This window comes from Gymnoscopelus braueri (genome assembly GCF_963280865.1).
Source record: "Gymnoscopelus braueri genome assembly, chromosome: 3".
Lineage (NCBI taxonomy): Eukaryota > Metazoa > Chordata > Actinopteri > Myctophiformes > Myctophidae > Gymnoscopelus > Gymnoscopelus braueri.
The window spans coordinates 43861807-43933895 of NC_137612.1; the positions used below are offsets into that span (position 1 = coordinate 43861807).

General features: G+C 42.7%; 2 protein-coding genes and 1 pseudogene across 4 annotated transcripts; 1 reads left to right on the forward strand and 2 right to left on the reverse strand.

Annotated features, from left to right (window-relative positions):
* Positions 1–16550: 16550 nt before the first annotated feature.
* On the forward strand, positions 16551–22705 carry LOC308081960 (aromatase-like; the record flags this gene model as incomplete). Its single annotated transcript, XM_080423575.1, has 9 exons — positions 16551–16725; positions 19064–19214; positions 19416–19567; positions 20153–20345; positions 20920–21031; positions 21339–21507; positions 21605–21738; positions 21839–21943; positions 22499–22705. 9 exons carry the CDS (start codon positions 16551–16553, stop codon positions 22703–22705), a joined length of 1398 nt encoding a protein of 465 aa, XP_080279701.1.
* An 8709-nt stretch (positions 22706–31414) lies between these two features.
* LOC308079113 (thioredoxin reductase 1, cytoplasmic-like) lies at positions 31415–57608 on the reverse strand. Of its 2 annotated transcripts, XR_013932576.1 has the most exons (17): positions 57279–57608; positions 54463–54523; positions 52508–52617; positions 51395–51505; positions 50637–50709; positions 49489–49608; positions 49174–49316; positions 48743–48858; positions 47468–47693; positions 46567–46659; positions 46298–46374; positions 43233–43389; positions 34697–34804; positions 34113–34208; positions 33513–33647; positions 32832–32975; positions 31415–32707 (listed from the first exon to the last, which is right to left on the reverse strand). XR_013932576.1 is itself a non-coding variant. In XM_080420472.1 (16 exons), the coding sequence occupies exons 1-16, from the start codon at positions 57393–57395 to the stop codon at positions 32913–32915; spliced, it is 1806 nt and encodes a 601-aa protein (XP_080276598.1). In that variant the 5' UTR covers positions 57396–57608; the 3' UTR covers positions 31415–32912. The 2 variants fall into 2 exon arrangements, 1 of the variants encoding a protein (XP_080276598.1); XM_080420472.1 differs by having other exon boundaries at positions 31415–32975.
* A 9990-nt stretch (positions 57609–67598) lies between these two features.
* LOC308081961 (very-long-chain 3-oxoacyl-CoA reductase-A-like) lies at positions 67599–71080 on the reverse strand (annotated as a pseudogene). The gene is made up of 5 exons: positions 70902–71080; positions 70591–70777; positions 70065–70155; positions 69750–69797; positions 67599–68642 (listed from the first exon to the last, which is right to left on the reverse strand). The product of its transcript is annotated as a very-long-chain 3-oxoacyl-CoA reductase-A-like (transcript).
* Between the last annotated feature and the right edge of the window lie 1009 nt (positions 71081–72089).

The following is a 72089-nucleotide window of genomic DNA, read 5'->3' on the forward strand; positions in this document are numbered from 1 at the left end:
GGCTACCGTTTCAGACTGAAACTTCAAAATAGAATAACCGAAAAAGCCATTTCACCAGAACTTTGACAAAAATCCGGAATTCAAAATGTACTTGAGTAAAAGTACAAAAGTATTGGTATCAAAATGTACTTAAAGTACAAAAAGTACCAAAAGTAGTACTAAGTAAAGTAGTACTAATTACTAAAATGTTTGAAAATAGCAGATCTACAAGCTCATATCGCGACGCGTTGTGAGCTTGTAGATCGGCTATTTTCAAATAGCCGAGGTATAAAATAGGGTTAAAGTGTTTAATGTATGTTTTATACTATAATAATTTATATATGCAAAGTAACTAGTAACTAAAGTTTTCAAATCATTGTAGGAGTGTGGAGTAAAAGTACAATATTTGCCTCTGAGATGTAGTGGAGTAGAAGTATAGACAATTGGAAATACTCCAGTAAAGTAAAAGTACCTCAAAATTGTACTTAAGTACAGTACTTGAGTAAATGTACTTAGTTACTTTACACCACTGTAAATAACGTCCCCATAATCTTGTTAGCTGTATTCACAGCTGCTATGTTAAATTATGACCGAGATCTAATAAACTAGCTAACTAACTAACCACTGTTATAATCCATGATATAAATGTCTGCTGTGTTTGTGTCCTCCAGTGAAATGCAGGTGCTAAAGCAGGTGGAGCAGGCTGTGAAGCAAGCCACCGATCAGCTGGAGCAAACACAGTCCATCTACAACAACACCAAGGCACAGGTATAGGCCTGGACAATATATCCATATTATATTGATATCGTGATATGAGGCTAGAATATATCGTCTGGGATTTTGCACATATATTAGCCTACATCATAATATGACAAAAGTGTTGCCTTTCCCTGGTTTTAATCACTTAACCCATTAAGACCTTAGGCCAATCCTAACAGTTTTCTGAAAAAAGCTACAGTATATCAGTGCTTCTCAAATGTTTTCATGTCAAAGACCCCCAAAATTACAGTACAGTGTATATATATATATTTAGCCGTGGACCCCCATCTCAGAATATTTAGTTCCAGGGACCCCCAGAAGCAAAGATTTGAGTTAAAAAGGTTTGCTTTAAAAAAAATATATATATATTCAAAGATTTGCTAAAATGTTCACTATTTAAAAAAAATAGCAGATCTACAAGCTCATAGCGCGGCACGAAGTGACGTGCTATGAGCTTGTATATCTGCTATTTTTGAAAAGCCAAAGTATGAAATAATGGTTTAAGTGGTTAAAATGATTGTAATGCAACATTAACTACTTTTGCTGGGGACCCCCTGGTCCCCGGAACCCACTTTGAGAACCATTGTGCTACAGTATATACATAATAGCTCAAATCTAAAATGACACGCTTACCCGGTTTTAATGGGTGAAGCCTTACTTTAGACTGTCTAAATTATGTATATAAGCTGTTTTTGTTATTTTTTGTCAAAACCAATATTATCGTTACGATATCGAGATATTTGTTCAAATATATGCTGGCATGTGTTGGACATTTTCGCCACAGACATACACAATGAGCATTAACAGAAACACATACACCTAGTCATAAATGTATAATAGTTGACTCATTAAATGATAGTTATTTTTGCACTAAATAAATCATAGTCGGACTCTTGAAGTCTATTCACTATACTGGCTGTATACTGTACATGCATCAATGCAGCATTTTTTATGTATATTTTCAAAATCTAAAATTTGCTACGGACATGAACAAGTCTGGCCACGGACACTTTTGTCGGTGTACGGACATGTTGATGACCCCTGCATATGACCCAGCCTTAGGCACAGGCATTGTATGCAGTGCAGAGTGACTCGCACTGCAAGTCCTCGGTCATATCAAAAACAAGATCAAAGTACAGTACAGCCAAACCCTCATGGCTGGAAAAACAGCTTTGAATGTGAGAGGATTGTGAATGTTCACACTTCACACTTTATTTTCACAGTTTAAATGTTACAAAATAAGGGATTAGTTCATGAGCCATGAGCGAGCTAAATCGTGTGTGTGTGTGTGTGTGTGTGTGTGTGTGTGTGTGTGTGTGTGTGTGTGTGTGTGTGTGTGTGTGTGTGTGTGTGGGGGCGACTAGCGTTAAGCCTCCAGCGAATCCATAATTAATTAATGGATCAATAGAGTATTTTTTTGTTTGTGTACAATGGCCTAAAACGACTCGTGAGCATTGATTGTGAGCAGTGGTGCTTCTCCACAATACGAAAATGAAGCAGCCCTGCAAGAGAAATGTCCAATTAACAGTTTAACTTCATCTCATTTCCATCTACAGCATCAATATTTAATGTCTGTCATTAGAACTAATATTTACAATGGGAATCTGAAGTGACGTTTTTAGCACAGCAGCATATCACGACAAACCCAAAACGAGAAGGCCATGGAAGTAAAAGTAAAACCTTATCAAACCACAGAGGAATCACCGATCACCCTGTGACTGTGGTTGTATTTAGGGTTGAGGAAAGTTACCTCGTTGAACACGAGAAACCAACAGTCTTGCTGATTTCCATGGACAACATTAGACGATTATTTAATCATAAACCAAGCTTTAAACAAAATAGGTCTCAGCTCAACACATAGTAACAGTTTGTACAGTACACACCTTCTGACAATATACAGTGTTGCACAACCGCCATGTCCAATATCATTGGACATACCGAGCCATGTTGCCCATAGGGCAGGAGCCTATACTGTTTCTGTAGTGTGAGGCGGCTTGATGTACAAGTACACCTCCTCGACATTACGCTAGTACTGTATGTCGTCCCCGGACTTACCCCCAATCCAACCCCTGATGCTGAGTGCCAAGCAGGAAAGCACTGGGTCCCATTTTTATAGTCTTTGGTATAATCCGGCCGGGGAATCGAACCCTTGACCTCCCAGTCTCAGGGCAGATACTCTAACCACAAGGTCACTGAGCTGGTCCAACAGCCTACATTACCTGGCTGTTAATATTGAGATTCTTAACGTCAACAACAGGCAGGAATTAATGTTTAAAACAGTTTAAAACCTTCTGCCAGAAGGTAAGAGCTGGAACTCTGGGTGGATAGAATGTGACTTGGGTCACAGTATTTTCTGTGCCTTTCTGATAATAGCTTAGCTTATAAGCTAATAAGTTATTAAAGCTTATACATTGTGTGTGTGTGTGTGTGTGTGTGTGTGTGTGTGTGTGTGTGTGTGTGTGTGTGTGTGTGTGTGTGTGTGTGTGTGTGTGTGTGTGTGTGTGTGTGTGTGTGTGTGTGACTGTGTGTGACTGTGTGTGTGTGTGTGTCTAAACTCCTTTAAGAGTCTTCACATGTATGGGATTGGTGATTTCTTGTCTCTCAGTTCAGCATTTTGGAATGTCCAGTGTGTTTGCATTCCTTGTTTGGTAAGGGTGCGGAGAGCCTCTGTGTATCCCAAGTACCTCCGGCCAAGTAGGATTTTGCGTTCCAGAACTCTTTCCAGTTTTCTCTCTGTCTGTCATACTGTCTGGGAATTGAACTATATCAACTAATTTGGCTGGGGACCCCCTGGTGCCCCCCCAAGGACCCCTGGGAGTCCCCAGACCCCACTTTGAGAACCACTGTTGTAGGAAACAGCATTGTGTGTGTGTGTGTGTGTGTGTGTGTGTGTGTGTGTGTGTGTGTGTGTGTGTGTGTGTGTGTGTGTGTGTGTGTGTGTGTGTGTGTGTGTGTGTGTGTGTGTGTGTGTGTGTGTGTGTGTGTGCGCGCGTGTGTCTGCGTGAGCAGCGTGTCTGTCACTGTCTAGCCTCGGGAACCCATGCCTGTTTTTTTGTTGTTGCCAGATTTTGCTAGAGAAATAAGCAACCAGATCTATGAAAACAAGCCCAACAAAAGCGACTATAGGGCAGGCCACATCAGCACTTTAACCCTATATACAAATACATTGTATATTTTAAAATAGCCGATCTACAAGCTCACAACGCATCGCAGCTATTTTCAACGAGAAATCTTGAGAAAATCCACACAGATCTTGTATGGGGGTCTATGGCACACCATATCTTCAGAAGGGGGAGGTCTGCCATGAAAATATTTGAGAACAACTGGCTCAAACAAGGAAACAAGACCAAATAAGCAACTACACTTTCAAGCAACAGAAAAACAATTTCCTCGTTGCTTATAATAAGCGGACATGGCAACACTGACTGCTTCAGACGAGAGGGAGAGGGAGATATATCACGGGAGACGTCGATTAAAATGAATTGGAATAAAAACAAATACATGTATGTATTGGGTCTGACTCTGGACAGCATCCTAGTGAACTATCCTACAGTGTGTAATCCCTGGTCGGGGATCAATCTATTGGGTGAAAAACACAACGATATATGACAGCCGATTTCAAGAAATAAACTCCTGCAATTTGTAATGCTTAACGTGCAGATGACTCCCCGACCACTTTAAAAGTCCTACAGTGAGTACCTGCCCTTAGTGTCTCTCCGAAGCGGGGGGGGGTGGGGGGACTGTGAGGGGCCGACTGCTCGCAAAATGCACACACAGAAAAATGAAGCAGCACCTCACTGCTAGTAAAATAACCTTCTAAATCCTGTATGGATTGGAGCAAAATAGCGTTCTAAACGTTTGTTTAAATCGAGGTATGGTTGTGTTTATTTCACTTCGTTTAAACCAGCAGCGAATGCATGAAGTCAGATCTAATGAAGAGAGGGCAGAGAAGTGTTCAGACCACAACACAAAGGGCACACTGAGGAGAATGAGCTGTGTCGAAAAACCCCTACTCATAACCACGCCCAGCAACGTCTCAGAACGAATCAGCGATTGCTACAGTCTCACACACAGAAAATAACTTTTAGACGCTCAAAGAAAGTCACTCACACAGACTCAGACAGTGACTGTTAGTTAGTGTGCTGCTGCGAGTCTAGCGAATGCTCCGTAGCCGATCGCCTAATTTCACTAGTAGGACGTACATTAAAAAGAGAAGATAGCGATGTCGATGCTTCGTTATTTCAAGCCCATAAGCAAAAGCAAACCCAGTGCTGCTTCTGCGTCTGCCTCTGTTGAGGAATGTGCCCCTAGCACCACATCTGATAACAGTAGCAGTAGCACTGTTGCTAACACAGAGGCTAACGCTACAGTACCCACCACAAGCACTGCCTCAACCCCGGCCAGTGCGGCCACACACTCGGCTGCCGCTTCAGCCCCACTTTGCACGGACACAGTCACGGATTTGAATGGCGATGCACCATCCCAACCCATATTATCCAAATACCCCAAACGGGCATTTGGTGCCACATTACGTGGATTTAATCCAGCCTGGTACCGCACACGACCGTGGCTGGAGTACTCCGTTATTAAAGACGCATGTTTCTGTTTCCCCTGTCAGAACTACAGCAGTGCCAGTGGCAATGACAGAGATGTTGTTTTTACTGTGCGTGGTTACACCAACTTGAAAGCAGTATTGGAAAGTGATAGGGGACTGCAGAAACATGCATCTAGCCAAAGTCATGTGCAGGCTGCAGCCACTTGGTCTGAACACAAAGCCAGAGATGCGACGGGGACGACAATTGACAGTATGCTGGCAGGAAAGACAGCACTCGAAAAGAACAGGTACTATGTTAAAAGCGTCGGTGGTGTCATTACATTTCTGTGTGTTAATGAGTTGGGGCTCCGTGGAACTACAGAAATGTTAAAATGTAACCACAGTGATGCTGATGAGGACATTGCCTCCGGTCTTATTTTTTTAATTGTTTGACTATACCTTGGACAAGGATGAGAAGCTGGCTGCTATTTCTTAGAGCATACCTAAAAATGCCAGTTACACATCTAAGGGTATTCAGAACGACATAATTGAAACACTAGCCAGCATGGTTCTTGGAGAGGTATTCAAAAGCTGACTCTCCTGGATTTTGTGTCAAAAGTGATGGGACAAGGGACAGGTGTAATGTGGAGAATTTGTCCATAATGATAAGGTTTGTAAAAGATTCTGTACCAGAGGAGCATCTGATTGGATTACTCAACTTACATCAACTTGATGCTGAGTACACCTGCACTGAAATATTAAAATATCTTTCTGATGCTGGCTACAGTGCTGACAATAATTAGCTAGTGTTACGATGGTGCTTCAGTGATGAGTGGAGTACGAGGTGGTGTGCAAGCACTGCTTCAAAAGAAGGTACCGTAATTTTCGCACTATAAGGCGCACCTGAATATAAGCCGCAGCAGCTAAATTGAATGATTTGTACATATATAAGCCGCACTGGACTATAAGCCGCTGTTTTAATGTTTAATTACCATATGTAAGGGTTCGTGCACAGAGGGGACTGCCGGGAAAGAGATGGCTGTTTGGGGAAGCTCCCATTTATTAACATTTCAACAAACAAGTAGAGATGCCGCGATCCGATTAACAACAGCTAAAAAATGGAGATCGCAGCGCAGCGGAAATGCCGATCAAACGCTCCGATCAAAGCACTCCATTCCAGTACTCCACTCCAGCAGTTCTATGCAGCACTTCTAACCAGCACGCTGTGAAACTTTGCTGACTATGATTCTGGAGAGGTTATGTTCTCTGTTTGAGTAATATCACTTGATCAATCCTTTTTTAACATTTAGTTTTAACATAAAATCAGTAATAAAAAGTAAGAGCAGAGCGTGGACCGCGGTCGTGGCCGCGCGCCACATGTTGTACGGGCTGACACATTGTCTGTGCGAGCAACACAGAAGTGCGCAGCGCGCCCTGATCAAGACTTCATTCAAATTCTCCGTCACCGTCATCCACACAAGTATGTTTATAAATACCTCTCAGACCCAAAACTAGAATATTTTGTTATCGTTGGATAAGGCTAAACAATGTGACTACTTTTTCCACCACTGCTATAGATAGATAGAGAGAGAGACATGATAGATAGACAGACAGACAGACAGACAGACTGACATGATAATGGTGAGATATAGATAGATAGAGACAGACAGACATGATACTGGTGAGATAGAGACTGACAGACAGACAGACATGATACTGGTGAGATAGAGACAGATAGATAGACAGTCAGACAGACAGACAGACAGACATGATATGGTGAGATAGACACAGACATGATATGGTGAGACAGACATGATGAGACAGACACATACTGTAGACACATACTGTACATGAGCGGCCAAGAAAATGTTACCGACGGGTTGAAACAAGCGTTTAAATCACTTTTTTAGTCAGCCTGTGGCCAGTCAACCCCCGTCCGCATGCGCTGTAGGCCTACTGCTCCAGTGAGATTGCATTGGGAAAACATGGCACAGGCTGACTAAATAAGCGATTTAAACGCTTGTTTCAACCCGTCGGTAACATTTTCTTGGCCGCTAAAATTTTAAACATCTGGACTACCTTTACTTTTTGGATACGATGTGCGGGAAAAGGTAAGAATCATGCATAGTGGCCAATTTTCGCCCGTGTTGTCACCTGCCGGCATGCAACGCTGTGGAACCTCATCTTGGAGCTACAGCCCTCCGCTGTATAGGTTCCAAATGGGGCTAATATGAGTTAAACTTATTAGACTTGGTTCAATCTGGGAACCCATCGCCAAATAAAAAGGAAAAACAGCGCCCTCTGCTGTTTTTTACTTATTCACTTGGCTCTGGGCGGAGCTGAACGGACGACCCGTGCTCAGGGAAACCAGGGTTTTGGTCTGCCTTCAGCCTTTCACTTCCGGTGGTGCGACTATGTTTTCATTCCCACTAACAATATTTCTCCACGGAACACTTAACACCATTTCTCCCAAAGAACATGGATCGTTTTGGTTATAAGCCCACTTGTTTCTATGATGAAAGAGCAATTTAAAATGTTACTAACTTTCCGTGGTTTTGTCGGCTTCGAGGACGCTATTGTTAAATGAGTTTCGGTTTGTTTTCAGTGGGGAACGAATGGCACACACGTAAATCCCGCCCACTACATTTGATTGGGTAAAGCGCGGCCTGCTTCCTGATCGGATGGCACGCCCACTTGTAGCCAATGTGCACGGGTTGTCAACACGGGTACCGACAGATTCAAACGCAGAGCAGAATCTGTTCTTGATATATATATATATATATATATATATATATATATATATATATATATATATATATATATATATATATATATATATATATATTTGTGTGTGTGTATATATATATGTATATATATATATATGTATATATATATGTTTTACTGAGGATAAGGGTAGAAATAGGTTTAGGATTAGGTATAGTTTTACTGAGGTTAAGATTAGGAATAAGGTTAGGGTTAGGCATAGTTTACTGAAATGTTTAGGAATGCCAGGCGAATACCGCCGGATTTTCCCCGGGGCGACTGTGTTTTGGGGCGAGCGGGCATTTTGGTATTCGTCACGCAGCAGTTCACTCATGCCCACTTTATTCATTTCATTTTTGGCAAGCGACATCTCTGCATGATATAGACTATAGTAGATCATATAATTTAGTTATCTATAAGAACAGATTGCATCTGTGATAAAGTGGAAAGAAGCGCAGCTCTAACGTAACGAGGTGTAATGATCAGTTGGGTGCATGTATGCAGTGCAAACACGCATGTGACGTTAATTATAATATGGCCGGTAAATGTATTCTTTGGCAGGTAAAATATAATCCTGCCGGCCATGGTGGCCGGCCCAAAAAATGCCTAGCGGAAACCCTGGTCTGCACATCAAAAGAAGTTAAAACTTAGATTCACACATACAAAAGTCAAAGTGGCCTAAGTCAGACAAAATCTCACACAAATAAGAGTGGACCTCAAATTTTATTTCCAAAATATAAATAACCAGAATGAAATTGATGGAATGACAAAATAAAGAATAGAGGAATACATGAATGATGTATAGGAATATACGACATGAATCAAGCTTTATAAATAATAAACACCAGTGGTGGAAAGTAAGAGTGAGAGTAAGTATATTTACTCAAGTACTGTAGGCCTACTTAAGTCAAATTTTGAGGTAGTTTTACTTTACTGGAGTATTTTCAGTAGCCTATACTCTTACTTCTACTCCACTACGTCTCAGAGATAATATATAAATATTGTACTTTTACTCCACTACAATTATTTAAAAACTTTAGTATCTAGTTATTTTGTAGATTTTGATTATTATTACAAAACAATGAAAACATACATTAACCACTTCAGCCCTATACATTTCTGCCATTTGAAAAAGGTTTCAAAAGGTTTCTATACATTGTATACATTAGAAAACGGGACATTCTGCATAATGAGTACTTTCTACTTTTGGTATTTAAGTACATTTTGATACCATTACTTTTGTACTTTCATTCAAGTAAATTTTGAATTCCGGACTATTTCTACCAGTGTTGGGCAAGTTACTTTAAAAAAGTAACTAGTTATAGTTATAGTTACTGCTCCAAAAAACTAGCTACTTTACTAGTTACTAAATGATGAAAGTAACTAGTAACTAGTTACTTTACTTTACTTTTTTTTTTAAAGTAGAAAAAAATATATAAAATTAAATCAAAATATATTATTTCCAAATGTTTTTGATAGGCTATACATAACAATGTTTATTTGTTTCTTCTTTAGAAATATTTTCTTTCACATCAGGATGTAATGATCATTAGACTAGTAAATTAGACTAGTAAAACTAGTAATCAGAGCAATAACCCACCTATCTTCCAGACTCCCTCCCCAGTCAGTTATCAGTTTGAATGAATTTGATGTCATTTGCATAGATGTGAGTGGACTTAATTTAACTGACTAAACCTTTTTTTAATTTAATTTTAAAAGAAAAAACCTCTCTCACACTTATGCCCTGTAGTGTACACACACACACACACACGCACATGCAGACGCACACGCACACGCACACACACACACACACACACACACACACACACACACACACACACACACACACACACACACACACACACACACACACAGTTTTAGTGTTGCTCTGTGGCACAGTGAGAGAAAAGACCATTGTAGCAATTGTCATTATGAAATGTAGTGGAACAATTAAACGTCTTTCTGCACTGTATTGGCCCTGCTGCTTTCACTGCTATTTTGCTGACTAGTTCTCTGAAGGCAACAAACTCAACCGATAGGAAGCATGTCCTCCTCAACAACATACCTGCCAATCAATCTGTTTAGTTGAGTCTGGGTGACATGCTGTGGCGATTTTTTTTTTCCTTCTTTGGCGACTACGGTAGTTTTATAACCCCATGTACTTTAGTTGGGTGCTTCAGGAGATTAGCATTGTTGTTACTCGATGTGGACAATGTTTTCTGTCACTGCAATGTTTTTAGTGTCCTTTATCCCCACAAATTCTAAATAATGGTTATATTTCCAATCCAAGCTGCAAACTAATGGTGCGGGCTGTGCTGTCGCCAAAGCTATTTTTTCAACACAACAACACTGATGTCGCTTGGATGTAATAATGGTAGGCAGGCACAAAATGTATAACGTTGGATACGTTGTATTTTATTGAGTACAGCACAGATTGCTATCTAATGCACTTCACTTGTGCACTCAGTAGACTCAATATGAAACGAGGAAGGAACAGTCTTTAACAGCAGGACAAGTCCAGTTTCTCTCTCTTCTTTTTTTTAAACAATGAATAGTCTATCATGACATGAACACATTGAACACTGAACAGTCCAAATAAGTCCAGCAATGAAAGTGAAATAAGCCAACATAGCTACATTGCAGCTGTAGTGTAAATCTGTTAAGTTATCTTGTCAACTTTGACCAAACAAAACCACTGTTCCAAACAAATAAAATAATATGAAAATAATAAAGTGCTCAGCGTTCAGCAGCATCAAATAAAAACAAAACAAAACAACAACATTGGCGAGACGTCAGAGGCGATCCACATTTTCTGGATCTAATGCAGAGCGTTTTTTATTTACGATTATCCTGGCGGTGGAGAAAACCCTCTCTGCTCTAACCGAAGTACCCGGGATGCACAAATAGCGCCGTGCCAGCTGGGCAAGGTGGGGGTACTTGGAACATGACACCCCCCACCACTCCAGTGGGTTGCTGTCGGTCGGTAGCGGGGTCTCTCTCTCGTAAGACACCATCTCTTGTTGTAGTATGTCTACGGTGGCACCTATAGTAGGACCACATTGAAAGTGTTTGTTACACTTTATGATTTAATGTGTATATCCTGGGTTTAAGTTATATTGTGCTTACTTTTATTTATTTTACCAAAATAAATTACCAAAATAAAAACAAACCTGATGGATCTGTGGCTTGACTGTAAACATTCCCAAACAGATCTCCCATGGCACTAAGAGCTGTTTTCTTGGCTGTCTTGCCCTGGTGTGATGTCCCTGCTGTAGCCATGGCCGCTCCTTCCTCGTCTTGCCCCGGGCCCTCAGCAATCACAATCACATCTCGCTCCTCTTCAACCCGCAGCAACTGCAGTTCACTTTAAATTTTCTCACGTACTTTATGTTTTTGTCCGTCATCCAAATGAACCAGCCGATGGAAGGTAGCTAGCGAGGTAGCTAGCGGCGTTAAGTAGCATGAAGGCAGCTTTGTCCTCGCTGTATCTCTTCTTGAGGTCAGTTGAGATCTTTGTTTTCATTTCATTGACTGCTGCTGGGTCGTCGGTGGAAGTCTGGAGTTGTGACAAAAGCACAAACTTAAGGGGAAGAACGGCTGATGCTGTTGGGAATCGGTCGGTTGATAAAGCCTCAGTGGCCACTTTGAAAGGCTTAAGCACTTCTCTGACCCTCTCCATAATCGTCCACTCAACTCCAGATGAGTTTCTTTTCCATGATTACCGCTGCTACGGGAGCTTGTTGATCAGCTGCCCGACACACCATATCGTAGGTGCTATTCCACCGAGTAGCGCAGTCGTTGATTAGCTTAGCATGTGTGCCATCAAGTGCCGTCTGCTTGGCCTCCAGGAGGTACATGTCTGCTGGAGACTTGTTGAAATGCAGTGCTGTGGCCTTTAGTCTGCTGACCGGAGTTTGAACGGCTCGAACTGCTAGACCTTTCCTCACAGCCAGGTTAATTGTGTGAGCCATACACGGGACGCTGGTGGCATGGAGGTGCTGCTCCACCGCATTAATATAATTAGTTGCGCTGTCCGTGGTGATGGCGAGAACGGACTCACAACTAACGTTGTACTCATCGAGTATCCCTTCTATGTAGCCCGCGACATTCTCAGCTGTGTGGCTTGTCTGGGCTTCCGCCGTTTTGAGAATGACATCTTTCAGCTCCCATTTCTCATTTATAAAATGTGCAGTGAGTGTCACATAGCTTTCTGTGGTTAGTGACGTCCACCCATCTGTGGTCAGGGCAATCTTTTCTCCATTAACCATTTGTCTGACTTTGTTTTTAGTGACATCATATAGCTTCACAACTCTGTCAGTGATTGTAGTGTTGCAGGGAATTATGTACCTTGGCTCAAGCTCCCGTATGAACTCTTGGAACCCAGCCCCCTACGAAAGGTTAATCGGCCTCATATCTTTGCAGATAAATTGGGTCAATTTCTTTGTAATCGCCTTCTGGCGAGCAGCAGGTAAACCTCGCGACGAGGAGGAGGGGGGCAGAAACGAGGTGATCCTAGCCTGTTTTAACTGTGGTACATCTTGGCAAACGTAGCAGGGTGCAACATTGCGACATGATTCCTCAGGTTGCTTGTAGTGGTGTGATACTTCATTTCGATCTTGCATATTCTACAGATTGCTATGTCTTTTCTTGTTATTTTTCCGTTTTTTGGATGGAAATCCAAAAACTTTCCACACATCACTCCTTAAATGATCAGGAGTGGTGATCTCTGGTGCATCCACGACGTCGCTGCCTTCTGCCATGTTTACAACTACTGCACTGTCGCGCGGTGCCGGCTCTCAAACAGTATAGAGGATATGCGTGTGACATCATCATCAAACCCGGAAGTTATGCAGGAATGCCTACTGAGTGTCAAAAAAATACTTTCTGGCCTTGACAGCCCATGCATCCAAACAGAAAAGTCATATCTGATTGTATTAAACAACATTAAACAATGTTAAACTCACTTTGCATGTTAAATGATAAAAGCTACATTCGAATATCAATGTTAACGTTCGAATATTTTTTTTTTTTTAAACATTCGAATTATTTTCGAATACTGAAATTCGTTCTGACAGCCCTGTGTGTGTGTGTGTGTGTGAGTGTGTGTGTGTGTGTGTGTGTGTGTGTGTGTGTGTGTGTGTGTGTGTGTGTGTAGGCATGACCCGCCCAACTCTGTCTCTGATTGGCTTATCCTGAAATGTTACCCCGCGTTAACCAATCAATCATCACTCCTCTTTGGCCACTTTCACTTTTCCAAGTTAGAGTGAGAGGGACCACTGCATCCAGCCTGCTGCCTGCCTGTATGTTAGATGACAGGCAAGCTGCTCCGCAGGATGAAACAGTTCAGTTGGATCACATAATGTCACGCAGTAACGCACCCATCTAAATCACAGTCACTATAACGGTGTTACTGAATGGGAAAAGGTAACTAGTTACGTTATTAGTTACCGCAAAAAGTAGTTGCGTTACATAACAACGTAACGCTGATTTCTACATTGCAGTATTGTTACTTTTACTCAAGTAAAAAATGTGAGTACTTTTTCCACAACTGATAAACACATGCATATTTCTCTGGATGTAGTCTTCTTGCTTGGTGAAAGGTCTCGTTGACAGCTCAGCAGAGAATGAACTCCCTGGACGTATACCTTCAATTGAAGTAAAATAACGTTAATATACTCGCATAAACACATATCAAACATTAGTCAGAGGCAGTTTTATCAAAATTGGCTGAGACTAATAGATGTCCAAAAAATATATCCACTACTAATTAGTTCTCATTTGAACCTCTACAAAGACCCAGCTGAACCAGCGAACACTTTCAAAGGGACTGGCCGCAAATAAGGCTTCTTAGGCGGGGTACAGTAGTCTGACGGGCCGGTCATCTGCGGCCGGTTTAACAGCGGCTAGCCGGCTACCTAAACGTCAGAAAGTTCGGTAATCAGCCACAGATTTGAAGTTAATTAACAACATTCAAGCTTAAAATAAATCTTAAAACAACATTCTGTGGCAAAACGAAAACATTATTCGGACATTTCTTACCACAGTCCGTGTCCGCCATATTGGTCCTGTTTTTCAAGCGCTGGCGGTCCGGTGCGGTGTTGCATTGTGGGCAATCTACTGTGAAAAGTCCTCACGAGTCAGCTCTGATGGATCCTCGGTAAAGTGGGCGGATCAAGTTCACATACGGGTATTTGATCTGTACTTGGTCAGATTTCTTTGTTGATGCTGCTATTTGTTTATGTGGATGCACTAGAACGCATCAGTGTCACTTTAGATTTCTTTGGCTATTCAAAAATAGCAGATCTACAAGCTCATAGCGCGACACCGAGTGCCGCGCTATGAGCTTGTAGATCTGCTATTTTTGATAAATCTCGAAAAAGACATTTTCTTTTTAAAATCCAAAAACTGTTATGATTTAGATTTTTTTTAAGAATCGCCTCAGGTCTTAATGGGTTAATCCAGTATGAATCAATCGCTAAAGAGTCCCACTTTGGCCACGCCCCCATCTCAGAAATCGGCTGCACTGAGAGGGCTTTCAGACTGAATAATGGAGTGAAACTAAATGAAAATTCAGGCTGAGTGTCAGGCTAGGTTTTGGGGGTTTTGACCCCCAAAAATGTTGGGTTTTTTTTGGCACAGAGTGCCGTGCTATGAGCTTGTATATCTGCTATTTTTCAATAACCAAAGGATAAAATATGGTTAAAGTGGTTAAAATGATTGTGATTGTGTGATATTAACACATTTTGCTGGGGACCCCCTGGTACCCCCTCAAGGTCCCCTGAGGGTCCCCGGACTCCACTTTGAGAACCAATGACATACATAACATACAAATATAGAGACAAACCTGGTTCTATGGCTTGGTACTAGTACAGGCACGCCGTACAAACCCTGTTACTCTAGTGCAGTGGTTCTCAAACTTTCTTTGAGCCAAGGACCCCCAAATTGATATGTATCTGAAAAGGTTTTGTGCCAGGGACCCCCAGAAGAGAAGATTTATGTAAAAAGGAAGCAAAATGATTAAATATGTTTTCTAAATTTTCAAAAATAGCAGATGCATGCACAAGCTCGCAGTGCAGCACGAAGTGACGCGCTGTGAGCCAACGTATAGATTAAGTGGTTCGAATGATTGTGATGCTGTATTAACACATTTTGCTGGGGACCCCCTGGAATCCCCCCCCCCAGGACGCTGGGGGTTCCCACTTTGAGAACCACTGCATAGAGAGAGAGAGAGAGAGAGAGAGAGAGAGACTCGCATACAGTTGTGGTTAGTGAAAGAGGGAGAAAGACGCCAAGACTGATTTCAGTCATTTGGATTCCATACAAGTCGGCAGTCAATCTTCAAGCTCTGCGACGTGTTGTGAGCTTGTAGATCGTCTATTTTCGGCTATTAGTTACGTTAAAGATGAAAGAGTATTTGAAGTGGTCAAGCTAGCACTAGAATACAGGAATGGTCTCAGAAATGTCGTAAAAGCAACAGGTTAAAGCCTCGATCTGTGATTTGTCTTTTCTTTCCTGTCTGTAGAACAGCAACAACATAGGTTTAGAAGGTTAGAAGGATAATGGCTAAACACGGCTGTGTGTGTGTGTGTGTGTGTGTGTGTGTGTGTGTGTGTGTGTGTGTGTGTGTGTGTGTGTGTGTGTGTGTGTGTGTGTGTGTGTGTGTGTGTGTGTGTGTGTGTGTGTGCGCGCGCGTGTACTCTAGATCAGGACTAGATCTTGGTAACAAAAAAAATATACATAAAACATGTAATGCTTTTCAACACTGAAATGAGTCTCTGGTGAATGTACTGTATCTCTGCATGGTCTGTACTGATTTTGCTAAATTAATTGTCATGAATGAATGTTATCACACTCGTGTTGTTTCAGCATTGGCTGGATGTCACGAAAAGCATCAAAAAGCAAGTCAAAAGTAAGTGTACCATCTCCTGCCACACGCACGCACGCACGCACAAGAGAGAGACACGCACGCACGCACACACACACACAAATCAGAGGACTCGATAAGCCATTTTATGGAGGGCCCAAAAAGGCATTTCAAGAGATTCATATTGTAATGAATAGATCTTTATTTTCTGTATGTCACAGAATGAGTCAGGCAGACAGTGAATGTGTACCTCAGAGCATTCCAGTCCATATTCAGTCATCTTTTTCTAAAGAAACAAACAAACCAAAGCTGTGTTTCACATGCCTTAAATGATACATTGTTTCTCTCCGTTCTAAGCTACCTTGAACTATGAAAGAGCTCTCGTTAAAAAAGGAGTATGACTCCCTGTCTCCAGATAAAATGTTATTTTGCTACGTACCAAACCTTATGTTTGGCAAAAAGAGAGACAGACAGACAGACAGACAGACCTATCGAGAGACAGGCAGAGAGAGAGAGAGAGAGAGAGAGAGAGAGAGAGGGAGGGGCACGCACCTCCCCTCCTCCATGTGTTATTAAACCAGTGTTAATCGTGAGGCATCATTTCGTTCCACTGCTCTAAGGTTTGTCTCTCCTGGATCCAGGCCTCTCATCATGGATGAAGGGTATGCCATTATGCTGCTTGTCCTGTGCTTCCCGTCCCTGAACATCATATACATCTTCTGGTATGGGGCATCCGTCTTTTCACTGTTACTGATGGCTCTGATGAGTCTGTGTCACCTGATGCTGATCGTGTCTAATAACCATGCGCCCAAGCATGATTTACCAGGTAAACAACCCATTTGAAAACAGCAGATCTACAAGCTTACAATGCGATGTGCTGTATTGTGACCTTGTAGATCTGCTATTTTCAAAAGATTTTTATGCATTTCATACATTTGAAAACTGGTGTACTGTTTATTTTGTTTTTGTTGACAGACACAGACAGACGCACGCACGCACGCACGCACGCACACACACACACACACACACACACACACACACACACACACACACACACACACACACACACACACACACACACACACACACACACACACACACACACACACACACAGACAGAGAGAGAGAGTTTCTACATTTGAAAACTTGCCTGTATTGCAGGGGTTGACGCTAAGGTCTCAGAGGCACTTGCCCGTCGGGCAAGTACAGGTCATTTTCTACTTGCCCACAGGTCTTGCCCACTTGCTCGAAAAGTAAATTGTCCTTTATAAAATGATAGGTAAAAGGTAAATTTTGAATTACCGTTCAATTAAACGGTAATATTTTTTTACTTTCTACTTGTGAATTATGGGGCTGCACTACCTGTCTGTCATACCTCAATATTTATGCCAAATATCTAAAAATAAATAACACTTGTTATTTTATATTTTTATTATATTTACAAAGTACTCTTATTTTGAAGTCCATACAAATAAACATAAATAATGTTTTGATGGATAAATGCAAATGATTAAATCATATATTGTCACTGTCGGGCAGAAACCTTGTATTTCCATATTTAAATTTTTTATGTTTTTTCATAAATGCCCTACTTCATCATTCAAGAGTGTCGCACTATAAGAGTAAAAATGGCAGATCTACAAGCTCCCAACGTGTCAAGATACGATGCGTTGTGAGCTTGTAGATCCGCTATTTTCACAATTTAAAATGTTGTTCCTTTTTTTAAGGATATACTAAGGTTTCTACCCAACAGCAACGTTATATAGCCTATATATGGTTCTGTATCAGTCAGTTTGAGCAGATTTCATTCCAATTGGCTGCCTATGAATTTCACAGGCCTGGGTAGACAACCTGGCCTGGCGAGGATCTGCGCACAGCACAGCAGGTGCACATAATTAAGTTAACGAGGGAGCTTGGGACTGGTTTTGGCACCAAAAACTGCTCAAACAAGTCAAACTGTCATGATTCTAGCTGCTGAAAACTTCCCATTTGGATTATTGTTTAAAAGGAATGGAACATGGATGTTGTTTTGCAAAAGGATAATATTTATTTCTTGTCCGTCAGAGCGGTGAGGTCACAGCTTCTCTCTTATTTGAATGATAGCATAAACTTTGAAGTTGTTTCTAGTAATTAATTTCTATTGCTTTCTGGATATTAAGACTCATAATTTTGGGATTTTACTGTATTTCGTCACATTTATTAATCTATATGCGGCTGTTGATAAAACGTTTTGTTTAGCCTACTGTTTGATCTGCACAGATGCGCTGGCGCTGCCATTGACAATCAATGAGACGGCTGCTAAGCAGTTCACTTGTGTTATACCTCTACTGGTTATTAAAATGGCAGTTCCAATGTCGTGTATTTGAGGCCTAAACTGCAGGCTTGTAGATGTAATAAGAAGTGGAGGAGAAGAGACAGACGTCAGGGTTTCCCAGGTTCCATGGTCATTTATTCAGATTCAGCAACAAACGGCATCACAGAGAACCAGGGAGCCGGAGCTCCCCAGCAGCCTCACGTCGTGTGAGACAGCAGTACTAACTAATTTTACAGTCACTTCTTTATACTCTGTAGGTAGCTAACATTAGACTACAAACTGCTCATCCCCACCTGTTGACCAAGCTCTTTGATCAGTGCTGTTAGATTGACAGCTGTTGCTGCGTTATAATTAGCACATTCACACATTCACCATGCAGGCATTCACCAGTCACACACACTCAAGATTACTCTTCTGACTTTAGATTAGTATAGTATCATTTCTTAATATGTTTTGACTTGCATACTGTCATATACCACACCAACGTTCTAAAAGACAAGTGTAGGGGAAATTAATGATGATAAAAAAAAACATCGGGCCACATCGGTGAAATAATGACCGATGTCCGGGTCCAAAAATGACCCATGTATCGGTTGGGTTCTACTCATAAGAGCCACTGCACTGTGTGTGTGTGTGTGTGTGTGTGTGTGTGTGTGTGTGTGTGTGTGTGTTGATGTGTTTAGACAGATATCTCGTGTTGTGTTTATAGCGAACTCCACCTGCCCACAAGTTGTATTTACCTGCTCCGGGCAGTTTTTAAATGTGCTATCAATAATAGTTTGATTGATTGACTCTTGATAAGAGCATCTGATAAAGGTCTAAACTGTACGTTCTAAATGGATCCTTATAGGGCCTGGATTGTATTTAGGGATTGGCCCGATCCTGTCCCACGCCAGATTCCTGTTTACTGGAATTGGAGGAGCGACAAACTACTACAGCCGCAAATATGGCAGCGTTTGTCGCGTGTTTATCAACTGGGAAGAAACCATCATTTTCACCAAGTAAGTCCTGTTAAGACGCTCTAGAGGACAGAGTACTAAAGTAAATCGTCCTCGTACCTCCGAATATTTCAACTGTTTACTTCCGTAAATGAACACCTACTTCATTAGTGTCACACAAAAGTAGTGAAAATAGCAGATCTTGCTTGTAGATTGGCCATTTTCACTCTTTTAAAATGTTTTAAAATAATAATAATCTTGCAGGGCTGCTGCTGTTTCTCACATCCTGAGGAGTAAGAAGTACATGGACCGGTTTGGCAGTGAACCCGCTTTGCGTCTTCTTTCTATGGTCGGAACAGGAGTTATTCAAGCTAACGGATTGGATTGGGACCGCACGAGGCCTTTTTTTAGCACAGGTGGGAAACTATCTATCCTACTGTGTAAGAATAGAGAGACAGAGTTAACCACTTAAAGGTGCTCTTTTCAACGTATGTTCATATCATTGTTCCTCACTAATGCTCATTATAATATGTCACTCTGTGTCTCAGAGGAGGGATGTTGACAGTTCAGAAACCTGCCTACCAGTAACATCGTCGGCAGGTCATCCCTATGTTCCCAGGGTTCTATGTTCTCTGCTTATACCCCAAAACGTTTCTAGGGTTAGGGTTAGGGGCTGTAAGACTTCAGGCCCTATTTTGCACGTCTTAAGTACCAGGTCTTATGACTGAACTTATGACCTGGAGGTGTGGCCAATGCTGTTTGGCCACTCAAAATAGGGAAACAGCAGTGGCCACGCCTTCAGGTCATAAGTTAAGTCATAAGACCTGGTACTTAAGACACGTAAAATAGGCCCCCCAGTGTCTTGAAGCAAAGGTAATGTGCTCTTGGGGATATGAAGTAAATGGTCCATCATAAGTACCATTTATTGAGGATGTCCAGGGATGGCATTTTTGAATATTTGTTGTGCATGTGTGATGTATGTGTGTGTACAGCCCTCTCAGGACCACGTCTCCAGTGCGCAAGGAAGTTGAGTGTGATCTGCACCAACACACGGCTTGACCGTTTGGCCGAGTGGACTGATTCCTATGGTCGCGTCGAAGTGGTCACACTGCTCCGCTGCATTGTGGTGGACGTGACCAACCAGGTGTTCCTCAAGGTGCCTTTCGACAGTATAGAACCACCCATAAACGGTCAGTATAGAACTATCTATCTATCTATCTATCTATCTATCTATCTATCTATCTATCTATCTATCTATCTATCTATCTATCTACAGAGAAGGATCTTGTGCTGAAGATTCAGAACTACTTCAACGCATATCAGAGTCTTCTTCTCAAACCTGCAATCTTCTTCAAGGTTGTTATTTTTAACCTTGCTCTGTTCAGCACTTTATAACTTTGTTTGGAAAGGTGCTATATAAATAAAATTCATTATCATTATCATTATCAAGGTGGGATGGTTCTACAAGAAGCAGCAGACAGCAATGTAAGAACACACCACAACACACCACAACACACCACACCACACCACACCACACCACACCACACCACACCACACCACACCACACCACACCACACCACACACACACAGTTAGTTTACCTGTGATCCTGGATTACTGAGGCACTACACTGTCTCTCTGCATTCTACTGTATGTATGTACAGTATTTAACTTGTCACTCTGGATAAAGAGTGTCTGCTAAAGGCCCAAATTGTATATTTGACATTAAAGCCAGCATGTTCTGCTTGTGTGTGTGTGTGGAACCAACAGCCAACAGCTCCAGGACGCCGTTGAGAGCCTGGTCGAGAAGAAACGGCAGTTGATGAATTCTGAAACTGAAACTGAATTCGATGACTTCACATCCAAACTGATCATAGAGCAGGTAGCGTGTACTTGTACATTATGTCCAGGGGGTAGGGATGGGTATCGTTAGGATTTTTACGAGTCCGGTTCCGGTTCTGCTTATCGGATCCGGTTCCTATCGGTTCCATATTTCGGTTCCAAAATGGTAAAAAAGAAAGAGATACGCTCCTGACCTATGGGCCTCATGGCTCTGGAATCGTTGGTTCCCAAGGCTACTTACAGAGACAGTACTTACATTTTGGTTTATAACTAGAACTAATGTAGTTAAACTTTAATAATAACCTTTGCAATGAAGCTGATCGTGATTGTGTTGTGTGTGTGTACAGGAGAGAGGTAAGCTGACCGCGGACAACGTCAGACAGTGTGTGTTAGAGATGATAATCGCTGGCGCAGACACGGTGTCCACATCTCTTTACTACATGCTCATGTTGCTAAACCAGCACCCTACGGTCGAACAGCAAGTCCTGGCGGAGATTGATGAGGTTGAGCAGAAAGGTGACTGACATGATTGTTGACCTCCTATTGTTCACACACAATCACTCACAAAACAGAACATCCAACGATCTCATGTTGGACTTCTTGTGGTCAGCAGGTGACCAGGCGGCAGCAGAAGAACTCACGGTTCTGAAGAATTTCATCAAGGAGGGCTTGAGATTCCAGCCAGTGGTTAACATCAACATGCGGAGGGCGCTGCAAGATGATGATAAAGTCATCGAGGGCACCAAGGTGTGATGTTTCTGTTTTTATGCAATTGCCTTCTGTAGCACTTTGAGATTTCTTGTAAATGTAAAGTGCGTTATAAATAAAATCCATTATTATTATTAAGGTGGCCAGCGGAACCAACGTCATTCTGAACACCGGCCTGATGCATAAAACCGAAATCTGCTTTTCCAAACCTCACGAATTCTCTTTGGACAACTTTGGCAAAGAGGTACGTCTCTCTGTTCAATGTTGTCATGCTAGACCAGTGGTTCTCAAACTTTTCAGGCCACGACCCCCAAAATAATCATATTTGAACTGGGGACCCGCCAAAATACTCAAAAATACTCATATTTGAAGTGGGGACCTCCCAAAATAATATTTGAACTGGGGACCCCCCCCCCACCCTGACAAGCACTTGGAATTGTAGTTGAGGCATTACATTTGGTTTGACTCGGTTCCACAGATAAATATTGTGAAAATAGCAGATGTGCAAGCTTGTAGAACATTTCTTTTGCCTCTTTCTTATGTAATATTTCTCTCTATATATCTATCTCTCTATCTCTCTGTCTCTCTCTCTCTCTATCTCTCTCTCTCTCTCTCTCTCTCTCTCTCTCTCTCTCTCTCTCTCTCTCTCTCTCTCTCTCTCTCTCTCTCTCTCTCTCTCTCTCTCTCTCTCTCTCTCTCTCTCTCTCTCTCTCTCTCTCTCTCTCTCTCTCTCTCTCTCTCTCTCTCTCTCTCTTATTAGATCCCAAGAGAATGCTTCCTGCCGTTTGGTGCCGGGCAGCGCCACTGTCCCGGCATGTGGATGGCCGGCCATATGATGGAAGCGATTTTGGTGTCGTTGTTGTCCCGCTACACGATGGCGCCCCCTGATGGCTTCACGCTGAACAACATCGGTCTAACGCACAACCTGGCCCAGCAGCCCCCACAGGGCATGACCATGACCTTTTACCCCAGGTCAAAGGTCAACACTCAACGCACCGAGGAGTAAAACTAATTAACCCTTGCATTGTGTTAGAAACCTACATCCACTTGTGGTGTTAGCGGGTCAAATTTGACCCATGATTTAACTCAGCCCAAAATACTCAAAGAATAATTATTTTCATTTATTATTTTTTCTCCCACCTCATAGCTGACTTGTAATGCATTCATATCCATGTAAACACTTTTTAAAATATTATGTTGGGTTAGGGTTAGGGTTTCATCTTTCAATATATGTCGCTTTCAATTGTAAAAAGGTAAAAATTCACTCATTATATTTCCTATAATGAAGACAATGGATAATGATCTTATATAATTATATATAATTAAGAATAATAATTAGAACACACTTCCAAAAAAAAAGAAAAAAGAAATACTTGTTTTAGTTTTAACTTTAAAAAATGTTTTTTAAAAATTATTAAAAATAGTGACACTAGTGGTGTTAGCGGGTCAAAATTGACCCGTATACCATAGAAGGTTAAAAGTCATTTATTTTTCATGAACCCAAACTTTATTTTACTCCTGATAGCAAATGCTAATTGAGGACAAGTCTCTCACTCTCAAACATGTAAATATTGACAATTTGGGGGGAATTGAGCCACACTTCTCTACCGGGTCAATTTTGACCCGCTAACACCACAAGTGTCATTTTTTTTAAAGACCATCAGAATGAACTAAAATGGTGGCAATTAATTTTGTGGCGTTTAAATAGCTGTTTCTGAGGATATCATGAAGCCTTGTTCCAATAAAGAAGTGTAAAGGGTACTTTTTACCTATTAAATCTTGAAAACGGGTAAAAAATGACCCTAACACAATGGAAGGGTTAAGACCTGAGGTCGTTGCTATAAAATCTATTGGTGCAAAGTATCTAAGTACACGTACTAAAATTGTCAAATACTGTACTTAAGTACATTTTTGAGGTATCGACTTTAGTATTTTCAATACTTTTACTTCTACCCCACTACACCTCAGACGCAAATGTTGTACTTTTTACTCCACCACATTTATTTGAGTTAGCTTTAGTTAGTAGTTACTTTGTAGATTTTGATTTTGAATACAAAACATTAACCACTTCAGCCGAATATATACTTCAACTATTTGAAAATAGCAGAGAAAATAGCAGAACTTAGCAAAGCTAAGTTCACAATGTGTCACAATGCGACGCATTGTGAGCTTGTAGATCTGCAATTTTATACAGGACTTGTAACATTTTATTTATACACTGTAGTAATCATACTTTTACTTAAGTATACTCATAAAAGTATATATTTTTATACTACTAGTACTTCTTCCACTATATACTTATGCAGGTGTGTTTTCCTGCAGAAAGACACATCCCTCTGGCTGTATTTTGGTTTTGTTCCACTGTTTATGTTGACATTCCACTGTTTATATTAACATTCATCCCTTGCAGGGACTGAAAAGTCTGTGGGGGGAGAGTGGGCGGCTCGGCCGGAGCTCTTAATTGATCCCTCTGAACTTCAAAGGGGTTGTGCATTGAGTTGATTGATAGGGCCATAAAAGTGTCAACCTCTTTAGTGTTCTCTCTAATCAATGAATGCATCAGAGACAGCAATCACTTTGATACCTGTCAGAGAGGGGAAGGGGGAGTGTGTGTGTACAAACAGATCTGCGAAGTTACCTAGTATCCCTTTAATTAAGTACATTTACTCAATGGAGTACTTTTACTTGTGTCCATTTTACTATACTTCATACGAGGGAGCTGCAGTGTGCCTTCGTAGATCTAGAGAAATTATATGATAGGATGCTGATGGGGAATTTTCCAGTTATTACCATTTGCAATCCATGCCCGCACACACATAGATTCAAGACATTGTGTCTCCATTAGAACATTACAACCAGTCAACAAAGTAATGCATGTGCCAGGTACGAGTTACAAATACAGCCATGATGTGCAGATAATGACAGTTTGAGCCAGTAAGTGCCTGGGACTGGTCCGGGTAGCTTGTAACCTATGACCTTTAAGACCGTAGCTCTGTGAGGCCCTAGTTACTCCCTTTTTCCTATCTCACACTTTGGTTTCACAGACAGAGAACCTTTGTATGATTGTTTATTACTTTTGTATTGCATGTGTTATTTAGTAACAATGAATTCTGACTACAGACTGTGCCTTCTTCACTGCTATGTTCAAGGCCACCTGATGATTTTTCCCTTTATGTTATCCTGCAATATAGCATGTATCAATAAAACTCCGGAAAGACAGTTCTTGCTTATTGTTTATTTCTCAGCACAGGAGAAGTATGTTAAAGCCAAAACAAATCTCAACTCCCAACTGCCTTCACTGTGAATGTGTGTGTGGCAAGACACTTATTCACATGTTGTCTTCAGTAGTCATTTGAACCATTATGCACCTTGCATGAGGGAAGAGGAAAAGGTTGCAAGTGAGATCAAAAGTTAATTACAAGACTGACAGTTAAGACCCTTTGGTTTGTCAGCTAAAATTCAAACACGTGGAGAAACTTTTTAGTGGAGAATGTTTTACCTTTCTTAATGTATGTTTTAGAGCAGTGGTCTTCAACAGGGGGACCCCTAGGGGGTCCTCAGAGTTGCTACAGGGGGGCCACCAAATCTTTGTGTGATAGGAACTTCTTCTATTAACTATTTGAACCCTAGCATCCCTACATTTGCCAAAAATAGCAGACAGAGAATCTACACAGATCTACATGCTCACAATGAGCTTATAGATCTGCTATTTTTGGCATAGAGTTTTGGTGTAGAGTGGAAAAATAGCAGACCAAGTTCAGAGCCAAAGGTCAAGTTTACTAATTGTGCAAATGTCTGAAAATACACATTAACATGAATTCAACATATTAATAGAAATAATTGTGATCTGTAGTGAGATTTATCTCATACCTGAATGTGCGGTATCAATTTCATTAAGTACTTTTACTTAAAGTAGTTATGTAATGTCAATATGACCAACAGCAGAGTTTTTTTTTCTGAGCATGTGCATGTCTGTAAGTGGCATGTCTATAAGTGGTGCATGTGTTGCACTGTCTCCTGTTTGTGTTTAATTTGTGTAACTGGTTGCATCTTTGTGTTGCACTCAGCTGCAGCTGTTGATGCCGTGCTCATACATACGGACATAAAACACTCGGTCACTTGTTGGAGCGGCTGGCACCGCTCAAAAAAGAAATATATATTTTAAAGGAGACACTGAATAAAGAAATTGGTATTTTATAGATATAGATATTTTAGGCCTTTAACTAAAACTACTAGAGTCTCGGGGGGCGTACGCCAGCCGCGGCGCGGGGCTTTGCGTTTGTTGGTCCCTCCGTGTCCCTGTGTCTGTGTCCGTGTCGCTGCAGCACAGAGTGGGCAGTAGAGATGGGAATTATGGCTCTTTTAAGGGAGGCGGATCGTGGGGTTTCGTTCCTTTCAAAGAGGCATTGTGAATACTGGCTCATTTATGGCTGAGGTATTATAGATATGGAAAAATATATATAAATATGTATGTATTGATATGTCATAATAGTATGTATGTTTGTATTGTAGATATCATTTATATGTGACTAAGTATGTGTTATTGTGTACTATAATACAGCATATGACATGATATAATAATATATTATTATATGTAATAATATATAATAATATAATATATAATATCATTAATACAATATTTATTATAGTATAACATATAATATACTTAATAATACATATTATTGTAATGTGTAATATTATGATATCTAACAGTTTATTGCAATAATAATTGTAGTGTGTAATTCATTTTTATATAATAACATATATGGAATATATATTAATAGCCATATACACACACACACACACACATAGTAGGCGTCGTGGCTAATGGTGGTGAGCCAATAGATTAGCGTTATTGTTATTATTATTAGGCCTACGTCGTCTCCCCTCCCCCACCCCCCAACCCCCCCCCCCCACACCGCACACGTTCGGTCGCGTCGCCGTCTTTGTCTGTTGTTTGTGCATAAACATGGATGGTGGCTTATTTGTCGCGCACAATCTGGCAACACTGAATGCAGTCCAGGCTGTTGGTTGTGTAGCAGTAGCAGCGTACAGGCAGGCTGCTTGTGTTCCAGGCTGTTGGTTGGCTAGTAGTGTTAATAAATTATGTATTATATATATTGATTATCTGATAATTGGCCCTCAATATGCCATAATAGTAAGGAAGGCCCTGCACTACTAGGCTAACTAGTAGAGGTACAGTGACACAGCAAAACAGTATGAAGAGGAGACATTGGTCAGTCTGAACTTTCACCCACTTCTGAGCAAGCTAATGTAATATCATACCTGGAGTTGTGAAACTCATTGCAAAATACACGGACCACCACAGTAATAAGAACCTAAACACACGAGTTAAGATGCATGAATGGTGAGACAGCACCTTAGGATATCCCAGCCTAAAGTCAACAGGTTACTTATAGACAAGAACTGGCAAATGTAAGACAGGGGTTCCCGGTTTGACCAGTCAATGTGACATGGACTTGGAAAGGTCAAAGCTCTCAGATGGGTAAATTGTTCTACGAATAACGTTAATGAATGTACTTGGATTACACTGTGACGACATTCATCTCATGTATAAAGACACCCTGAATCCTGTAAAATCCTAGGCAGACCTGCAGCGGTCTGCTTCAGCTTGTGTTATTGGCTTATGTATGGCTGACTATTTAAATAAACTAATATGTGATTATAACTCGTCGTTGTCTGTCAATAACTTTGATGAATAAGTTAACAGTAGGAGTCACGTGACAACAACACACACACACACACACACACACACACACACATGTCGCACAGACGCACACACATTAAAAGCCTCAACTTTTTCTTCGCGGCGCTCGTGACTCAAAATTAGGTGTTTTTGTTTGTGTGTTACGCACTGGATTGGAACTATTTTTGCAATGTTATTCTTCACAGTTGACCTCAAAGAAAGCTAGGCCATAATATTGTTTTGTTGTTCTTGCTGGCTGGGTGACGATCATAGTTGAATGTGTGTGTGGAGATTTAACCTGCGCTGCTTGTTTGTATGCTTTATCCAACATGACAGGCATGTAAACAAACAACCAATGTCATTTACAACTAAACGTTGCTCTCAAGAATGTTTTTGAAAAGATTTGAAGTGAGAAATAGACGATGCAATAAGCGAAAAGTGATTCTATTTGATCGATTGAAATAGCAAAAAGCTCGCCCCAAAACACAGTCGCCCCGGGGCAAATCCGGCGGTATTACAGGCAAATCGGCAGTATATAGAATGGGGGGGCGAGTGTGTTTTGGGGCGAGTTTTTTTTTAATGTGTCATTTGTTTTCCGAGGCGCACTTGTCCGCCCAGGCCAATACTTATGGAATACTTTCATTGCCGTAAGCAAGGAAATACTTCGTTTTGTTGTTACTTTTGGGTTTTATGTATTTATTAAGTAGCCGTGTAATAAGCGGGATAATGGTGGTTATTCGCCCGGAAGGGCTTTAAATCTCAATAATACCTCCCCATGCATTATCCCTTGCATACTTTTGCGAGCGAAGACCGCTTCGTGTTGTTTCGGCTGTGGCCGTCGGCGTTCGGTTGTGCTGACGGTAAACGGTGCGAAGGTGTTTCCCCGTCCGGTGTGGTCGTAATGTGGCGAGTACAATTAATTATGTTGCGAGGTGGAAAATGTCTGGTGAGCAATGAGAAGTACCCTACACCACCCGTAAATTCAGCGCGCACGTTGTGGCTGGTGTTGTGGTGACATTACATTTGTAGTTGTTGTGTTTACTCGAAATCAATGCTGTGGGTATGGCGTCAGCGGCGAGAGGTTGAAATGCATGGAGTGGGTGTGGCGTCAGCGGCGGAAGTAGCTTTCTCCTTTATATAGAGGATTGATATCACAATGTGTCTTTGGGCAGTTCACAAATTGTCCACCAGGTGGTGCCTTTGTTCATGTTTTAATCACCACATCAGTTAGTTGAACTGCCTTATTACATTTAGGACTAAGGAAACATGTGTTACATGTATAATAAATAATAATAAACTTTATTTATATAGCACCTTTTAAAACAATGTTACAAAGTGCTTAACAACATAAAATCAAACAGTGAATCAAAGATCATAGACAATTACAACAGTAAAAATAACACATAACAACAGTATCAGTGAGTATAGATGCACCACATTTCTGCTGTTTAGGAGGTTAAGATCTATTGTGTATACACAGTAGATGACAATTTTGAAGACACAGCTTATATATAGATTCTAATATGATATGATGCTTCTGATGGTACTCCTTTTTATAATGTGAAGAAAGAGCTGTTGTAATTACATTAAAGTCCAACCATAAATTGACTGGACAAATATCAGGTAATTAGAAGAATATATGGTGGACAGATTACATGGACTATTTTAAAACGATATAAGTAGGGCGGTGTTGATAAGCTATGTGTAGGCCTACACTAAAACTAGCAAGTCATTGTGAAACAGGATGAGTGTTGTCAAAGTAAACTCAGGCTTTGTGTAATTTAAATTGCATCCGATTACCGGTTAGCGTTTCATTGGACGCAATATGGCAGATATCAAGGTAATATTGAAGGCAATATGGCAGAGATCCTGTATCAAGGGAATATTGGTCGCAATATGGCAGAGATAAAGGTAATATTAAAGGCAATATGGCAGAGATAAAGAGGATATTAAAGGCAATAGGACTATGTCACAACTGGGTGGTGGTGGGTCAGTCCTGGTACAGCAAGTTCAAAGTTAAAATAAAAATACAGCCTACTATTAACATAATTGGGGAATGCTGGAATATTCCTGGGAAACTGGAACTTGTGTTGACCATAGTTGTCCCCCAGGGGTCTATACTAAATACACTACACTAAATATCTTCGCCCCCGAATAAGGTCGAGGTCTTATCATTGCTGTTACCGTTAGACTCATCTCGAACCCCACAGGGTTCAGTAAAGGTCAGTCTGTCTGTCTGTGGCCTCTTATTACTATGACTAACAAATTAGATGTAATCTTTAAATGTACCGTACCAGGGCTGACTCACTACCCTGTTGTCTCTTAATCAGTTTGCTCATGTCTCTAATATCTCCTTCACTATCAATCACATGCAATTAAGAATAATCAAAGCCAGTGTTGTCGTGGCAACCCCTGCAGGTGATGAGAAGCGAGGATTACGGTTTTTAAAAGCAAAGGCTTCACACCCCAACCCGACACCCTTGATGCCGTCTGCCTCTTATAGCATCTGAATGGTCTCACAGACACACTTCAAATCAGTCCAAACCAGGTGGTCTGTCTGATTCCCCCCCCCCCCTTTTTTTCTTTTGAACCAACACTACCCATGTGGGCTGTTGAGTGGAAAAGACCCCCTCAAAAATAGCCCACTTATAAGCTCTTCATTATGTAACAGGATACTGGATCTGAATGGAGGATTATGACATTCTGCAGAAAACCTGTATACTTAAAACAGTATACAATGTTTGCTTTGTAAAATAAACAATCACACTGACATCGTCCAGCAGAAGAAGTTGTTTACGGTTTTATGAACTAGAAAAGTGTGCGCCTCAGAATGCAGATCTCTGCCTGGTAGTTGCCTACCCAGGGCGTGTGTAGAGAGAGATACCCCCCATAATATGTTTTTAACCTATGATGACTTTTAAGTAAACATCAAAACTGAACATTTTGTTCTGCTCTGAGGAATTTCAGAAGCAGGTTGTTTTACGCCATGAGACACTAGTGACCCACAGCCAGGCAATGTAAGGTTCATATTGATTTGTGTTGATAGTACTGAGGAAGGGTAGTTTTAAAAACTTTAACGAGGCAGGGTTTTTTCCCCCGTAGTCTGTTAAAGTAACTATGCAGTGTACCCGTTTATCAAACTTGACGGCTGATGCTAATGTCACGAAAACAATTCTAAAATCTAGTGTTTTCTGAGGAGAGCAATTGTGACAATAAATGAGTTCATATAGCATTTCTCTTGCTAGTTCTACTGAAACTGCAACTCTGTGAACCCCTCTTTGCAGAAGTTATTGAAATATTTAAAGTCCTGCTTAATATTAGGCCTATATAAGCAGTGTCATGAAGCATCAGGGCATTAATTGACATGTCGTGATGCATTGTGAGCTTGGAGATCTCTTGTCAGTTGTTCTTATCAATGGACAAAACCTAACTCACTTTTGACAATATATAAAGTCACTATACCAACTTTGATGAGGTAGTATTGCTTTGTTTGAATAATACAAGACATCTTCATTTCCTGAAAAATTAACATTTTGGAGTTAACTGGTTTCTTACCGACAGCAGAGATATAGTTTAAGTGCGCGCACACACACACACACACACACACACACTGTAAGATAAGAGCGTCTGATACATGTCTAAACTGTAAATTCGATTGTAATTTTTTTTGTATCCATTTTAATAAAATAAATATTAGCTGACCTACAAGTTCAGTGTGAGCTTGTAGATTTGCCATTTGTGTGATTTTGTTTTGCATTGATTCGTTACAATAAAATCACTAATCGAATAAGTAATCGATAGAATAATTGCTACGAAGATAATTGATAGTTGCAGGCTTTTTAGCAATGGCATTTTTGTAGGGTGCCAATGTGTAACACTTTTTCACCAAAGCATAAATTATAAACTTTAGTTTTCCCCGAAAGATCGAGGTCAGCTACAAACTCAGTTTTTTTTATTTGGTCTCAAAAGCTTAAAAAAAGAAAACGGTTAAGGATGAAGGGAGACCAATTCACCCAGGTGAATACATATTTTAATTAAGTCTTCAAAGAGAAATCCATCTCCAAACAAAGATAACCAGTGAAGCAGTCGTTTATACATTTGACCAGGGTCAGTAGAATAAAATACTGGCCTCTATGAGGATTGATACATATCTTACATACAAGCAAAGAGGCAAACAACAAGATCAAATAAGTAGTCATTTCAATCTAGACTGGAAACGTATGAAAACTAATTCTCTTAGACAAGGAACATCAAGTACATTATTTTGTAAATATTTTCAGTTTAGCTCTGTAAATATTTTCAGTTTAGCTCTGGTTGGATATCATATATTCTCAAGCACCACACGCCAGCCAGAGGTTTGAAAATTTGGATGCTAGTGGTGAAAGTAGTGCCGTTCTTTTGGGTGGATGTTGTTGTGCGTAAGAAAGTGTCTTTAAGGCCAAAAAATCCAAATGCAATTTTGCACAGTAACTGACAAGATCATGACACTAAAATATGACAAGATGTTGACATTAATAATGACATCACCCTGCAGAAACCTTGACAATGTCTTGGTACAAAACTCAGACATTTTATGAAGAGAAATAAAACATTTGGAATGTTTGAAGGCTAGACAGAAGAGACGTTGACACCAAAGTATAAAGCCTCATGTTTGTGTTCTATGTGGAACAGAGTCGTGTACATCCAGTCAAACCCTGGTTAAGTGCCAATTTTTTACATCATACATACTGTACATTCTAGCAGTCTTCATAGACTCTGTAGTCCCAGGTTTCCATAATGTGACATACACATTTTCCTGTTCCAGGTCATTTTCCCATAGCTTAAATTTGATTGGCTCAGCAGCAGATTTGAACTGGAAACACGTGAAGGTATTGCATGCATTTCCGGTTCAAACCTGCTGCCGAGGCGATAAAACAAAGCTATGGGAAAATGAACTGGAACATAAAAACACACAGAGCCTGATGTGGAAGCTGCTGAATGGGAGCGTGCAGCGCGATGGTGAGAAGTCATGAGAGTTGGAGAGAGTTGGACGAAGGGATTAAAAAAGGACAAACTCCGGTGCTTCCGCAAGGGGACATCGATCCTCGCCCATCCCGGTATCGGGGTTTCAAGGCGGGGACGTCATAAAAAGCAGCATGTGACAAAACACGGTGCTCCCCAGGAGAAAGACACGCTGGAGATTACCCAGAAGGCTTAGCAGAGTAACCCCGCTTGTTTAGCAGGCTGTCCTCACATCAACCGGAGACACACATCATGGTCTCCGGGTCCCCTCCTAGCTCAACAGTGCCCTCTCGCAGGGCGCTATGGCTCATTGGACATCAAGGATTGACCTGATGCCAAATGAGTTGGTTTCATGCCATTAGGTTTTTTTTCCTGAGAAACGCCTGGTGTGTGTCAATGTGAGCGAGGGAGCAGCTGGGAGAACTAAGAGCGTTCTAGGAGGGAGAGATGTATATGAATTTTAAAAAGGCGAGGACAGCCTTGGCTAAACGAGCAGGGTTTAACCTCAGCAGCCGGACTGTTTGATGTCTCCACCGGAGCTCTTGGTGACCTCCATGGTAGTGAAGATCTGCAGAGAACAGGACATTCACTCACAAACTGCACACAAGGTAACTTCATATCAATAGCCAAGTATTGGACAGGCAGGTCACACAGTTGTACTGTCCGTCTTGTTTTTCTCCACTGCACAAACTGGTTTCACTTCAAATTGTAATTTTACTGCACATTGTATTTGGGGTTTACCAGCCATGTGAAGTTTTGAAATAAGTTACCGTAACTTTGGCTGCACCATGGTAATAGATGTTCATTTTAGTAGAGGTTATCACACAAGATTTAAAAAAAAATACTGGATCTAATGATGGCATAGTTTCCCTGTGGAGCTCTGATGTCATTTTGATGACATCATTCTTGCCCAAATATGGAGGGATGGCAGGCCATGGATGTGAGACTATGAAATAACAAAATGTGAAACATTTGGCCTACTGGAAGTGTGCTCAACAAATGTGGTGCTGATCAGTCAAGTGATTTGCGAGATTAGCGGCAGACACACAAGACACTCCTATAGCGGGTAAACTACAATATTTTATGGTATGCATGCTATTCTTACCTCAGCACAGGTGGGGTGGATACCGATGGTGTTGTCCAGTTGATCTTTGGTCGCACCACATTTCATGGCCGTACCAAAACCCTGCGTTACTTCCCCAGCGTTTGGACCCAAGTAGTGGAACCCGATAACTCGCTCCTAATAACAGATGAGATGACAGTCAAGACGAAGGGTCAACTATATGCACATCGACAGTGTGTGCTGTGTTAATTACAGTTAAGACATGCCAACAACATATATTATCATAATATGATAATATGTTATATATGATATTATCACTCCGGCATTGAGTGTCATGTTTGAAACAGGGGACTCATAACAAAGCCGGATCAGATAAATACAAAACGCAATTCTGAAAATGGGGTCCCCAGGGGTCCTTGAATGGGTTCCAGGGGGTCCCCAGCAAAATGTGTCGATATAAGCATCAGAATCAGCTTAACTCCTTCCAACCTATATACACAACATTATTTTTAACAACACAAATCTTGTATGGGGGTCCCTGGCGCAAAGTATTTTCAGATGGGGCTCTGCGGCCAAGTGCATATTAATTTGGGGGTCCCTGACATGAAAAGGTTTGAGAAGCAGAGAATAAGAGCATCTTACATTGTCCAGCTTATTGCAGAGTATCTTGGAGTAGCATGTGTTGTTGTCTCTGTTGGGAACAGTGAACTCCAGGGGCCAGAACAGACTGTGGTACACCTGTACAAACAAAGAAAAAAAACATTTTAGTCTAAAAGGTCCTTATGTCCTACCGGGGATTCGAGCCAGAGTCTCCCGCATGAGAACACTCCTGCCAGAGGGAATTCCCTTGGCCGGGGGGGGGGTGGAAGATATTGTCTTGTGAGTTTTTATGTTTTAGTGCCCACACTTTGTAGATGCGACTGTAGACTTCACTGTTAACTGAAACATTTTGGCGGTGATGACCACTATGGTTGTAAAAGAAAATGAGGGCTAAAATATTTGATGGCAAATACCGCCAGGTACTTTGATAATTTTTCATTTTTTCATAAATTAGTTACAATTATTTCTCATTTCAATGTCGACTCATGATCACCCCATATCTAGTTGATCCGAAGTGAAGTCATTTTGATATAAACTACAGTTAACAAGCACAACCAGCATTTTTTTTGTTTGAATGTGAACCTGTGCTGAAAAATTTGGGTGTGTTGTGTACGAGTGCATCTCACCTCAATGTTCTCCTGGCCATACAGCTCGACGGCCTTCTCCTCTGAAAGGCCACAGGAGCCGTACTCCATCGGTGTGAACACTGTGGTGGGGACGTTGACATAGTCACACTGCAGGATGGAAGACAAGACACCAGGGTTAAAGCTGTAATGCCTAAGTTCCAGTCCGGGAGATAACTTTAGTCTCTCACTCCAAGACGCGTCAAAGTATTGGCATCAAAATATAAAGTACCAAAAGTTAAAGTACTCCTTATGCAGAATGTCCCGTTTCACAAGTTATCATATATGTCTAAAATGTATTAAAATCTCTTGAAACACATCACGATGCGACGCGTTGTGAGCTTAAATAGGGCTGAAGTGGTTAATGTATGTTTTGGAATAATAATCTAATTCTACAAAGTAACTAAAGTTGTCAAATAATTGTAGTGGAGTACAATATTTGCCTCCGAGATGTAGTGGAATAGAAGTAAAAGTATTGAAAATTGGAAATACTCCAGTAAAGTAAAACTATTAACTCCAGCACGGGTGGGCGTGTGCATGAGATGAGCACGACTGCGTCCGCATGTTAAGTTTCATGGGACGTCTGTCCCGCGACGGGGCTTTCTGATCTGCTTCTCACTAATTAACTCATTCAGTGCCATTGACATGTTTTGTTTGACAACATTTTGGCTGGTTGAAGACCAGACATGCTGGCTCCTTTTAGACTGATTATTTCTTTATAGAATCCTCAGGTGAAAAATAATAACTGCCGTATATCAGATTTCAAACAAAGATGCACAGTATTAGTCAAGTCAAGACTCAACCCTGTGTGCAAAACAGGAAGAGGGTTTTACAACGTGAAGCAGTAGAGCTGCACAATACATTGCAAAAATATGATTGCAAGACCAACCGCAGTGATTTCCAAATGGCACTTAAGCTGCAACTGTGTTAAGGGAAAGGTATTTCACATAGGTATTGCCACACTCCGCTATCCGCAACACAATGCAACACATTGTGACCTTGTAGATCGGCTATTTCCACTATTTTGTAAAATAAATGTATATATTAAATATGGTGTATTTTGACCATAATATATTGGCATCAATCATTTTAGTTCTTTGTGTATTCTTTGTGTAGTTTGTCATATCTGCCCTGTAAAAGCCACGCAATTATTTGTATGACAATGAATTGTCAAGTAAAATTTCATAATCGTGACAGCCCTAATACCCAAGACTAAACTAAATAAAACCAAACTAAATCTAGTCAAGTCCTAAAATTGAAGCTACTTATGAAACAAATTAAACTGAAAAACTAAAAACATAATATCTGAATATCTCGAAACTGTACTTAACACATTGGGTGCCAAAACCGGTATTCTCCGGTTTTACATTTTTAGCGCTTAGGTGCCAAAACTATGGGTTACTTGCGTAACCCCGGTTTTGTAAATTGCGAACGAGTTGTTCACTATGGGAAACAGCGCCCTCCGGCGATGATACAGAAGCTTCACATTCACTCCCTCAGGGCCGAAACCCTTTTTGGCCCGATGGGCCTTTCGTCGCTTCCCAGCAGCCTCCTCGCCCGAGGGCATAAGAGGAGCAGGAACGCGGAAGTCATCCTCTTAACACACCAGCTTCCTTCTGCCAAGCAAAAAAGAAGGGTGTTTTAGTGAACAACTCGTTCGCAATTTACAAAACCGGGGTTACGCAAGTAACCCATAGTTTTGTTGCATTGCTTCTCTCGTTGTTCACTATGGGAGATATAAACCCCCGGAATGTACCTAAGAATCGAGGTACCACCACCTGCTGTCCCAGCCCTCCCCTGGGCGCCAACAGACCCACCGGGTCTAAGGCACGGAACAGGAGAAAAGTGGGGCCCTGACAGACCAAGGTCTGCCTTATAAACTAAAAAGCAGGCACAGCCTGTCTATTCTAGTGGGGGGAGGGCCCTGACAGACCGAAGTCCGCCTTATAAATCTAAGGCCCAGACATCGGCCTATCCTACACTAAGGCACAGGGGCATGAACAGAAACTACCGCGGTTCCATGCACCCACCCACCCTCAGGTGGAAGCCACACCCAGGACTGCGTGCGCCAATGAAGACGCCGCCACGTCCAGGCTGTAGAAAGCAGCGAAAGTCGACGGCGACGCCCAACTCGCTGCAGTACAAACGTCCTGAATAGACACCCCTCTGCAGAGGGCCCAGGACGCTGACACACCCCTAGTAGAGTGCGCCCTCAGGCCCTCAGGCACTGGGGCTCCCCTACTGGTGTATGCCAGGCGAATAGCCTCCACAATCCAACGGGAAAGCGTAGACTTAGTCACCGCCTTTCCCCCAGGCCCGGGGCCCAAGGAGACAAACAACTGGCTAGGCCGGCCCTGGGCCGCAGTCCTCTGGACATACAGCCGCAAGGCTCTCACTGGACAAAGACAGTGCAGCCTCCGATCCTCCTCTGAGGCAAACGGAGGCGGGTGAAAAGCCACCAACTCGGTTGGCGCAACCACCGTCAGGTGGTTCTTGGGGATGAACGCCGGGTTAGGTTTTAGAACAACCCTACTACCATCACCCGCAAACCTCATGCACTCCGGAACCACCGAGAGGGCATGTATATCGCTCACCCGTTTCGCTGTTGTCAGCGCAACCAAGAGTACTGTCTTGAGCGCGAGGAACTTCAGTTCCACCGTCTCAAAAGGTTCAAAAGGAGGACGAGAGAGTGAGTCTAGCACCAGGACCAAGTCCCACGTGGGAAACAAAGACCTTGAGACAGGGCGTTCACGCAACGCGCCCTTCATGAACTGACCCACAAGTGGTTGTTTCCCCGCGGTTTTTCCATCGGGGAAACCAACATGGTTGGCCGAAATGGCCGCCAAGTACACTTTAACCGTGGAGAAAGCGTTCCCAAGATCCAACCTATCCTGTAGGAAGGTCATGATATCTGCGGCCGACGCCTGGAACGGGACCACAACCGGGGACTGTTCCATACACCACTCCTCGAACACGCCCCACTTAGCTCCATAGAGAGACCTAGTGGAGTGTGCCCTAGCGGCCTGAATAGTAGCTACCACCCTAGGTGGAAGTCCAGTCGCAGTCAAGTTCGCCCTCTCACGGGCCAGACCCACAGAGCTAGGTCTGCGGGTCTGGGATGATGAAGTTCGCCCCCCGCCTGCTGCAGCAGGTCCTCTCGCAACGGGAGGGGCCAAGGCCGCTCGTATAGGAGGGGAGCTATCTCCGACCTCCACGTGCCCCATGCTGGGGCCACCAGCAGCACCGTCAGGTCCCGGAGCCTGATCCGTTCCAGAGTGGGGTGGATCAGCTCCAGCGGAGGGAACGCATAAAGTAGCCCCCCCGGCCACTCGTGTGCCAGGGCGTCCAAACCCAGCGGAGCCTGTCCTTTCATTGAGAAAAACAGCGAGCACTTCGCGTTCTCCTCCGAGGCAAAGAGGTCCACCTGGGGCCGACCGAACCTGGTCCAAATCTGGACCGCGACCCCGGGGTGCAGAGACCAGTCCGAATAATGAGTCCTGCCTCTGGACAGAAGATCGGCTCCCCTGTTCAGAAGTCCAGGCACATGAGAGGCGCTGATTGATTTCAGGTGCAAGTTGCACCACAGTATCAGCCTCCGAGCCAGACCATCTAAGGTAGGAGACTTCAGACCTCCCTGCTTGTTGATGTAGGCCATGGTCGTGGTATTGTCTGTCCTGACCAGAACGTGACAACCACCGATGTGGGACCTGAAATGTTTTACTGCCAGAAAGACTGCCATCAGCTCCAAGTAGTTGATGTGTGCTTTCCTCATACTGCGGTCCCATAGACCCCTGGCCATCCGGCCCTCGAATGTTGCGCCCCAGCCTGTCAGGCTGGCATCTGTGGTGATCATCTTCCTCGAGATGATCCTCCCCATCGGGACGCCCTCCGACAGGAAAGAAGCTACTTTCCACTGTTGAAGGGATTGCATGCACGCCGCGGACACTGTCACGTGACGAAAACCCTGAGTGGCCGGGATCCTGAGGGAGCCCACCCATCTCTGAAACGGCCGCATGTGTAGTCTGCCCAGACGCACTAAGGAAATGGCCGAGGCCATGAGTCCCGCTGCCCTCATGCAGATTTTGTACTGGACCCTGCGTCCCAGTTGAAACAATGCCAGACACTTCAGGAAGGAATCTATCCTCTCCTGAGACAAACGCGCCCTGAGAGCGACCGAGTCCAGTGCTATACCTATAAAAGTAGCGCAACGGGACGGTGTGAGCACGCACTTCTCGAAGTTTAGCGTGAACCCCAGGGAGGTCAGGTGCGACACCACCAGACTGGTGTGATGACATGCTTCCTGACGCGAATCCGCCGTCAGAAGCCAATCGTCTATGTAACTCGCTATGCGAACGCCACTCTGCCTCAGAGGGGCTATCGCTGCCTGAGTGCATTTCACGAACACCCTGGGACTCAGGGACATCCCGAACGGGAGGACCAGGTACTCGTACACCCGACCCTCGAATTCGAACCGCAGGAATTTCCTGTGCGGTGGGTAAATAGGGATGTGGAAATATGCGTCCTTGAGATCTATTGAGCTCCACCAGTCGCCCTGGCGGACTGAGCGTAGTAACGCTGCTGCCGTCAACATTTTGAATTGAAAAGTTTTCAAATACCTGTTGAGAGCTCTGAGATCCATTATGGGACGTAATCCACCCCCTTTCTTCTTGACCAGGAAGTATCTCGAGTAGAAACCGAGACGGCTTTCTCCTGGTAGCACTTCCCTTACGGCATTCTTGCGTAGTAGAGAGGAGATCTCCTCTCGTAACGTCACCGCCGCTTGACCACTCGCTTGTGACAACAGTACTTTGTTGGACATGGGTGGTTTGGTGGAAAATTGCAGTCTGTAACCCTTTGCTATCGTACGAAGCACCCAGGGGTTGGGGTTGCATTTTTTCCATTGCTCGATGTGCAATGACAACGGATTTGGGGGGGTTGTTATTGTATTCGAGCGTACACGAGCCGCCATCTTGGCGCCACTCGTTGTCCTGACAACCGTGCTTGGTGTTACTTCCGGGCCCATGTACGCGGCCATTTTGGAAATACTGGCCACGCACGTGGGCGCCGCCATTGTTGCCGGCAACACGTGTCTGCGAGCAGCAGCGGCCATCTTTATTGGCAACACGTGTTGTGCAGTGGGGGCGGCCATTTTGGCTACACCCACCTTCCCTACAGCAATTTGGCTTATATTTACCTTGTGACTTTCTTTTATGGACCAAGGAAAATTTTGGCGTGACCCTTGTAGGAAATGACGGTTTTGGCCCGCCATAACGCCTTTTCTCTGTCCAACGACCACCATGGACCCCCGCGGGGGGGTCCGTAGTGGTCGTTGGCTCATTTTGGGTACCTTTGTTTGCAGAAGTTTTTGGTTGTTTATTACAGCATTTTTCGTCAAGTAAGAAACATTTGCAACAAAAGCACGGGACACATTCACATTTAACGGATACACATTTAAGTAATTCTCTAGGACAACATGTGTATTCAATTGTGCATGCACATTCACGTAATTTGCTACTGTGACATGTGTGTGTGTGTGTCTGAACTCGGGGCTCGTAGCGCAGTTCACTGTCGCCACTGACTCCGATGAAGGTCTCCTCCTCTTCCTCGTCGTCCTGGTACTGAGGCCCGCGGCCACTAGAACCCGATGCAGATCCCCCTTCTGAGGGGAGAGGGAACCGGGGGAGAGAGCCTCCCTGCACGTCTGGCAGGGAGTGATGGTGTCACCTAGTTGACCCCCCACGCTTGGACGTGCGACCTCTGTAACCGCCTCTCTGGTTAGGCTTGCTGGGTGGAGGGCGAGGACGGTCGTCCTCTCTCCGGTCCCGCTGTTCGCTGCGGGCGGGGCGGAGAAGGAATGGGTCTGGCGAGACGGAGCGTCCTGTCGGGTCGGTGGTCTGCCTCTCTCCGGCCGCGGAGGACGGTTCTGGGGTTTGGGGGGAAGAGACCTGGTCGGAACCTGGATGCAGGACAAGGCAGCCTCGTCTTGAGCTTTACGCACTGCGGCGCTGTCCTGCAGGTAGCTCATGCCCCCCTTGAAAAGATTATCTGGAGTTACTTTTAGGTTCTGGAGATTCTTTTTGTCCTCAGGACCCTTGAAGTTGACGTGGTCGAGCCACCGCGCTCTCTCATGAGTAACACACAGTCCGATTCCCCTGCCAGTCCACTCTGTGGAGTATTTGTTAAGCAGGATAAGCTCCTGTGTGATGCGCCTCATCTCTGCTAGCTGCTGAGGTGTGGCGGTGTCTCCTGCCTCGCTCAGGAGTACTTTCAGGGACCCCTGCAGCAGCGCTGTGGCGTTGAGGGCTCTAGCTCCGGAGGTAAAAGCTTTGTGGAGAACTCTGGTGGCTGCAGAGCCAGACACGTCCTTCTCGTTGGTCAGAAGCGGAGGATCCTTAACCGTGGAGAAGGGGAGCTTCTGGTTCTTTGGTATGCTAAGGGCGAGTGAGAGGGCTAGGGTGCGATCCATGGGGGGAAGGGCCAGGAGACCGAGCTCGCTCGCACCCGCACAATCGATGTTAAAACGTAGCCTTTTAGGATCAGAGTCGGGGGTTAAAGGGGAATCCCACGACGATGAGAGAGCTGCGTTGAAACCCATAGCCAGGGGAAGCTTAGATTTCTTGGCAACCTTTTCTGCCACCGAGTCGAGACCCTGAAACTCCGACGGGTTGGCGGGGGGCTCCTCGGTGTCGTCAGCCGGCCATTTAAGACCGCATCTAATGGTAGCCGTTTTGTAGAGCTCCAGTAAAGTGGTCTCGCCTTTTTCGGCTGGTGGGAGAATGCTGCCAGGCTGAGCCGCAGCCGCCACCGCAGGCATCGTAACAGGGAGAAGGGTCCTCGCTTCAGGTGGGCCGAGAACTGGGGGGCCACGGTCATCCGTGGCGTCAGCGTCGTGGAGGACGACCTCCCCGTCCCCCTGGACTTCATCGACGACTTCGAATTCTTCGATATCGTCATGGTAAGAGGTGATGGCCCCGTTATCGGCATCACCATCACCACTCACCGGCGGGGAGTAGTAGCGGAGAGCCGCTCGATGCTCTGCGCTGCTGCAGCGGCCATCATGTGGGGAGAGAGGGGGATCCACGTGGGGCTCGCTGTCCTCGTAGGGTGCCCTGGATGTAGGAGAGCGTGAGCGGGGGTGCAGAGTAGACCTCGGAGCTTCCAGAGCTCGTGCAGAGCCGGCTGCTGCTGACGCTCGGGGCCGCCGACGTTCTTCCCATACGGAGGCTAGGCTAGCTGGCCCGCGGTCCGCCGATCGTCGAGAGGAATAGTAGCGGCGGTCTCCGTCGTACTCGTCCTCGCAGCTCTCGAACATGGCTCGTGGTGGTAGGAAGAGCCTCTGGGCCCTGTTGAACCTTTCCCTAAGCTCGGAGGTGTGCAAGCCTGCACACTCGTAGCATCTCGGGTCGCCGTAGACGGCGTCCTCAGCGTGTGCGAGCCCCAGGCAGCTAACGCAGTGGTCATGCTGGTCCCATTCCTCGAGAGGCTGGGAGCAAGAACGGGAGCCGCAACGCCGCGGGGGAAGGTCCATGCTGGTCTCCAGCTGTCGGCGATCGGCGACGGCTGGACGGTCCCGTCGATCCATGAAGAGCTAACAATGTTAGCGGAGTTTTCCACGCCGGGAAAATAGTAGTTAGAGGGAGAAAGGTTGGGGAACTCAGTGGACTGGGATCCAACCCGTCGCTATTGAGCTTGTAGAAACCCACAACCTCGATACTTACAGTGTGGAGCTCCTTCACACGCTTGGCAGAAGGAACAAAGAGGATGACTTCCGCGTTCCTGCTCCTCTTATGCCCTCGGGCGAGGAGGCTGCTGGGAAGCGACGAAAGGCCCATCGGGCCAAAAAGGGTTTCGGCCCTGAGGGAGTGAATGTGAAGCTTCTGTATCATCGCCGGAGGGCGCTGTTTCCCATAGTGAACAACGAGAGAAGCAATGCAACAAAACCGGGATTTACCGTGAAGTCAATCTTTTTGTTTTTTTCCACAAGGGGGAGGCGCAGCTCTGGAATCACCCACGGTGACTCTGAGAAGGAAGGGACAGATGGATCACCGTGCCAAAAAACCTGGCTCCCGTCCGCTCCCATTCTATCTCCTTGCAAAAAAACTCCATATTTCCTCAACTTTTTACAGTGGGGAAAACGAGTGATTTTCGATCCGCGATCACTCCGCCATGGTGACTCGCGTGAGAGATGTTATTGTTCCAGGTATTACAATTCATAGCACAATACCAGTAGTGTAAAGTAACTAAAGTACTAGATTTTTTTAGAAATTTTATACATTCGAAAACTTGTGAAATGGGCCGTCTGCATACCGAGTACTTTCTACTTTAAGTACATTTTGATACAAATACTTTTGTACTTTTACTCAAGTAAATTTAGAATTCCGGACTTTTACTTGAAACATTTCTACATTGCAGTATTGCTACTTTTCCATAAGTAAAAAAATGTGAGTACTTTTTCCACCACAGCACAATACTAATATTCCAGGGGAAAGGAACAACAACCTATAATGTCAAGCAGATGGTTTAGCGTGGCGTTGTGTACCTTCAGGTTTGAGCCGGCATACAGACGTCGTGCCAGCAGCTTGCCAGCTTGGATGGCCACAGGCGTCAGCTCCCACTTGCCCTCCAGGATGTCACCAATGGCGTAGATGTGAGGCACGTTGGTCTGCTCCTCGTCGTTGACGGGGACTTTTCCATTCCTGGAAAGAGGGTGTCAGTGGCAGGTTATTTTGATGTACCACTTAAGACCTGAGGCCGATTCTACAAATGCCTTCTAGATCAGTAGTTCTCACTTTTTTTCCAAAAATGTTCAAAAATAGCAGATGGGCAAGTTCACAGCATGGCACAATGTGACGCGCTGTGAGCTTGTATATCTGCTATTTTTGATTAGCCAACGCTAAAATCTCAAATGACTCCAATTAAGTTAAATAAACAACTCATTGTCTGAGCAAAGACATAATCTGCAACACAACTATTCAAATGAGCGATACACCTTTTAAACACTTAAACCCCAGCATCTGCATTCTGGGGAAAACTTTGCTCATAACACGTCCCGTTGTGAACTCAGCAAAGATATTTAATGTAAGAACAGAAAATACAGTAGTATAGAGCCCTGAGGGACTCCGGTGGACCATATAGGGTTTAGGTGGTTAGCAAATTCAATATTGTAAAGGAATAACCACCTGGTGACCCCAAACAGCCTCATGTAAATCCAGTACAGTACATATGACTCCATGATGAGCCTTTTTAACTCTGCTCACTTGATCCTATACAAACTCTCAACCTGTGGGCCGGGGACCACTGGTGGGCCGTGAGGGTATTGCAAGTGGGCCTCCAAATGATTGGCAAAGTCTACGATTTTAATATTATAACAAGGAAAATGAAAAAAATAATGTATGAATAAGAACTTATACAGTACTATGTTAGTTCCATTGATTCAAGCTGGAACACAATCTATTGAGGTTTTATTAAAATAAACATGCACTGAAAATGCACTTCACATGGCTGCCTTTTTCATGTCAAGGACCACCCAAAATGATATGCATTTGGCCGCGGACCCCATCTCAAAATATTTTGTTCCAGGGACGAGTAGTTCACACACACACACACACACACACACACAGTTGCGGTTCAATACCGCTTTTCATGATGAACTTTCAATCTATTATTGTCTAATAAAACAATGAAGTGGCTTGTTATAAAACATGCAATGTCATTCAGAGTTAGATAACAGACGGTGTCTAATAACCTAAAGGGCTTTACTCATCTTACATGTTGTAAAACAAAGAGACACACACACACACACACACACACACACACACACACACAGAGCCATGAGCTGTAGATACTGCTGAATCACCATGACTATGAACACAGTCTTAAAGGTACACACACACACACACACACAACCTACTGATGGACACATGACTCACTGAATCATGTGACCTCTAGAGGGAGGAGGTACAGTAGAGAAGACGGAATGACAGGGCTGCATCCCACGTCTCTTGTCTGAAGTTTACCAGCTCCCCCATCCTTACTTGAGCCACAACTAAAACTCGGGCCACCAGTTTGACAGATGTCGAGTCTCTTATTCCTGCCCCAAGGAGCTAGGAGTGTGGATTCGTGCTTGCTTAGTGTGCATTTTCTTGATATTGTGTATTTTATGTTGCGACGTGTACAGAGTCCCCTTGGGGTGAGTCACAAAGAGAAGTCCAACACGCTTCAGCCAGTTAAAAGGTAGAAGGGCTCAGTGCTCAACAGGGACAACTTGAATAAGAAGAAAAATACCTGGGCACCTCATTAGAGACTATCCAAATGAAATACTGGAGCACTCAACTGCGTCTGCACGTTTTATTGTTTTGCAGGGAAGACTGACGTTTCGACTTGTGTCATCCTCAGAGTCAAAAAACGACAACATCACCCTTGGGGTGAATCATCACCCTTGTTTACACACCCACTGTGTAAACAAATAAAAACTGAAACTGATTAGGTGGCATCACTGAGGAGCTATGAGTGAGGAAACAGGAAGACTTTCCAAGCTGAACAGCATGACACCACAACTCCGCCCCTACACCTTGTAATGTTATGTGTATGTGTATGTGTGCGTCTGTTGTGGGGGATGTTGATGTGAAACTGTAGTGGTCTAATTAAACTGTGGCATAACTAAAGACTGTTCTTTCACTGCTATCAATGAGCAGGTGTGTCTAAACAAAGTCATGAAGGTGAGGAATTGGGTTCAGCCTTGTCCTGTTTATCAGAAATGGACGTTCCTTAACACGATGCTTCAGAGGACCTGACATGCCATATGTAAACAACATTTAGTAGTTTCCTTCTTCCTCGCCTTGTTTCCTACAATGCCCAAGGAAAGGATGCAAGTCAGAGAAACAAAGATTGAATTTAGAGACCTGGGATGCAGCCAAGGAAGAGAAAGAAGAACAATGAGGAGAAACAACAAGGAAGTAGAGAAGGAAGTACAAGGAAGTAGAGAAGGAAGTACAAGGAGGAACCAGAGAAGGAAGAATGAGAAGGAAGTAGAGAAGAACAACGAGGTAGAGGAAATAATGACAAAACAACAAGGTAGAGAAGAAATAATGACAAAAGGAGGAAGCAGAGAAGACTGTCAAGGAGGAAGGAGAGAAAGAAGAACAACAAGGAGTAAGTACAGAAGAATGACAAGGAGGAAGAAGAGAGGAGGAAGAACAACAAGAGTCGTTTGTCAATATCAAGAATGCAAAGAATGGACTTGCGTCCTTGGAAAGAACATCCCGCTGTGTTAACTTGGGAAGAATGTTGAAATTTAAACGACTCAATTATCACCTAAAACAATCTGTAATTGTCATTTTGCGACACAACAGTACCCAGTATCATGCCCACGTGATCCACCTGAGTTCACATCTGGGCATTTGGACTGTACCGGGCTAGACGTGAACTTTTTAATTGGGACAGAACTTGGACCACCAAATATGAAGTTTAGCTAGTTCAACCAGCACACGAGTGCAGCCAATGACGTTTGAGTTTACCAGCACACAAGTACAGACAATATGACGTTTCACAAGACAATACAGTTATTGTGAGAGAAGGAAGTATGACACAACATATTTAACTTACTTGGCATTGACTTTGACCCCTGCCTTGTCTAAGCCAATCTTGTCTGTGCAGGCATCTCGCCCTACAGCTATCAACACCTGAGAAACAAGGAAATTACTGCTTTAATGTTTAGAAATTATCTCAGCGTATGGTATAGCATTTTATACAAACAGTGTCAAATACAGTATAGTATTTTATAGTGTTGTATGTATACAGTATGTTATAGTATTTCATACAGTTGAATACATTCAGTAAGTACATTAAGGTATAGTATAGTAATTTATACATACAGTGTTATACTCTCCCTCGATGACTTCATCACCTTCTGTGGAACGGGCCGTTACCTTCAGCCTGCCTGGCGTTCCTGCTTCCAACTGCTCTATCTGTTAACACGCACAAAACATATTAACGTTTCCTTTTTTTTATGTATAAAATGTATAATATCAATTATTTGCTTACAACACTAGGCGTTCTAAGTGGACAAAAATCAAGCACCTTACTTACGGTAACATTCAGAATTCATATTCCCAACCTTGAAAGCGCAACATTTAAAATCAAAACATTTCCCCAACTTTCCAGACTTTGTACAAACCCTGCTAAATCGATACAGTGATCTTCAGATCAGAACCAATGTTTGTTTTTGACATACTGTAAATTATTATGAAGAGGGGGTGGCGTTCAGTTAAGTCATATGGTGGCCACAAGAGATATTTCATACTTTTCCAAACCTCTGCATGGACCCTGTGTAACACGTGATATGGTGGCCACTAAACCATAAGCTTTCCACTAGAACCCTAAGGTTCTAGTAGGTGAGGTCTTTGCAACATCATATAATTCACTGAACCACACCATGTCACCTCTCCTTCCTGTTTGTGTGTGCAAGGCCATTGGTTCTCCAGGCATGACCTGGCCTCTGAGATTATAACAATCTAATCACAAAGAGCCTTGATTTCATTTATTGGCAAATTAATTATAACTAATATTCACAATGACCCTACAGCAAATCTAATCCGGCTTTCTCTACTGCAACAGAGTTGGCAAACTTGACCACACCAAACAACACATTGCGTTACAAACCTATTAAAATAAGTTCATTAATCAAGTTGTGTCAAGCCTATATACAGCATTGTACAATAGTCTATAAATAAAGCTTAACATACTGACAACAGCACATCTTTAACTTCAACGCACCTTTACGGGAACGTATTTGCGAAGGAACTTGACGCCGTGCTCCTCCATGTGCTGACCCGCGCGGTCCGCCATATCTTGGTCAAACCCTCTCAGCAGAATAGACCTCACCATGACCGTCACGTCCAGGCCAATGCCGGCCAGGAAGCCACCACACTCCAGGGCCACGTAGGACGCCCCGATGACCAGCGTCTTCCCGGGACAGTAGGGCAACGAGAACAAGTCATCACTGGCGGGCGACAGAGATCAGGGTCAATGAAGTGGAGAAACAATGTCAACATAACTCATCTTGTGACACAAATTCTGTGATCATCATCTTGTGACACAAATTCTGTGATCATCATCTATAAATCTAATGTCATTATTGTCAATAAATAAACTTTTTGGCTATAATGCAGACAAAAAAATAGATTAATTAGAACTTTTTTATTTGACTTATGTTGTATAATTTATGTCTACTTGCCCTAGATCTCAGAGGTGGGCTGTGGACAGTTCAGAAACGTAACTCTAATGACATCATCGGATTTCATGATCAGTGGTCATTAAAAAAGAAAAAAACGTATTGATTTAAGTTTAATGAGCTCTAATGTCCTAACTTTCCAGGAAGAGAAAGGCTGTAGTTTCCAATAGCTTGGAACCCAACAAACAATGATATCTGAACTGTCCACAGCCCTCCTCTGAGACACAGAGCAAGCAGACAGAAATGGTGCCATCTTATAATGAGAATTAGTGAGGACCAATTATATGAAGATAAGGTTGAAAATAATGAAGTGCTCCCTTAACTCATTCAGTGCCAAAAATATTTCTGGCTATATCACCCCTGTGCCAAGGCCAAAAATACATTGTAAAAAAAAAGTGCTTTGGAGCCGAGATACAGCCTTTTCAGTAAGAAGTTAAACAAGAAGTGAATGGAGCAGCAAATCTTCAAATCATCATATCTTGGGTTCTGAACCTTTTTTTTCAAAAAAAAAAAAAAAAAAACGTCAGACGTCATTGGCACTCTGGGCTTATGAAAAACGTGACGTCTGCGACGTCATTGGCACTGAATGAGTTAAGGGGGAAAAGCAATTTAGGGATTGGAGATGAGCATAATTAAATATATTCTACAGCGCTGACCAAAGATTCTACAAGCAGGCAGAAATGTTATAGATGGCAGCCTTTCCCTCAGATAAAAACAAAAAGACTGCACCCTCATGAATATTGAACATGGCTGCAGCCACTATTGGGATTTAAATGTTTTTCAGATCAATGACGCATGGTGTCGTGTTGTGTTCCGACCTGGTGATGCAGAACTCCTTGTCGCCAGGGATACCCAGATAGCGAGGTCTCTCTCCAGTGGCCAGGACAAATTTGGCTGCCGTGTGAAATGCCTCCTTACCTCGCTTATTTACAGCCTACAAGAGAACACAGAAGATCATTGAGATACTGGCTGAAGTTGAATATAACTCATATATTATATAGTTTGTACAAGGAATGCCTTGAGGTAATTTCAGTTGGCACACAAGTACACTGGGGTTAGAAGTAGGTGGTCAAAAGGTCAAGGTCACTGTGACCTCACATAACACCTACAATTCAATTCCTTCAAAGTCTTCACTACATGTACTATGAGCCTAGACAGAGGCGGACATAAACAGCACCTGGCATGGCAGAAGTATACATCCACAATGACAAGTCATTTTGGTCATAGCGGCCAGCCAGAAAGTACCAACCTTGATTTTGTGTGGCTCGATGAACTCTGCGTATGAATTAACATAGTTGACGCTTTTGTCCCTCAGTGCCACCCTGTAGCCCCAGTTGAGCGAACCGATGTAGTTACTGATAGCTGAGGTCATCGTCTCCCAGTTGTGTTTTACTAAACAAAAAAAATTAAGTCAGCACAAATCATGACTGGACAAGAACATTATTCTTGCAGCTAAACGGCATTTAATCAAAAAGGGCCTATACTGACACACACACACACACACACACACTGGGGGGTCCTTCACATTACAAAGTTTGAGAATCACTGTCATCAAAGCCCTCACCTGGCTCTTCAATCTCCCAGCCGAACTTGCGTGCATCTTGCAAGGACGTGCCGAGCACACCAGCCTGGTGCATCAGTTTCTTGGGGATGCAGCCCACGTTCACACATGTTCCTCCCAAACCTGATAACACGCAAAAAGCAGCACCATCCGAAATAAACAGAAAAACTAGTTTATACTCTGTACTACAACTGGGTCACTTGCCAACAACGAGAACTGATCTACTCATCATGATTTGTGTGCATGGGGTTCTCATCTTAAACAAGCTTAGTGCTTAATGAGGGTTTCCAGTTTAGTAGACCTTGTATTGTGAATTTGTACTTCCATGTACTGTTATGTCCTGTCATGTACTATTCTCATGTCTTTCTAAATAAACTACATCAATCAATCAATCTTCAAGTGATCAGTTCTTGTCAGTAAGTGTCATCATTGAGCAATGGAGAATAAAGTAGGGGACGTGTCCATAGAACGCTTTTTAAGTGGAACACTTTGAATATCATGTCCAGAGCCACCTCTACCCAAGTAGAGTATGTATTTACACCTGCAACGTTCAAACGTCGCATCATCTGCGTTCTTTAACGCAGAGAATAATAACAGTAAACATGGACTTATGCTGGTAACGTGGTAATGATTCAGTCAGGTGGTAAATGATCAGGTTGTAACACACAGCCAGGAGGATCAAACGTGACATTGATCAGCAGTGCTCTCCAAAAGGTGAAATATTTTCTGGACTCGGAGAGCGCTGAAAAGGCACGCTCTGCACTGGGAAGAGGAGCGCACCAGCGTGTCTTAAAGATAGAATTGCATGGCAGAAAGGTACTAGCAGCTCAAAAGACGTGTCCTGTAGACACAGCCCCTTAACCTTTAGATTTGGTTACAGACAAATATGGTGACATGCTTCATTACTGTGGTGTACTGTACAACACTGGTTCTCAACATCAGGACGGCCAGAGGTCCTTGCCTCATTAGGGTCCATTTGGACACTCAAGAGTTCATTTTACACAAGAGGATTTGACAGTGTAGATTGGGGTGCAAGAGATAACAAATCGCATCATCTCTAATGTATATCAAACTGGGGGTCTTTGAAATTAAAACGGTTGAGAATCCCTGCTGTACAATACGGGACTTTTTGTTGTGGTTGTAGTTTTTACCCCAGGTTGTTCCTCTGGGTGTGGGCACCACATAGTCCAATACCATAACTTTCTTCCCCAGACCAGCAGCTTCCTGTTGCAAAGACAATCAATGTTAAGAAACAAGGAACCAGCAACAAGCTGGTTGTAGTAGTAGTAGTAAATCTTTATTTCGGTCAGGAATTCCATAATATTATCTATTTGTTATTATTGTTGCTCCCCATTAAACCATAATACAGATGATCTCACACTACTTGTAGGTCTGTCACAAATATATATCGCAATTATTTTTGCATAATTGTTTTCATTCATCTGTATGAATTAATTTGCTGAAAATTGTTCATACCTTTTCAAAAATGAAAAAAAAATAAGTGGAAAAAGCAGTTCTACAAGCTGACAACACGTCACAGTTTTGCAAGTATAACATTTTTATATACAAAGCCTGTTATTGGTACTGGCCATTGTCAGTCATTTTATTGGTACTGGTCATTGTCAATCATTTCTTTGCAAGTGATTCAGCCTGTGCAATATTTCTTTAAAGATTTCTGGTAAAAGAACCAGAAATGTAATTGTACTTATATGTTCCAATGTTCAAAGCTAAAATCACAATTAAACCATTAACTGCAATTATTTGTAGGCCCATTATCCATCAACTAACATCTCATGATCGTGACAACCCTAGGGCTCAGCAAGCAAATTGCTGCTCTCCATTAAACCATAACACAGACACTACTAGACTAGTTAAGGTCAAAGAGGTTAGGTTTGTTATCAGGGCTCACCTTTGAGCAGGCCATGCCTCCAGAGCCACCGCCAATGACAATGAGGTCATAGTCGTAGGCCTCGTTTGCGTCTCCATTCAGCAGCTGTTGCAGAACACCGTCTTTATGTGCCTGTCAGAGAAACGTGCACAGGTTAAAGACATTACAAGCTGGAAACCCATTCTGTAAAAAAAACAAATATGCGTTTTCCCTGTTTTTGCCTCCGTTTATGCCTACTTCCAGTACAACAACACTACATGTTTAGGGCAGTGGTGCTGACGAATTCTGCCGTTAGCAGCAGAATCTGTCTTGAGAGATTGCGGCTGTTACAACACCATCTTTATGTGCCGGTCATAGAAATGTGCACAGGTTGGACAACTCTCATTAGGAAAATGATTCTCAACCTGAGGGAAAAGTGTCCCCCAACATTATGTTTTTTCCTGATATGTGGATATAAGCCACTTGATTTGGGTAATATTACCTACACCAATGATTTACAACACAACTAGTCGCAACGTGCATCCACATGCAAAACTGCGCCAACCTGCAACGGGTCCATTCAGGTGGGGGTCAAACTGGTTGCAAGTTGCAACTAGTTGCGTTGGTGTGGATTGGGCTTAATAATGAATGAAAACGGGAACCAAAGAGAGAAAATTATCCCTGAGCAGGTGAAGGAGACACGTCGCTGTCGGGTGGACAACCTTGCATGTCCAAATAATTTACTTTTCAGGAAATGGGGAAAAAAAAAGAGAACCTGTGTTCCAATGGATCCAATGTAGCCATTATTTAGTCACAAGCTCTTGTTAATACTTTCCATTACGTCAGTATTTATAAAACCAACAGACAGATTTAACCACTTTCAGTTAAACTTTCAAGTTTTCAAAAATACCCGACGTACAAGTTCAAAGTGTCGTGATGTCAACACGTTGTGAACAATTTTGAGCAATTTTTGCACGACACTGTTGTACAACGTAGATGGGCATTAATTTTCGGAAAAAACATAAAATGTTGAAATAAAACAACGATGTTGAAGATTCTTCAACAAAACCACAGAGGAAAACTCTGATATCGGTGTGAATAAAATAAATCCTCTTTGCAATGAACCTTAGAGTAGAACAAAAACCCTTTGCCTACCTTCATTGTGTTGTCACATCCACCAACATGCGTTTTGTTGATGAAAACGCTAGGTACCGTTTTCTGACCCGTCATCTCCGACAACAGCTCCTGGTAGTTGGGTCCATCCTCTGGACACAAACGACAGCACCATTAAACCATTTGAAATATTTGTTTTAAATATATAATATTTTATAACATATTACTTTTTTTAATAAAAAAAAAAGAAAAAATAACATTTGAAATCTATGCATTTCATTGTACAACACGGCAATGGCAAAACTAACTGATTTACAAGCATCATGACGCGCTGTTAGGTTGTATCGATGTTTGCCTACTTTTGCTTAACTTTACAGTCTGGCAAAACTTTCCAAAATAGACAATCTATAAGCCCACAACGTGTTGGGAGCTTTGTTTGCCATTCTATTCAAAGAATTTTAATGAGCCTTCAGTGCTTCAGTTCATGCAGGTTTTTTTTTTTATCCTTCAAAATGTTCTTTGTGTTTATTCGTTTAAATGTTCTCAAATAGAAACTTAATGTATGAGAAAAACGTTAGAGTCGCTTTACATAAGGAAAGGAAGGAACCAACTTTAACTAAAACAATAAAGACATGCTAGATTAAAAACAATAACATTTAAGCATGGGTTGGGGAGACATCCTAACTAGACCTCAACTGGTAAAGGCTAACCTGAAGAGATGGGTTTTGAGTCGTTTTAAAGGAAGTGAGGGAGGGGGCATCTTTAATATGGTTGGGGAGTGCGTTCCAGAGGCATGGGGGCAGCAATAGAGAAAGCCCTGTGCCCCCAGGTACGGTACTTGGCCGTGGGGACCTTCATGAGGTTGGCTTCACTGTTGCACTTTAAAAAATATATATATATCCCAAAGATCTTTCAACGGTCGGGCTCTAGTGCCTCGTCTTGGACATTCAGTTTGACATTAATAACTACTCTCAACACAAGTTTAAAAAATTATCTGAGTAACAGAGGACTAATGCTAAAGAAAAAAAAAACTACAATCCAACAGATTGTTAGATATATCATATATGGTGGGTGACTCAACATGTTTTGCAGTGTCGTATATAGACGGTGGGTGACTCAGCATATTTTTGTTAAGGGAGACGTTGTGTTGTGGAGTAAAACATTAACATCCAGGCTATGTGAGGAATTCAAATCACTGTCTTACAGTCTGTACATTTACAGCACATGATGACGCATCAATGTACAGTGACGTGTGAATACATTACTAGTAGCGATGCACTGATTATGAAAGGTTTCCCCTTGTAAGCGAGGAAAACAAATACAACTCAGATCATATACATAGTCGTTAAGACCATCACAATATATTTTAATGAGCACAAATTAAATCATTTAGATTTATGGATGAACAGATTGGCCACTGGCATCTGTGAATATCATCTTATTTGCTGGTACACCGATGGCAGTCAACAAGGTGAGCGTCGGCCGATACTGATATACTATACGGCCGATAAATCGGTGGATCTCTAAGTGATACTATAACCCAATAGTTGGTTGGGCTTGTTTAGTTTTTTTTACAAGCTCAACTCTCCATGTCATCATTATATCATTTCAAAGAGAAGGTTGTGTGCACATCCCACGCCTGTATTTAGGCCAGGTGCTGGACATCAAGGAAGAATCAAGAAAAAGAAGGAGGAAGTCCGCACACTGTTCTCAAGCTCCAAGAAACTCACTTTTTATTTTTGCAACGTTTCAACCTTCTAGGTCTTCATCAGGCAAATATTGCTTGAGAACAGTGTGTTGACTTCCTTCTTCTTTTTCATCATTATATAATTGTCATTATGAGACTTTTAAATTAGAAGCAGCCCCTTTGATCTGTTTATCACACACACACACACACACACACACACACACACACACACACACACACACACACACACACACACACACACACACACACACACACACACACACACACAAAGCTTTTCAAACTTTCTTACCAATATGATCCAACTCCACCACATTACACTTGACGTTCAGCTCTTTGAACAGATCCTTCACCTGGAAGTGAAAACACAGTGTATTCGGTTCTTCACAACAATACATCAAACAAATATGAACAAACATACTCCAGTTGAATTTGAAACATCTGGTTCCATATTATCAAGTGGAACGGAGCGCCTGATGATAAGCGAGGGGAATTGGAATTAAAGCCACAGTCCAGAGGTTCTCAAACTTTTTCATGTCAAAGCCCCCCCAAGTTAATATGTATTTGGCCACAGACCCCAACTGAAAATATTTTGTGCCAGGGACCCCCATACAAGATTGTTAATTGTTTCACAATTTTCAAGATGGACAATAGCAGATGTAACCTCTTCAAGGACCTCTGGGGGCCTCCTCTGACCCCACAGTGGTAGAGTATGATAATACAATATAAATAACTAGTACATCTGTATGGTAGAGCATTTTAATACAATATAACTGGCGAGCACATCTGCAGTAGTTGGGCTAATTAATTTGGTATCTACAAGTCGATCACTCCGAGAATTGGAAAAGAAAAGAAAAAATAGGTTATTTTACGTCTTGGGGCTTTCTTGTGTGTACTGCGTGCTTTAAGGCCCTCGCAGCATTTCTATTGGATTAAGATCAGCTTATCTCACCCATGTGTCAAAGAGTAAGTCGACTGTGAATGACTTGGCATAATTGAGGAGAAAATGAAGAAAGTATTTGCTCTGCTTGATGTGAGGCATGATGGTTTAGATCAGTATTCAAGGGGTCCTTGAGGGGGTTCCAAGGGGTCCCCATTTTTGATTGATAGTCAGAAACCAAATGGACCCTTAGGAGTCTAACTCTGAGAGCGTACAAATGGCACAAAAGGGACCCATACACTCTCAGATGTATGGGGGTCTGTGGCTTAATGCATACAACATTGGGGGTCATTGACTCCTTTACACTAAACATTAACATGCATAATGTATGATTATTATTTTTTTAAGTTTGGGTCCCGGTGACACACCAAATGTATCTTTTTGGGCCTTGAGCTGAAAGGTTTGAGAACCACTGCTTTATGAAGGTGACAGGCCTTCAGACTAGGATCTCTTCCATCATATCTGGACCCAGAAGTAAATTGAGTGATTTCTTTCTAGTTTCCATGACTTGCGAGGAAAGCTTTTTTTTTTATGCAGTTCATTAAACATTCATCATCATCCTCTATGATACCACAGATGTGACATGAGCATATAGGCCTGGTCCATAAGAGCTCTGGTTTTTCTTAACCCTTTCCTTTCTGGGCATTGCACTGTCTACTCTGCACCCAACAGAGACCATTTGATTCAAATTAATTACATCATGTTCATCCAAACATAATCTCTACCTGGACTTTTACAGTTCATGATAAGATTCTAGATCGGCAGTCCTACTCCGATATGCTTGATGACATCAACCTACTTCTGAATATGGGGTTTCAAAACATCCTTTTATCATAGAGCTTATCATTGTGTTACACTGCATACATTTTAAAATTGAGACACACTGTATACTAATACTACTGAAATACAGACTGACTGTAACATGTTTTTGAGCATCACACAGAGAAAACTTAATTGAGTACTGGCTGGCCCTCTGAAGTCACTCTCATGTCACCATGACTCAGCCATAACCATATAAGGAGTTCCAGATATGGAGTGCGTTGTCTAACCTCAATGTGTCATCATGGCATCGGTGCAAACAATTCAGCAAGATTCATATATGGGCACTAAAGGGGCATGTCTCTATATGGGCATATACTGATGACATCAGGGATCTGCACATATCATAAAAGGAACAAGGACTGAGAGATACAGAGATCTCCATATATGGGCATATCAGCATGCCCATATATGGGCATAACGGTGACCAGGACTGACAGATACAGAGATTTCCATATATGGGCATATCAGTCGGATTGAGGGTCGGATCAAGGGTGTGAGGGCCGCTCTAATTATATTCACACACAAACTGACATTACATTATAGCGTTGCTGTCAGGTGGAGACCTGTATGTCCAAAACTTTTACTTTCCAGCATTCAAATTATTTTGAAAGAAGGACAACCAGGGAGGTTCAAATGTTCACAAAGGAATCTATGATATCAAAGAAAAAGGTCCCGCAGACTGTGGCACTTGCTAAAAGGATGCTCTTTACTAAATCGACGTGTTGGTCGTTAGACCTTTATCAGGACAATTTAACAACATTCAAAAGAAGCAAAAATAGCAGATCGACAATCTCAAAACGCATCGCAATCTGACATTTTTGCTAATTTTGTATGACACTGTAGTACGATGATTAAGTAGGAACACACACACACACACACACACACACCTTTCACTTCCATAGTGGTGTCGCTCGCAAGAAAGTGCTGATCTACAAGAGGACAACTTTGTCAGCTTGTAGGTCAACTTTTGTTTTCGCCAAGCGACAGACAGTCATCTCATCTCCTCTGAGTAAACGTAGGCTTCAGCCCCGCGTATTGTTGCCGTTAGACTGGGGTCAAGGATCAATACACCGTGCAGTTTGCACATCCGGGTCTACAGCGGATACGGAAACAGCCATTCAAAGCGCATGTATTCATATCGTGGAAATCAACAGGACACAGGGCGGCCGCTAGACCGGATACGAGCACTAGACGGCAAATGGACACCATTCCACAGGTAACACTGCGGAAGGAAGGGAGGGAGCACCAGAAAATAGACACGACCCGTTTCGCGGGAGAAATAATGATTAAAAAAATACATTAACAGTATAAAACTACTTATAATACAAAACAAACAATGTACGTACCTTCACGCAATACGGACAGTAGCTTTTACTGAACACCATCACCTGGTTGGTGTCTATGAGCTCCTGGATGCGGAGTTTGAGTTCATTCCTCCCCGAGTCCTTCTCGATGGGAGGCATTATCAGCGTTATTAACGGACCAAACCCGGGTAAAAACGCGTTGTAACCCGGTCCAATCCCCCCGTTAACCCGGGCCTAACGTGTTGTTACCTAAGTGTAAAGTGGGTGAAGCGACAGAAACGTCTGGAAGGCTTTGGGTCTTGTCCCTATGTAACCGACCCGGTGGAGCAGCGCCAAGCGTCTTTCAATACGTCTTTAGCTTCTTGCGGATGTTTTTATAGTTGCGCGCCGGGTGTCACGCGCCGAAAATAGCAGATGTACAAGCTCACCACTCGTTGTGGAAGTGACGCGCTGTGAGCTTGTAGTTCTGCTATTTTAGCTGCGCGCTGCTGGCTGCGCAAATTGCAAAACCTATGAGAGGAACCAACGTGATCTTGCGTCACCGGGCTTTCCCAAGCACCCGTTTTCTATTTAGGTGTTAAGTACTCATATCCGGTATAAAGCCCGCCTACTGTATCCGGTAATTAACACGAACACATGCAGGCGCGTGCGGGCCGTTTCCGTATCCGCTCCAGACTGAATCTGCAACCTGCAAAATGTGTGTGTGTACAGGGGCGTCTATTTTTATGCCAGGGTAAAACATAGGCTATATTGTTGTATACGTTTTCATGAGATAAAATTGTTATAAATAAATATGAAATGAATAATCGTAAACTGAAATAGCATGTTATATGGGAGTTCAGTGGTTCAGTCAGGGTTCAGTGAAGTAAATAATGTAAAGGACCCACAGGCACTAACACTAGACAGCTACTCCTGATGAGAACGTTATTTTATAACTATGGTTATTTTTGGCAGGCGGCGTACTGACTACTGGAGTATAAATTGGGCTTAAACTTTAGTATTAAATTAAAAAAAAAACTCTGTGTGTTTCAGTGGTGTTGTAACTAATTACATTTACTCAAGTACTGTACTTAAGTACAATGTTGATGTATTTTTTACTTTACTTGAGTATTTCCAATTTTTCAGTACTTTTACTTCTACTCCACTACATGAGCGTGAGGTTCCAAACGGGGCAATATTTGCCTCTGGGATGTACATTCCCAGAGGCAAATATTGCCCCGTTTGGAACCTCACGCTCCACGATAGCTCCGAGATGAGGTCCCGCTGTACCGGTCCCCGGTAGAGGTAGAGTCCGTCCATACGTAGTGAAAATCACCTTTTTCGCAACATCGTATGATTCGTATCCAAAAAGTAAAGGTAGTCCTAGACACTCCAGATGTTTAAGATATTTCCTGTCGGAAAGTAAAGTTTTTAGGACGGGGTTGAAAAAAACGTTTAAATCGCTTATTTAGTCAGCCTGTGCCATGTTTCCCATTCAACCCGGACGGCAGGTGGCAACAGTAGCCTACTGCTCCCGATTCGGAAAACAGAGAGTGAGGTTCCAAACGGGGCTAAGGCAAATATTGTACTTTTTACTCCACTATAATTATTTGCAAACTTTAGTTACTTTGTAGATTTTGATTATTATTACAAAACATACATTAACCACTTCAGCCATATATACATTTTGGCCTTTTGAAAATAGCCAATCTAGATACTCAACAATGCCTGAGGCATTGTGAGCTTGTAGATCTGCTATTTTCAAAAGATTTGAAACCCGTGAAATGAGACATTCTGCCTAATGGATACTTTGTACTTTTGGGACTTTAAGTACATTTTAATGCCAATACTTAATTTGTACTTTGTCCTTTACTCAAGTCAATTTTGAATACGGACTTTTACTTTTAACAGAGTATTTCTGCAGTTCAGTATAGCACGAACCTCTCACTCCGCTACAGGTCCGGAGCTGTATAGCGGACTGAGAGGTTCGTAATGGGGCTAACGACCGTCATGATAGTGAACCATGGCTATCTATACATTGAGGTTCTCTTGTACTTGTCTTTAATTGAGTTTTCAACGTTCTCGTCCTTTAAACTTCTACTTCACTTATGGGCTATTCCAGGGGGAAATTACATACGGTAATGTTTAGTCCTCTGTATTTAGGCCTATCTGACAGCTTCATTTATTTACTTTGCATATTAGGATTATTAAAACTATAACCAACGAATAGGCTAAATGCTTTTGCTCCTGTACCAACTACAAAGTGATAATACAATTATAATACAATATAGGCTACATTACTCTATATTAATGAGTAATTCTACTTTCTGTAGGCTACTTTACTTGAGTTAAAATTTAAATGCAGGACTTAGCTACTTGTAACATTTCTACACTGTAGTGTACCTGTCTTTTAATAGGGATCATCAATTACTTTGACTTTATCGCCACCTCCTGGTATAAAAACGAATAGCATGGCTAACGCAAAGTTATTGCTGATATAAGCCATTTTCCTTTCCCTCCTTGATTCATTAATGTATCTATCTATTCTATTTAATTCCTTCTACACTTTATTACTTTCAAATGCCTTTTATGTCTCATGCAAAGCACTTTGGGAGTCAAATGTGGGATACAAATAAACTAGCTTTGCGTTGCCTTCCTATCTGTTTATAACAAATCATGTTCCACTGAATGAAAACCAGAGCTGGTAGTAATAGTACTATAATGTGTCTTTGTTCTTCTAAAAGGTGCTGTAAGTCATATATTTTGGTTAAAACAAAAAGGCAAATTGCTAAAACGTTAAAGCTCTGTATTCTTCTGATTGTAATCATCATTGCTATAGGTTGTTTGTTCAGTAACAGGGGTGCCCCCATCTCTCCAGTTCTATAATAAACAGAAAATACATTTTCAGGTGGCTCACCAATTTCATCCAATCGGGAGAGAGAACCTGTGTATCAGTTTCAATTTTGTAGTGTTCTAGCTCTACTTATGTCTGGGTTTTTGTTCCCAATATAAATTTCTTCTGTTTATCTTATATCCAGTATGAGTTATCTCTCTTGATTGGATGACATTAATTTCCTGACCTGTATCCTGTATTTTCTATTTACTAAGGAATTGGAGTTTGGAGAATAGGTTTGTTTCTGTACAAAACACTACTGTACAAAACACTATTAGGTTTGTTTCTATACAAAACACTACTGTACAAAACACTACTTACTCTACCTTTATGCATAAGGAGCAGACTGGACCATGTACTGTTCTGGGGAAGGTATCGGACATCGGCCAGGTGCTAGCCTGGTAAACCCTCCCTCCAGAAATCTCATTTGTATTTTCAAATGGAAATGAGATTTCCGGAGGGAGGGTTTACCAGGCTAACCAGGTGCCACTGGTACCACGAGATGGCCCTTCACTGAGACGACTGGCTCCTTGCATCTCACCGACACGAAGAAATTGTGTTTTTTGTCACTGTATGTTTGCCTCTGCATCTACCCATCCTATAACTACTAGGAGCAGTGAGCAGCCATTAGTACAGCGTTCGGTGAGGGGTTACACTTCTTACTCAGGCACACTTCAACACATTGCTGAGGCCAGGAATTGAACTTAGGACCTTCAGCTTTTCAGGCGGGCTCTCTAACCATTCAGCTATGGCCACCACTATAACACGATCACTCCTCGACAAATATTAGGCTACTCAACTACAAGCGAAAATTGCTCAGACAAATTTGTACTTGTGTTAAAGAGGAGTACTTGCTTGTAAGTGTAATGGAGTCCAAACTAAGTACAATACTTGTCTACAAAATGTAGTGTAGTGCAAAAAACAAATACTCAAGTAAAATACAGATACTCAAAAAAGCACATTATAGCCTACTCAGTATATAGTATGAGGGATAAAAAATAATTCAAATATCCGTTCATAAAAGTAACATTATGTTGTGTTTGTCTTTTACAAACAACAATATGTGATAATAAACAAACGAGTAACGTGTATTCTACGTAATGACACATGTCACTCCCTTCATGAACGACGAGGCAGATGTGGTTTGCTACTGATGGGTTTTATTTAAGCTTCTTTCTCAGCTCAATGTCCCAACGTCAAACTGTTTCAAAACATAGAAAAAATAAACAACAATAAGGATAACATAAAACATGTAACGCACATAAAACATAGGAAAGAAAATGCACTTAAGAAATTAAATCACCTCATTGACTGCATAATATCAAGAAGAGAATGAGCCTTCAGGTAGCCCAAAACAAACAACTGCAAACAAACTGAAACAAAACAAACAATCAATTAAACTCATAATAAAACATACAACTCATTGACAAAAACGTGTGACATGTAAAATAAAACAAACCTTGGTTCTGGGAACATGCTGACGACAAATATTTCATGCTCGCACGGTGAGTGTCACCGACACTCTGAGCTGTGAATGCGCTTCCTAACCAGGAAGACCATATAAGGGGAGCCGCCGGAAGCTGTCACAACACAGCTTCCGGACAGCTTGTCAAAATAAAAGAAACACTTTGAGAACACAAAATAATTACAATAATATTAAATTAGCAGCAGTTACAACACAGATACATGGCATTATGTAATGATGTCATCATGCACAAACATAATTTAGCAACTTTTAGTGACAACTTCCACCTGGAAATGAGTAGGCAACACTGATAGCCTGGTTCCAGACAAATCTGCCATTGCAAATAAAAAGCCCTTGGCAGATTAGGTCTGGCCCCTCTCAATAGAAAGAGGGGCCTTTCTGTCTGTCTGTCTGTCTGTCTGTCTGTCTGTCTGTCTGTCTGTCTGTCTGTCTGTCTGTCTGTCTTGTTGTGACAGTAACGTGTCTCCAATACACTATGGAGATTTAATTGATTGATCCACCAGAGGCTAATAAAATGAGCAGGGACAAGATGTTTTCTGGGGTGCAGTTTAAGGATCAACCTAATTCATTCCTTTTGTGAGGTGTGTAACTTATTTTTAAGGATATTTGGGATGCTAGTGTTCCAGGATGTGCAGGCGTAATCACAATGACATTGACCAACTGGCGACAATTAGTGAGTGAATCTCCCAGTATCTATAAAAGTAAATATTCTGGTTAGAATCTTTACTTTTTAATTGACCATTGAGATAACTTTTAGTGTCACCTACCACCCCTCTCAACCCAGGGGACTTCTTTAGTTTTGCATTAGACCCAAAGAGTATGTTATGCAAGATGACATTATTGTCCAACATCCAGATGCTGATTTGTGGAGTTCTGCACTCTACAAAATCAATGCTTTTTCTAACTCACATCCACATGTTTGCTCTAAAGGATATCAAGATTTACGGAGTCGAACCCATTTTGAACATCCAACATCTTAACACAATCATGCACGTATCTACTCCTTTCCTATTGTGTTAGTTAAATAGAGCAGACAGGTATCCGTAGAATGAGATTTGCTGAAGCCAGATTGAAAACCAGGTATTATTTTTAAATGGTGTGTGTGTGTGTGTGTGTGTGTGTGTGTGTGTGTGTGTGTGTGTGTGTGTGTGTGTGTGTGTGTGTGTGCGTGCGTGCGTGCGTGCGTGCGTGCGTGCGTGCGTGCGTGCGTGCGTGCGTGTGTGCATGCGTACCTGTATTATTACTATAAATAGGACACTTTTCAATTCAATTCTCACAACAGAATTTTTTTATGTTTTATGGTTAAAAAATATTTTTAGATATAGGCTTACAATTCAAATAAAATGCAGGTTGGGGTTAAGGCCCTGACACACTGAACGCGTCATTGACACGAGTCACACTATTGCAATCATCTATTGAATTATAAAAAACAGACTTTTGTTTCTAGAATGGTCAATAAAGTGAAAACAAACATTGATATATGCACTGCAAAACGTGTTTGAAATAAAAATAGGTTACCTTTCTGTATTGCTCCAACTCATTTTGGATAGTCTGAGCCGCATGTTGACGCTCCAAAATAGAACCGAGCTCTGAACAGGTTTTGACGCACTCACTTGACACCTCCAGCAGCCGTTGTAAACAATGGGAGCCTTTGCCCCTTTGATGACGCAAGCTTCTGGCGCTTTCAGTGTGTCAGAGCATTTAGAGGTTAGAACTATAGGCATTTAGAGGTTAGGTTTATCGGTTGGGGTTAGAGTTGTGCCTGATTACTGTATACTTAGTTGTGCCAGAGGTTATGAGTGACACTGACAGCCATAAATATAAGTGAGTTGCAGTGAGAGTGGATTAATGCCAACAGCTGTACCTGGCAGTAGAGCTCACGGACAGGGAGGAGAACAGACAATCGATCCTCGTCTGTGGCAAATTTTCACAGGGGCCAGTTTCGATTAGCAACCACCTGTAAGTGCGGTTTTGAAGGAGAGTACGGATTTACACTCCTTTACGACAGTGGTATGGCGTTCCACATTTTTGTGGCGTAGCAGGAGAACGAATTTACCCCTCGTTTGAGCCAAATCTGGGTTGAACGTGATTAGTGGAGCTCCCTCTGGTTTTGTGATTGTGGACGTTATTGACGTTTTGGAAATAGTTTGACAGGCACATGGTTGTCTTTGTGGTGTAGTGTATCTTGTAGACAAGGCCCATTGCAAGTTTCTGTACTCTGTCCTCTACCCTGAGCTATCCGACACTAGCAAAATGAGCAGGGGTTAAATGAGTTGCCTGTAGCCTGTCCAGTTTGTTTTGGGATGTCTGGAGCCTTGTTTTTAAGGCCTTTGTGGTGCTATGGTACCATGAGGTACATGCATAGTCGAAGTGACTTTGGATGAGTGCTCCTCTTAGTGTCCTCAATGTATTCTTACTGACCAGTGAGGAGATCCTGTACAAAAATCTTGTGTGGTTGACTCATTTGATCACTTTAGTTTTAGTGCCTAGAGAGGTTTACTATGTGGGTGATGATTGGAGCAATGGAGACGGCTAAGTCTCTGAGAAATTTGGAGGGAATATTGTCATGGCCAGTGGCCTTGTTTTGTTGAAGGATGCTCAATTTTTTAAACACCTCATCTGTTGTCACCATGGTTTAGTTTAAAATCATCTTTGCGTACACCTAGAATGTGCTCTACACCAAAACGCCCAGTTTTGGTGTAGCACTGTAAAGTTATTTATAAATAGAATGTATTATTGTTAATATTAAATAATCTATGCACAGTTAGACAACTTGAAATACAGTATTGTGTGTGAGTTTTGCCACACCGCCGACGCACAAATACACAGAGGGGGCGATACCAAAATAAACACACAAATTGTCACTTACTGAGACAAGCGAACCGCAAATCAAGCATGTTCTGAAGGACACACAAAAGAAAACAGATTGCTATAGTCTCTATAGAGTGTGCCAAAAATCCTGAAGTGGGCGTCAACAAGTGTCTTTTGGTAGCAGCGGACATCTTTGAGGGGTATAAACCAGGTTGACTGGTACACCAGAGGCAGCTCCACAAATCATGTTCAACCCATATTTGGCTCAACTAAGGGAATGAACTTGTTCTCATGCTATTCATCAAAAATGTGGAATGCCCTACCAAAAGGAGTAAAGGAGTGTAAAACCCTACTCACTTTCAAAACTGCCCTAAAGATACACCTTCAGGAGGCTGCAATTCGAAAATGGCCCCTGTCTAAGTCTTAACCTACCCCCCCCCCCCCCTCTTTCATTTTCTTATTTTGTATATATTTTTGGGCGGTGTAGCCGCCCCTATAAGTGGGGTTGGGACACCTCATTAGTACACCCTTTCCTGCACTGTGATTGGCCCATAATAGTACACCCCTCTACATTAGTACACCCCTAGCTGTACTGTGATTGGTGGACTCTATTGGCTGACTTTATTCAGCACTGTGATTGGCTAGTGAGATACATGATGACATTAATAACCTATAAATAGGAGCTCCCATCACTGTGATGACCACTGTGATGACCACACCGCCCACTTCACACTGGGTGTGATTTTTTCTCTCTCTTCATACCAGTAACCTGAAAGCTGATTGTATGACATTCTGTATAGTAGTGTGTATATCTGTCTGTCTCTTATATGTCATCATGATTTGTGTGCATGGGGTTCTCATCTTAAACAAGCCAAGTGCTTAATGAGTCTTCCAGTTTAGTAGACCTTTTATTGTGAATTTGTACTTCCATGTACTGTGATTCTCATGTCTTACTAAATAAAAGTACATCAATCAATCAATCAATCAGACTTAACATTGCCCAAAAGAAACATGTCTGCGCTACTATGCCACGCACTACCATGCACTGACCCAGCAACATGCCTTTTTTATACAGGGATAAAAGACACACACACACACACACACACACACACACACACACACACACACACACACACACACACACACACACACACACACGTTGCGTTGTGAGGTTGTAGATCTGCTATTTTTGGCTAATGTTCCCCTCGGAATATGGATTCTGGGGTTCAAGTGGTTAAAGGTATCTGCTCTCTTGAATGTATCTACAGGTATCGAGGTCAGCATGGTGCAGATGATGCAGGAATAGAGGATGACAGTCTTTGCGTGCTTGTATTCCATTGAAATCCCTTTCTTGTCACAACAACTCACTAATATTGCAGCTGTGTTTGCATATTTCTATACTTCACCCAGCAGATATGTGAGTTTTTTATTCTCAGTTAGTCTTTTTTGGGTGTTTGTAATCTTGGAATCTCTCTGTAATCTCTCCCACACTCCCTCTCCCTCTATCCCTCTCTCTCCCCTCCTCTCTCTCCATCTCTCTGTCTCTGTTCTACTCGACATAGCTGATAGCCCAGAGGATTACTTCCTGGTTCAGGTTCTGTCAGTTCGCTTCATCTGTGTCTCAGCAGATCCGATGGAAAAGCTGTGAATGTTCAAGCGCTCATGAATACAAACACATCCATGTTCCTGCTATCTGGGATGGGGTGGTTTGGGATGCAGGGACCAAACTGTCAACTCTCTGAGTTAAAGGGATAGTTTACCCCCAAAAAATTGTTTTCCTATCGATTACTCACCCCATGGAGATGGAATTTTTGGGCCGGCCACCTTGACCGACAGGATTATATTTTACCGGCCAAAGAATAAATGAATCGGACATATTATAATTAACGTCACAAGCATGTTTGAAGAGGCTACATGCACCCAACTGATAATTACACCTTACCTTGTTACTTACAATCTGTTTTTATAGTTAACAAAATAATATTTGATTTGTGCTTCGCCATATGACGGTGTTGTTGCGTTATAGATCAGATCGTTGTAGATCAGCTATTTTCCCAATACCCCCCCTCCGCCCCTCGAGGTCGCGACCCACAGGTTGAGAACTACTGTGTTAGAGCTGGGTAATATATCGGCACTATATCGATATTATGTGATATGGTTTTAATTCCTTAAACTGTATTTTTTGCATTAAAAAGGAATTGTAGCAAAAATAGCAAATCTACAAACCCACAATGTCATGTGGCCTGTTTTGATTTTGGATATATGCTATTTTCACTGTTTCATCTTTGGCAGGGTGGGGGGGGGGGGGGGTGGTATAGTTACAACATTGTTACAGTATCTTGTTGAAGTATTTTGTCCAAAAAAAAGAAGGTTTTATCCATATTGCCCAGCCCTATCAAATGTTGATTTGTTGGCAGCAGTTTTTCATTCAGGATTTGAATAGACAAGAACTTGTCTTGTATGTTAACCACTTTTGTGGACTGGTGGCAGAATATGACTGCTGTTTATGTGTTTCTTTTGCCAGGGGGTCCCCAGCAAAAGTAGTTAATTTAGCATAACAATCATTTTAACCACTTTATCCATTTATATGTTGGCAAAAATAACAGTTCTACAAGCTCACTGCGAGCTTGTACATCTGCTATTTTTGAAAATATTTTTCAAATGTTATCAAAAATAGCAGATGCACAAAATTATTCAAAATGTTTAAAACATTTTTTATTTAAAACTTTGGATTTTTCTTTTTTACACAGATCTTCTCTTCTGGGGGTTCCTGGCACAAAACATTTTCAGATGGGGGTCCGCAGCCAAATACGTATCAGTTTGCGGGTCCTTGACATGAAAACAAGGGAACCAGGAGACCTGGTACTGCCAGACCCCTAGTGGTTGAAAGATCAGAGCACTACGTCACGCTAAGCTTGGCCAATCAAAAAGAGGACAGAAGACAGACCTCTTTTATGCCCATGTATGGACGAAAACATTTGGAGAAGGGGACAGACAAAGCCTCATGTAGGCCCGACCCCCTGGGTCTGGCAAAAAGATGACTGAAACAGACCGGTCACATGAAGTCTGAGATCCACGATGTCTGGAGATCCACATTGGAGCCATAGTGATCCAAAGGTTACACACAATTGGATCTTTTTTTAAATCAACATTGATGTCGGATAGTGGTTTTGATAGCTAATTGACTAGTCTCTCATTCTGTCATCAGACCTTCAGCCTCCTGTGCTCTGTCATTTTGTTGAGGTAGCTGGTGCGCTGGAGACGGAGAAACTTGGCTACAAGGTATGAACTCTGGATTAAGAGCGTCTGCTGAATGCCTAAACTGAAAACGCATGACGATGCTGCTGGGAATCAGCCAAGTGGACACCCAGCCCATCAAAGCATGAGGGAGGTATCCGTTGGTCTGGCTCTGCAGACCCACGGTGGCCAGCTGGGCCACTACGTACCGTTCCGGGGTGGGGATGTCCAGGGTGGGCTTCCTGATACCGGCCATCTCCGACTAGTTTCCCTCCGCTCTGGATAATTATGCCCCGATCCCTGTACTCCTCGTGCAGACCGCGAGAGAAAAAATCCACAAAGGCTTTTGTAGCAGAGTAGACAGTCAACAGAGGGAATGGGTCCATGGCAGAGGCAGAGGACATGTTGAGAATGATTCCTTTGGACCTCTCTATCATTCTGGGAAGCACTAAGCGTGTCATCTGGCACACTGAGGCCATGTTGACGTTCATCATGTTTGTGATGAAACTGTCCAAATCTGGAATGTTGTGATAGTACGCAGCACATGGGTAGCACACACCAACATTGTTGACTAAAACGCCGATCTCCAAGCCAGCCAGCCCAGCTTCAATTTTGTAGTAGATGTCTGTCCTGCCAAAGTCTACAGCTATGGTCTTTGTCTCAACTTTGAACTGTTCTTCGAGTGCCTTGGCCACATAATCCAATTTATCCTGGGAGCGGCTGATCAGCACAATAGCAAATCCTCGACGGGCCAGCTCCTCTGTGTAGGATTTCCCGATTCCATCTGTGGCTCCCGTCACAACTGCCCATTTCCCCACCTTTGGGGTGAGAAGCTGCCCGTTGCCCAAGACCCAAATCCTAAAGCCTGAGATCGATTTATATATCAGCCGTAACCCCAGGGAGGACATGGTGATGGCTCCGACCCAGAAGAGAGGCTTTTCTGCCTTAAGCAGTATGGTCTGAATATTAAGCAACGGCATGGCAAATAACTTAGTGTTGACTGGATTAGTGGAGAGATCACATTTAAAGGTCGGAGAAAGAATGGGACTATGACGACAGTCATCGTCATATTTTGGAAAGTGTGATACTCCATATTTGGGTATATTTAACATAAACAGATGGACAAGACATACTACATACAGGCATATGGAGATCTGAGGAATTTATACTAGGGCGATGCCCATTGGGAACGCATGGTTATGCAATACCCATTGTACCTGTTGTCAGAGTACCCATTATACTGTACCCATCGTCAGAGTACCCGTTGTCAGATTACTTAGTGTAGTAGCCATTATCATAGTACTTATAGTAGGCCACTTAAAGGTCTATATTTGCCAACTCTTTTTGTCACAATGGTACGGTAATAATTATGATGGTGTGGTGTGCCCATGATAGTCTCCTGAAATTTGTCTTTGCTGGTAGTCGTGTATTGCTTACTGTATGGTTATATCCTGAGGTGAGTGTCCCACCAGGACATGCCGCTTGAATGCCGCCAGTCCACAAATATTTAGAGGAAGAGGAAACATAAATAAACTCAAAAGTTACAGGTCTCAACAGTCAATAAATCACAAATTGTGACAGCACCTCTACGAATGTGCACCTTCCTGCGACTGGAAATCACACACGCGCACGCGCACGCGCACGCGCGCACACACACACACACACACACACACACACACACACACACACACACACACACACACACACACACACAATTCAATTCAGCACCATGGACAGCACTTGTCTAGCCCAATTGCTAATCCGCAAAATAATACAATACAAAGTCAAGACAACATTAACAATATAAGATAATTACCATAAAATTACTTCATCAGTCAACTCACCTATTTAAAAAGAGCTTTGACAGTAATTTATAAGCTAAGTGTCTTCCTCTTCATCAATAGGGAGTGGCATATAATGTCATATAAAATGAGTAATAGTAATTCTCTTACATTGTAAGAGAATTACTGAGTTGAAGCAGCCATCTTAATGACAAGTTGGGAGATGTTGTAAGACTTACAACATCTCCCAACTTGTCATTAAGTTTATATCATAATTTGGAACCTCAGAGAGAAACCCAATGCTCCAATGTCATAGGTAGGCCTACCTGTGCCAGCACAGATGCTCTGGCTGGTGTTTCCTGGACCTGAACGGACTGTGGGAGATCAGGAATACAGTAAGTCACATCCCACACACCAGCCAGCAGCCACCTTCCATTAATGTTTACGCATTAATCGGGAAACCTGGAAGTCTGTCTCTGCTTTCACTGCTGTGACCTTGCTGCATTCGGCTCCACTCATACAGTATCTGAATAACTTTATGACAGTATGATCTGGCCAACCTGAACCCTGCAGACATGGAGGCAATTTCTCAAGCCATTGCTAATCAAGACACAGATTATTGCTCGTTTGGAGTCACTTACTGTTAGTGTAAATGGCATACGGGATCACCTCAACACCCAGGCCGCTGCTGCTCCCGCCGCTACTGCTGCTGCTGCTGCCCCTGAGGCTTTCCTGGCCCGTGAAATGCCAGTCCCCGCACCAGAGTGTTATGCTGGGGATCTAGGAGCTTGTCAAGCTTTTCTAATGCAATGCTTTCTTGTTTTTGAACAGCAACCACAAACCTATGCTTTAGATCGTTCCCGTATATGTTACCTGCTCGGCCTGTTGAAGGGGTCCGCTCTCACCTGGGGCTCTGCTGTTTGGGAGGAACAGTCTCCAGTGTGCCAGTCCTATGCTGCTTTCACCCGTGAAATGAAGAAAGTGTTTGATCATCCTTTACGAGGCAAGGAGGCTACTAGACGACTCATGTCCCTTCGCCAGGGGTGGTGGTGCAGAGTTTGCAATTGAGTTTCGTACCCTAGCTGCGGAGAGTGGATGGAATAATGAGGCTCCTCAAGGTGCATTCCATAAAGCACTGAATGAAGATATCAAGGACGAGTTTGTTACGTCTCGCTCCCCCTCGCCTCCACATCCTGCTGCTGTGGCCTCTCTGTACTCATCATCACCACCCAGAGGGCGCAACAGCACACTCTCAGCACACCTGCCTCCAGTCCCCAATCTCCTCACCTGCCCTGCATTGGCAATCACCCCAGAGGCTATAAGAGCCTGGCCGGCATGCAGCTCAGTGCCAGATCTTAACCATTCCACTCGTATGGTAAAGTATAGCTTGCTGACTAGTTTCCCAGTTTAGTAGAGCTCTTAGCCTGTTCACCTTACACAGTGGCAGCGCACACTTTCATTGTGAATTTATATCTGACCCTGCTTCTCCTCTCCTCTCCAGTTTCCCGGGATCCCGAGCTGAGTTGAAGCAGCCATCGGAGCCTACACCCCTCTCCCCCCCGTTGTTGTTGAGCTTGTTGTTAATAAACTCGCCCGGGTGGGCTTTAATCCTCCATTTTGCCTCCTCCTTGCTGTGCACTTGGGTCACACTCACCATCCCTAACAGAGTTGGCCTCCCGTGACGAGTCAAAGGTTAAGTTAATTAGTTGCGAGTCATTGACACGAGTCACACTATTGCAATCATCTATTGAATTATAAAAAACAGACTTTTGTTTCTAGAATGGTCAATAAAGTGAAAACAAACATTGATATATGCACTGCAAAACGTGTTTGAAATAAAAATAGGTTACCTTTCTGTATTGCTCCAACTCATTTTGGATGGTCTGAGCCGCATGTTGACGCTCCAAAATAGAACCGAGCTCTGAACAGGTTTTGACGCACTCACTTGACACCTCCAGCAGCCGTTGTAAACAATGGGAGCCTTTGCCCCTTTGATGACGCAAGCTTCTGGCGCTTTCAGTGTGTCAGAGCATTTAGAGGTTAGAACTATAGGCATTTAGAGGTTAGGTTTATCGGTAATAATCTATGCACAGTTAGACAACTTGAAATACAGTATTGTGTGTGAGTTTTGCCAAACCGCCGACGCACAAATACACAGAGGGGGCGATACCAAAATAAATACACAAATTGTCACTTACTGAGACAAGCGAACCGCAAATCAAGCATGTTCTGAAGGACACACAAGAGAAAACAGATTGCTATAGTCTCAATAGGCTACAATGGACAAACCAAGGACATCACATGTCACTTATTAGCGAATGGTTCAGCACCACTGCTGATGGACAGCAACAGGCCATGTGTGCACTGACCCAGCAACGTGCCTTTTTTATACAGGGATAAAAGACACACACACACACACACACACACACACACACACACACACACACACACACACACACACACACAAATAGCAACAGTTTAGCAATTACATTTAACCACTTAAACCCTCGAGACTTAGTAAACTGGACCTGAGTTCTGTACTTGGACTGTTTTGTCCATCTACTCTACACCAAATCTCTTTGCCAAAAACAGCCGACACGTTGCGTTGTGAGGTTGTAGATCTGCTATTTTTGGCTAATGTTCCCCTCGGAATATGGATTCTGGGG

Coding starts and splice junctions, on each gene's coding strand:
- LOC308079113 (XM_080420472.1), bottom strand. CDS start 57,395: ATGCCTCCCATCGAGAAGGACTCGGGGAGGAATGAACTCAAACTCCGC. Junction 54,524..57,278: donor ACTGTCCGTATTGCGTGAAG/GTACGTACATTG, acceptor TTTCACTTCCAG/GTGAAGGATCTGTTCAAAGA. Junction 51,506..52,507: donor GATGTGACAACACAATGAAG/GTAGGCAAAGGG, acceptor TTTCTCTGACAG/GCACATAAAGACGGTGTTCT.